The sequence below is a fragment of the Anabrus simplex genome, chromosome 2 (genome assembly GCF_040414725.1).
Source record: "Anabrus simplex isolate iqAnaSimp1 chromosome 2, ASM4041472v1, whole genome shotgun sequence".
Taxonomy (NCBI): Eukaryota; Metazoa; Arthropoda; class Insecta; order Orthoptera; family Tettigoniidae; genus Anabrus; species Anabrus simplex.
The window spans coordinates 349,279,669-349,351,757 of NC_090266.1; positions in this window are offsets into that span (position 1 = coordinate 349,279,669).

Consider the following 72,089-nt stretch of genomic DNA (forward strand, 5'->3'; position numbering starts at 1 on the left):
CAGCAATGCTAATGCAGTGAACTCGCAGTTGCGGTCAACAGTATCCTGTAACAAAGACGTCACTTCTGAGAAAAAATATCTTAAAACTGATCTCTTTTCAGACCAACTTCGCTATATTAGAATGAAAGCTGGGTAGACTCAGGACATCTTAGCTCATTGCTCATTCAGTCAGGCGGGAACAAAGGCAGGAGGGCACTTGGAATGGGGAGAGGAAGGTAAGTTAAGAATGAACACGATGGATGAAGAATAAGTGAATAACCGGCTCCGGTGGGGCCATGTGAGTCTAATGGAGGAGGATAGTTTACTTAGGAGGAGAATGGACTCGGTCATGGAAAGCAGGAAAAATAAAGCGAGACCAAGGCAACAGTGGTTCGACCCAGTTTCTGAAGCTTTAAGGACAAAGGTATGGAACTAAACGAGGTCACAGACCTAGTTACAATTAGAGGATTGTGGAGATGTTTATTAAATTCACAAATTATTGCAGACTGAAATCAGAAAGACATAAAAGTCTACAATGGAGTTGTATGTACACGCATGTTTATAAAAATCAGAACACCCTGAAAGACTAGAGATAGAAAGTTCATATTCACAGGACATGTTCATTAGTATGTTCTTCAGAAACAATTAGCATTTCAGTCACCTAGATTCAGCATGTGTCCAGTTACCTAGTGGGCAATGGGTCCTTCATGGGCACTGATAAGGTGCGAATGGCGTCCTGGGTTATAGCCATCCATGCTGCATTCACCTGGTTCCAAAGTTCACCTTTTGTGGTTGGAATTGGGTCACAGCGCCGCACCCTTCGTTTCACCTCATCCCACACATTTTCGACTGGCGACAAGTCCGGTGATCGTGCGAACCAGGGCAACAGTCTGACATCCTGTGACGACAAGAATGCACGTATTGGTGCAGCAACATGTGGTCCCGCATTGTATTGCTGAAATATGACGTCTGGAATATCGTGCAGAAAGGGTATGGCTACAGGTCGCAGGGTGTCATTCACGTAGGTCAAACTGGTCACAATGCTCGGACACGCACCAACTGTGATTTGTGGTTGTACCCAATAGCATCGCATACCATAAGGCCTTGAGTTGGCGCTGTATGTCTTGTGCGAATGCAGTCAATGTGATACTACTCCCCCTGACTGCGGCGAACCAAAATGTGGCCATCACTTTTAAACAAACAAAAACTTGATTCGTCCAAAAACACTATCTGCTGCCATTCCTGTCCCCAGTGACGTCGTCTCATACACCATTGCTCTCTAGCATGTTTATGCACATTAGTCAAAGGTAGGTGGAGAAGTGGATGACGCGCTGGTAACCCAGACCGTAATAAACGACGACGGACAGTCACTCCTGGTAGTGTACGATGTACACTGTTCCACCGTTGCGCCAGAGCCGAGGACGACGCAAATCTGTCCTGCAATGTAATTCGGATGAGGTGTGGATCTTCTCGCGGGGTGGTCAGTGTGGTGCGACCATGCCCGTCTCGTTGTGTTCTACGGCCTTCTATGAACAATTCTGTACACACCCGTTGCACTGCCGACTCACTTCGTCCCACACGAGCAGCAATTTTCCGGATGGATACATCACGTTCTCTCTTGCCAATAATGCTTCCTCTTTCAAACTCACTCATTTGACGGTCCGGTTCTCGCATATGTCTGCGCGGCATCCTGCACGTCTGCTCAAGTCACACGGATCCATTACATTCGGTATATAGCGACAACGAGTGGCGCAGACACATTTTGCCAGTCGATGGTGGTGCGCCGAGATATCAGTGTGGACCTTGAACCTGAGGTGTTTTTATGAACATGAGTATACGTATGGCAACTTGTGAGGGAAGGAGATCATTTAATTTCAAGGAGTGTAAATCGCCAGTTATATAACTCCTAGTTCTACGTAAACTCCTAGCTCTAGTTAAACAGCAGACACGTGAAATCAGCACAATGTCGACCCACTTCTTGGTTTAAACTTCAACAGGGTCCTAATTAGAGCTGTAAGCCTGTGCCATGGTGGTGCCCGAAATGCTAAGTTAAAATGAGAAGGCGATTTTAGGGATAAAGGAATATACCCTAAAGTGAATTTGAATTGTACGGGAAAGGATGATCTTAAAGACTTGGAGGTGTGTAAAGAATTAAATGCAGGATGGAAAAATTGATTGATGACAGTTAGATTCTAAATTTTAGTGAAATGAACCACGAGCGAGACGCAATCATTTTTTGGGTTTAATGATTACAAACTGTCTTCGTAAGGTCTTACAACATGAACAGTTTCCATTACCAGGTATATCAGAAAATGACTTAATTTATGCGACATGAACTGTACATTGTCCAAAGCAGAAATCAAATTTAATTTACTTTATGGACCTCAAGAACATTAATATTGAAGCACTTAAACGACGCTATAAGTGTACCGTGCGACGTATTTATGAATTAAATTCAATAGACGACGAAGCTGAGTAATTAAACTTACTCATACTAGGAATGTATGGGAGAAAAGCTTCACTGCAGATGGCTCTAGTAAAACATGAATGATCCGATAGGTTAAGAACAGAAATCAAAGTTATGATAGCTCAACGTGGCCGTGCATTCAGGTATTTCAAAAGCACAGAGCTGAATAGTCCTTCAAAGTGCACATAATTTTAAGAAAAATGATACACGATTAACCAGAAATCCTAAAAAATACCACGCACAAAATCCACTGAACACCAGTGCTGTATAAAAATAATTAGATACAACTGATCGATTAAACAAATTTGTATGAATTGTTTTTCATTGTCGCATATTATTTGTCGGATTCCACATAAAATTGAGTTCCAGTGGCTTATAATCACAAATGTAAATATAACGTAAAATTCTAAGCGTAATTTATCATTTGAGAACACAACGACAAATCGTTTGAGTACCTTTCAAGAAAGTGACACACTTGACTATGTTGATTATGGAAAAAAGTGAACATTGTTACAGCAGGTGTTCACGATGTCCATCACCGGTGGAAATACATGCTCAGCACCTTCCGAGAAAATTGTCTTCAGCCCGTCGCAGTACCTCGCTGTTTTGACTGCTGTCCTGAGCAGATTTCAAGGCATGTTTCCGGAACTCTTACAGGGGATCCACTTCTCTGCGATACACCTTAGATTTAATGTAACCGTAAAGAAGTAATCTAAGGGGTTTTGATAGGGTCTACTTGCCGGCCAGCCGATAAGGCCCAAACGCCCAATTCATCGCGGTGGATAGGTGGCGTTCAGGTGGCGGCTCGCTGCGTTGGTAAGTTGAGGAGGTGTTCCATCACGTTGGAACCACATGTGTCGTCGGGTATGGAGTGGAACATCCTCTTGTATTAGCGGTAGAATGTCTTCTAGAAACTCTAGATAGCATAAGCCAGTCAGTCTATGAGGTAATACAAGAAGTCGTATGATAATGCCTCCGAACATCCCCGTTCAAACATTAATGGAAGACCGAACTTAATGGTGAGTACATCTCATATCATGGCGAATGTTCTCCATCAGTACAAGCATTTTGTGAAAATTGGAGACGCCACACCTCGTAAATGAGGCCTCGTCTTAGAACACATTATGATTCACGAAGTCCTCGGATTGACGATGGAGCCATTCACCGAAAGTCATGCGTGGTGTGTAATTTCTCTCCGATAGCTGCTGAACACGCTGCAGATGGTACGGATGTTGCCGGTCATGTTCGTTGGACGGTCCAATGGGACAATCCTACCACTGCCGGGATATGGTGAGTAGGCCTACTCCCGCCGGGATCCCCTGTAATAAGTTCTAATATGCGGCCCTCTGTAGTTGGTCCACTATCTTCAGGCCTGGGCACGACAATTCCAGTGTCTCCTATTCCCGGTATTCTAGATGATTTTTTATCAGTTATCTTGTGTTGTTTCGAACCGTAAGGTCCTATACTTGTTCCAAACTCTTTTTACGTCGAAGGAAAAACATTATGAAATTTCTGTAGGGGATATTAGTCAATTTTAGCTACTCCAGGGAGTTTTCAAAAGTTATTTTGAGTTATTTTTAATTTTATGGTGCTATAGCAGTTCCAATTTTTGTTTTATGCTTTATAGTTTTATTCATAGTTGCTACAATCGTAGGCCGATATGGATCCCTTCTTTGTGGACATCTTTCAGTGTAAATCTCCGTACATGAACGTTCTGTCCTACTTCACCGTAAATTAAAATTATGCCCAAATATTTCTCGATGTGAGTGGTGCCCATGGATGAGCGGTAGGTGTTCAATAGGTACACACTAGTCATATCACAGGTTGCTCCTCTCGTCTCTACGAGGCTTATTGCACTGTTCGATTCATCGTAATTATGTTGGAATATATTCTTTGCCACTATTCAAATCATTATTCTTTTTTTACCTTTTTACCGCTAAGCGCATCGGAATACAGGACAAATAATCAATAAACATGTGTTCTGACACTTATTCCAAGGGGTTTGTAAACTCCATCGCCTTGCATTTCAAGCCCTTCAAGCATTTCAAGCATTTCATTTCAACCCCTTACAACGTCGATTTCATTGTGATATTGTAGCCTAACGGCGGCAAGCTACAGGCCTGAAACCAGCGACATTGCGATCCTCCCCCTAAGATGTATTACTTGTGATAATTTGGTGCAACAGTTACCTTCCATCATGTATAGTTCGGAAGTCCCACGTGTGACGCATAATATATTGAAACGGGAATGCCCTGCGAGCATTCACGTTCATATATTTCTTGAAAGGAACTGGCTGTATGCATTCAAAACGTGCGCCGAGCGCGCAGGTATTGTGGGAGACAGCTTGCAAGCTAGCACTGCTCCAGAGTGCCAGCCAAGGCCAAGTGACGTCACACCGAAGGTTCTCTCTTGTTCTATGGCATTTCATCATGAACAGAATGTAATATCATAATTTCGAGAACGTCACCTTGTAGGCCTGAACAATAAATGCTGCTAGCCAAAATTTCATGTGAATCGGCGGAAGGATGGCCGACATATAAATTTTTCTAGATGCCCACATGCACAACCACGCCGTCCGATCTTCGGCAATAAAAGGGAGTCGCCAGCCTGGAGTAAAGCAGTGTGCAGTATGCAGTGAGTGTGTGTGTCACTCAGTGTGTGTGTGCGAGCAAGCACATCGTCGCCTCGCTATCCGGTTCGTTACTCTGTCCGGATAAGTACATGGGTTCGAAAGTGTTAATGTTGAAAGCCTTCTCCGTGGACTTTGACTTTGCGCATGAACGAAAGTTTATTTTCGTTTCTATCAGTCTGTAGGGCTGTGCAATTGTATTTCGTTTGTGGATTGTGAATTTAAAAAGACTGTGCGTTTGAAACTGTGCTGTAGTTGTTTCCTCTACCGTGTTAAGATGTCTCGTAAAATTGTGCCCTAACAACTGAACAATTCTTTTACGAACAGTGTCACGTTATGTTGTAAAGAACAGTGCTTACTTTTTATCCCTCAAAGGCTGTGTCTATCACTCCGCGTGAAAACAGTGTTAATATCTCCTATCATAAACTGTGCCAACCTTCATTTCATTCAAAGACTATGTCAAATCCCCTCACAAAACCGTCAAAAATTACGCCTCAGTGATAAACTTGCCTCAGAGAAATTACGACGTAACAGAACTAGGACTGTCATAAACTGTTTCTGTATATTTTCGTAGAAGCTCTAATTTATTTTAACGAGAGTGTGCGTGCTGAACTCATTGCATACAGTGCAGAGACTGTATCCAAAGAATTTAATTTAAATTTTTGAGATTGAGCGAAGTGCTTAATTATTGCATCTCGGAAGGTTCCAGATTGCTTTCATTGTTTATTATTTCAAGTACGATAGTGCCTACTGCATTATTCTCACGGAACTGTGACTTTGATTTCATCTTTGTTTCAAAAGTGCGTCCAACACCGTTTACTGTGGAAACTATTCAAAAGTGCTTCGCCTTAATTCGCATTGCGGTAGTAAAATGTCGCACCAGATCCCCTTGACATTCTGTGCGGAAGTTCTTCATTTCACCGCTCCTTAACAACTGTTTCACGCTGCACGATCTGCCTCGGGTTTGAGTCGCCGTCAACGTCCAGTGCTGAGACAACACCAACGACGCGTGACGACGCCGACACCGACGACGCCGACGCCGCTGAACAACGTCGCCTCCACACCTTCGAGGGCAATCTCACAATACATCTGTAAAAGGTGATATAATTCCTTTGCTTATCTCTTATATAAACTGCAAGTTCCACTTTAATCATAAGTTTATTTCACTACCCTTCTCTCACACTCTCTAAGCATGAGCCGTAAACGCCTTGACGTTATTCATGCTCTCCGAAAAATTGAAGTACGGGCGTTCCTGTTTCAGAGAAAAGGTAGTGTAAAGTGGCGCCCAACGTGGGGCCAGATTAAAGAGAGTACAAAGTGATAAACATTAACTTTGATGAAATCAGTGATATTTCAACATTGAAGTTCAAATAGAAGTGAATATTTCAAACTTTAACTTCAGTTCAATTGATACTTTAAATTTTACCAAGTTCAATTCAATGACTTTGATGAAGTCCTGAACTCATGGCACAGAACTCTGATTAATTTTATGGCACAAGTGATTTTTTCTCTTTCTTCAACATTTCAGGCACAATATTTAATTTCATGCACAGTCTCATATAAGTGTTTGGTATTTGTGTTAGTGAACTATTGAACTTTACCATTGGACAATAATGGTGCTTTACAAATGAATTGAATGATTGTATTTTCAGCATTTTGTGAAAATAACGACATTAATATGGAGAATATACTAGCTGCCATTGAGGGTTTAAAAGTCAGTCTAAATGACAGGATTACAGAGAGTAATGCTAATTTAGGGCCTAGGATTGCTGAATCCAATGCTACTTTAGGATCTCAAATTAAAGAGTCTAATGCTGCATTAGGAAGTCGCATTGATGCAACTAATAATACTTTAGGAGCTCAACTTAGAGAATCTAACGCTACCTTAAGTGCTAACATGGCTCAACTTAGAGAAGCTAATGAGGCCACTAATGCTAGTATAGATCAGCTCAGGGAGGCTAATGAAGTAACTAATCGCTATATCACTCAGCTTAGGAGGCTAATGAGGCCAACATTGTTAAACTAACAGAATCTGTTGATCAAAAGTTTGCAGAAGTTAACAATGATGTAGAACGTAGGCTCAATAGCGCAGGTGCCGAAATTGAGAAACGATTTAAAAAATCTAACAAGAGAATGGATGCTAAGTTTACGGAAATAAATGAAAAATTAACACGTGACTTAGAAACCATTATGCAAGACATTAAATCACAGGTAGCAGAGGACTTAAAAACTGCCTTCCCTTCTTCTCAGGAAGTTCTTAAAGAAGTAGAATACTGAAAGGAAAAATTTCAAGAGTCCCAAGCCCAATTGTCACTTGCGCAAACTAAAATAGCTTCTATGCAAGACGAACTTCATGAATCTGTTAAAAATAATTTCATGAACTTGGGAAACGAAATTACTCTTCTGAAAAGTCAGCAAGAGGAGGCCGATAAACGTGTCAAGACCCAATTAGATAATGCTCACACGCAGATTACTCGTATCTGTCGCGATGTAGCAGAGGTTATGACCGACTTAGAGAGGGAAGTCAAGGAAATTGAGAATTCCGTACAGGGAAAAATTAAAACACTAAACCTCGAACTCCAAGGAGGTATGGAAGCTCTCAACAGCAAAGTATCCCAAATTGAACAGGATGTTTCATCATCTAGCCTTCACAACACTAGTGGAGAATCCATGAATGTTTCCACAGTTTTTAAAATGACTGAGGAAAAACCAGCCAAAATTTTCGGGGAAGGAGGAGTATACTGCTAAGGAGTTTCTCCTAACCTCGAAGAGCATTTTCAAGAAAATCACGTTAAGACCGACCGCCGATTACGTATTGCATCTCGATTGTTAGAAGGCAGGGCGTTAAGGTGGTGTACTGCATTTAAATTCAGTATCAGCACTTACGAAGAGTTTAAGGAAGCCTTACTTAGACGGTTTTGGAGTGTTGAGGCTCAGCACCAGATAAAACTCCAATTATACTCCAGAAAGTATAACACTTCCGTTAATTCCTCACGATACTGAGATTATCTCATATCTCAGCTTAAAAAGATGCAGTTTTTCGACCCTCTTTTGCCGGAGCAAGAACTTATTCAAGTCATAACACTACAATTTCCTCCAAATGTTCAAGAGATATTGGTAGCAGCAAACGTCCAGGACTTAGAGCAGCTCGATGACGTCCTGAGGAGACTCGATACTGCGCACACTTAGAACGTAACAAAAGCAGATAGAACAAAAGAAACTACGGTAACTCTGCGGAAGTGAAGACTCCGGTTCAAGTAAGTCCACACCCGCGAGAAGAAAGAGAAACTCGCCGAAATACTCCGTTTCGGTATAGAAGATATAGAGATCGTACCTACGAAGGGAGGGCTACGTTCCAACCTGGACCTACGTGGAGGCAGGCAGCTAACCAACCCAATGACAGTAGGAACTCCCAGTGGGAAGAATTAGAGAAACGTTGGAGAGAGACTATGGAATATGTAAGGAATAAGAACAGGGAAGAAGGCTTACCTGGAGCAGCTTCTTTGGAATACCAGGCAGAGGTTCAGAGAAGAAAAGAGAGAACGGAAGTGGATCCCGTAGCTACGGGTACCAAAAAAGAAACTTTGACGAAGCAATAAAGGGATAGCCTGAAAACCTGGAGGAAGGAGAAGTAATATGTAGCACAGTCATCAATTATTTGTATTTAGAGGATACGGATTTACTATATGAGGATTCAACACCACGACAGCCTCAGATACAGCGCGGCTTACCAATCATTATTATTAAGTTAGGCAATGTGATTGTCAATTCTTTAGTGGTCTCAAGATCACAAGCCTCACTAATTTCGCAGAAATTGATAGATGTGGCCCAAGAGATGACCAACATTTCCATCCTGCCTGTTGCTCAAGTGAAGGTCAAAGGCATAGTTCCTGACAAGGCTATTAAATGCAAATTCCAGGCGTTTTTTGAGATAAAAATTGGTGGTGTTAAGTTCCAACATCTATTTTTAATTTTGACTCAAATGAAATTTGATTTAATCCTTGGATCGGACTTCCCCATTCAAAATGGGGGAATCATTGATTATCCTGCTAATATGATTAAATTTTTTCACGTCGAATTTCTATAGCTACAGTTGGTTGCATGTAATGAAGTGAAGCATCTGGAATTGGAGACCCCGGTGGATATAGTAGAAGGCAAGATGAGCGAGGCTCCGCCTGTCGAAGAAAGCGTCCACGAAGAGGGGAGACCCGAGGAAGTGGGACCCGTAGAGGACAATATGGCGTCCATCATCGATGATGAGTTTAACGAGGACCACTACAACTTCACGATTTATGCCAGTGTAGCTGAAAGCCCAGATTATGATGATTATGATGATGACATTAAAGTAGCAGAGGCGATCCAAGAGCTTTTCAAGAAATTTCCAGATGTATTTTCTGATAAACCTGGAGTTATCAAGGGTTTTAAGCACCACTTAAACGTTACTGACACTTCACCTTATAAGAAACGGCCTTATCCGATACCCATGAAGTACCTGGAAGAAGCTCGGGTCATCATTGAACAGATGGAGAATGATGGAATCATATCGAAATGTGTCACGCCTTACATTAATCCTCTAGCAATAGTGAGAAAACCAAATGGTAATCTGCGCATATGCCTCCATGCGAGGGCTTTGAACGATAGGCGTGTGCTAGAATATGACCACCATCCTCTACTCCGGGATGTGATCAGGAGATTTCATAACATGAAGGTATTTTCTGCTATGGACATGGCTTCCTCATATTTCCACATTCTGTTGGACGAAGATAGTCGGAAATTTACCGGGTTCATCTTTGATAATGTTACTTATGCCTTTAATAGACTCCCTTTTGGCATTAAGAACTGGTGCAGTTCTCATTAGGGCCTTAGAAGAACAACTCTCCGACGAAGTAAAGGCAATCACCACCATTTATGTGGACGATATTATCATCGCGTCTGAGTCCCTGGAACAACATGTACAGGATGTTCATAAAGTACTGGAGGAATTACAGACCAAGAACTTTAAAATTAACGCCAAGAAAAGCCAGTTTTTCAAAACTGAAGTTTTGTTTTTACGCCATCTTATTGGAGGGAATTGGATCAAGCCCAATCCGGCTAAGATTCAATGTATTCTAGAATTTCCCAAACCCACCAGAATGAAGCACATCATGCAATTCCTAGGTCTCTACCAGTTCTTCGCTCAGCATTGCCCTAATTTTACTGAAACAGTGGCACCCCTGCAGCAGTTGTTGAAGAAGAACAACAGGTGGAAATTGTCTGATGTTTGCGACAAAGCATTTGTAGCAACAAAACAAATGTTGAAGGACAGTGTTCAATTGGCCTATCCTAACTATGAGCTACCTTTTTATATTGAATGTGACGCCAGCCACATAGAGATCGGTGCAGCTCTTTTCCAAATTGATCCGAGGGAACCTGAACTTCGCATGTTTCTCTCATTCATGAGCCGCAAGTTAAGACCCCATGAAAAGGCTTATACGACAACAGAATTAGAAGCCCTTGCCATAGTACATTCTCTCCTTTACTGGAAGAAGATAATCTTTGGATATACGGTGATTATTTACACAGACCATCAAGCAGTGACATTTATACTCAAATCAGACATTACAAGCGAACGGATAACCCGATGGGCGCTGTTTATACAGCAATTTGACATCACTGTCGTTCACAGGCCCGGAAGGAAAAATATCCTCGCTGACGCACTGAGTCGGAATCCGACAGATGAGGTTTCGATCCATGCGATTGAAGTCATGAATAATGAAGATGGAGAGTTCTTGCGACGACTAAAGTACCTACTGCAAGCTCAAGGAAGAGATCCTCTAAGCCATGAGCTGATTCGCGTTTTTAAAGGATTTATCCCTCAAGATGACGATGAGTATTCTCGTATTTCTAGGATAGCTCAAACATTTTGCTACCATGATGGTCTACTTCACAAGTACGTTGACCACGCTAAAACAAATGATCGTATTTATGCGCCTCCCCGAATAAGGACTGCTATTATATGGCATTGCCATTCTATTTCTGGGCATGCCAGTACGGACAAGGTCCTAAACCTGATTAGAGAAAGGTTTACGTGGGAATACTTGCGCCGTGACGTCCGTAACACTATCAGGATTTATGATATTTATCAGAAGATTAAACCCAATAACAGGCTCCTCAGGGAATATCCACGACCTTTAATCCCTGAAAAACCTGGCCAGATCTTCGCAATGGACCTGTATGGACCTTTGCCCAAGGCATTACGTGCCAACCGATACATTGTCGTCACCATAGACGTATTTTCTAAGTACACTATGTTGCTTTCAATTCAGAAGGCAAATACCGGGAACATTCTCCGCAGGATTCGTCGAAACGTCATTCCCGAGATGGGCGAGCCGGAATTTCTCTTAACAGACCATGGAAGTCAGTTTACCTCCATGGAATTCCAAGTTGCACTGGAAGAGCTTGAGATAAAGCATATCATGAACTCCATCCGACACCCGGAAGCCAACCCAGCCGAACGCGTTATTCGAGAAATCGCGAGATTCTGTAGATTGTATTGTAGCCAGCAGCATTGGAAGTGGGTTGAGGTTCTCCCCATTATGCAAAGGATCGTCAATACCACCATGCATGAGTCTATTCAGGATATCCCTTTGAGGGTTCATAAAGGCTTCACTCCTGACAGATCTTGGGATCGAACTTTGCCTGATCCACCTGATGCAGCGGTGAGCCAACAAGCTCGCATTACCAAGGCACTTCGGCAATTGCGGCATGCTGCTCAAATCCGGGAAAGGAAGTTACGGCATCGCAAGTTTCGACAACCGTTACAAGTGGGTGACCTGGTATTAATACGCAAGCCTGCAGTTTCGCACCCTGACCAGGGAATTTATGCCAAATTCTGTCCCTTATTCACAGGACCCTTCAGGATACTTACCTCACTACATAATGGTGCTTACGAAGTAGGAAGGACAGATAGCAACTTTGAGGGAATTTTCAACTCAGCCAACCTCAAGAAATACTTTACTAGGAGATGAACAAAAAGAAAATCATCCAGCAATTTTCTTTTTTGCTGATCAGGGGAGAGATGAAACGGGAATGCCCTGCGAGCATTCACGTTCATATATTTCTTGAAAGGAACTCGCTAACACCCGGCTGTATGCATTCAAAACGTGCGCCGAGCGCGCAGGCATTGTGGGAGACAGCGTGCAAGCTAGCACTGCTCCAGAGTGCCAGCCAAGGCCAAGTGACATCACACCGAAGGTTCTCTCTTGTTCTACGGCATTTCATCATGAACAGAATGTAATATCATAATTTCGAGAACGTCACCTTGTAGGCCTGAACAATAAATGCTGCTAGCCAAAATTTCATGTAAATCGGCGGAAGGATGGCCGACATATAAATTTTTCTAGATGCCCACATGTACAACCACGCCGTCCGATCTTCGGCAATAAAAGGGAGTCGCCAGCCTGGAGTAAAGCAGTGTGCAGTATGCAGTGAGTGTGTGTGTCACTCAGTGTGTGTGTGCGAGCAAGCACATCGTCGCCTCGCTATCCGGTTCGTTACTCTGTCCGGATAAGTACATGGGTTCGAAAGTGTTAATGTTGAAAGCCTTCTCCGTGGACTTTGACTTTGCGCATGAACGAAAGTTTATTTTCGTTTCTATCAGTCTGTAGGGCTGTGCAATTGTATTTCGATTGTGGATTGTGAATTTAAAAAGACTGTGCGTTTGAAACTGTGCTGTAGTTGTTTCCTCTACCGTGTTAAGCTGTCTCGTAAAATTGTGCCCTAGCAACTGAACAATTCTTTTACGAACAGTGTTACGTTATGTTGTAAAGAACAGTGCTTACTTTTTTATCCCTCAAAGGCTATGTCTATCACTCCGCGTGAAAACAGTGTTAATATCCCCTATCATAAACTGTGCCAACCTTAATTTCATTCAAAGACTATGTCAAATCCCCTCATAAGACTGTCAAAAATTACGCCTCAGTGATAACCTTGCCTCAGAGAAATTACGACGTAACAGAACTTGACTGTCATAAAATGTTTCTTTATATTTTCGTAGAAGCTCTAATTTATTTTAACGAGAGTGTGCGTGCTGAACTCATTGCATACAGTGCAGAGACTGTATCCTAAGAATTTAATTAATTTTTTTGAGATTGAGCGAAGTGCTTAATTATTGCATCTCGGAAGTCTCCAGATTGCTTTCATTGTTTATTATTTCAAGTACGATAATGCCTACTGCATTATTCTCACGGAACTGTGACTTTGATTTCATCTTTGTTTCAAAAGTGCGTCCAACACCGTTTACTGTGGAAACTATTCAAAAGTGCTTCGCCTTAATTCGCAGTGCGGTAGAAAAATATCGCACCAGATCCCCTTGACATTCTGTGCGGAAGTTCTTCATTTCACCGCTCCTTAACAACTGTTTCACGCTGCACGATCTGCCTCGGGTTCGAGTCGCCGTCAACGTCCAGTGCTGAGACAACACCAACGACGCGGGACGACGCCGACACCGACGACGCCGACGCCGCTGAACAACGTCGCCTCCACACCTTCAAGGGCAATCTCACAATACATCTGTAAAAGGTGATATAATTCCATTGCTTATCTCTTGAATAAACTGCAAGTTCCACTTTAATCATAAGTTTATTTCACTACCCTTCTCTCACACTCTCTAAGCATGAGCCGTACACGCCTTGACGTTATTCATGCTCTCCGAAAAATTGAAGTACGGGCGTTCCTGTTTCAATATATTCTCCGATGTTACTCTAAATTGTTCATAAGTCAGGTTTTAATTCCCTCTGACGTAATCTGTGCTAAATACCGCAGCCTGTTAAACCTTAACTGAATGAGGAGGACTGTTATAGATTATAGATGAAAATAACGTGTAAGTCACCAGATAATTAATAGGTTTTATATGAATGTATATATAGGCACATATTATAAAATCAAATTTGGTAATATCAGTGAGGTAGAGGTTGACTGTATGGTCTGTCAACGACTGAGAGATCTAACATCCATTACGGAGTGCACATCAGGTGTAGAGTTCATGGGTAAGGGGGACGATAGACTGTAGGATATTTACTAAATTAGACTCCATAAAATGTTAATTTGAAAGTACATTTATGAAAATGACCACGAAATCAAGAACTAATTCTCTATGTTTCCTCACATTGACACAGTAAGTAATAACTAGGACAAATGTTTCAAATACATGGAATGATAGGTGTAAATTGCAACGTAGTGTGAGTTCAAATAGTCACATTGCAATGCGAACCATTCACAAAGGCTGTAGTGGAAGTGATCATGAAGAAGGAGATAACATTTATTATGGAAGGGGGACAGGAAACCAAGAACATAATCCAGTAAGATGAGAAAAGAAGAAAGACGTACTAGAAATAAGTTGTTCTTACCAGGTGCCTAAAATGGTAGAGCAGAATTAGAGGAATGCGATTGTCTATTAGCAGGAACACAGGATGCAAGGTATTTTTTGTTGGTACAATAAATTATGGATTTACCGAGATCGATAGCTGCAGTCGCTAAAGTGCGGCCAGTATCCAGTATTCGGAAGATAGGGGGTTCGAACCCTACTGTCGGCAGCCCTGAAGATGGTTTTCCGTGGTTTCCCATTTTCACACCAGGCAAATTCTGGGGCTGTAGATTAATCAAGGCCACGGCCGCTTCCTTCCCACTCCAAGCCGTTTCCTCCCCCATCGTCACCGTAAGACCTATCTGTGTCGTTGTGACGTAAAGCCAATAGCAAAAAATAATTATCCATTGGTATAGGCAGACTTAGTGCTTACATGAATGAGTAAGAATATTATCTTACCATGGCCTCATGTGAAGGAATGGATGAGGATTACGTAGAAAACTTTTATGGGACATTCCGTAGTGTAGTAGTAATCAGTAATAAAGACATTATTTACTGAAGAACTTGATGATATCTCACAGTGCAGATGAGACGGTGACGTACTTAATGAAGACCTTTCACTATGAGGTGCGTAAACACAGGTGGGAATTACCGGTACTTAGAAGAATAGAGTCAGCATACACCACAATGTGCTACAATATCCACGTTCCAGCCTACTCGTGAGACATGGATCAGCAACTTGGCTATGTAACAGGACAGCAGCAATAATTCTTCCACGAATCCTGTGACTGTGGAATATTGTGGATTGCTTGAAGAGTGTGCTGCAGGTTACAGAAATAGCGATAATTCCACAAAATATATCTGAGCAAACCTTAGATAACAGGAATGCACGAGGAGATGATTTCATCCAATATAATGAAACGTTTAATGGGTTCACAATATATGAAGAATTTGTTCATGACATTCTGAAACAGTCAGCTCTAACGAAGTGAGTGTCTATAGGAAAGTCCATTTTCAAACGAGGAAGAATCATTCCATTTCTTCTATCACAATCCTGCCGAGACATATTCCAAAACTACATTAATGGGAAACGTTATAGACAGGAGAATAACTAGTCACAGTAGTAGATTTTATGAACGTTCATCACGATGGGTACATTTAGTCATTTCCACCAGGCAATTCAAGTGAGCATGTATTCTGGAGGACTTGCCAAGGACTGTTTCGATAAATTGGATATCACCCGGCATTCACATTATACGGCACAATCCTTACATAAAAACGACCTAATGTGTAATACAGCTCTAAACGAATGTACGTATAACCCAGAAGGTGACTCTGACAACAGTTTATATCGAATGTCATTTTATAACTTCCTCGATCTCTACCGCTTATATTAACAACTGTATGTGCATAAATGGCCATCTTCACTGCGGAGAACGAATGGGGTAGAATATTAGATAATATGGTTTATTTATCTTGGCAAGTTAGGGATACACTCCCCTTCTTTCACTTAAACAGTCTTAACATAAAACACTTTTAATAGTAACAACAACTTGTAAATTATGAGAAAAATTTATAATAACATGAAGATATGAAATTTGTTGGCAATAATAACAGTAATAGTATTAATAAAATAATCAAACCTATTGATATTGAGGTAAAATTATATCATGTACACAACAAGCACATTGTACGTGCACAAAGAACATACGAATATGAAATACTAGATATACTAATCAGAAGAACGTTTTAGAAAGATATACATTTCAAGAAGGTACCGAAATATCACCCTCATCTTAGAGGTGAAGAGATGGAATAGTACAAAGAAGAGGAAAAAATTATTTGTGAAGTGAAGAGGGAAATAATGATGAAGAAGGCGTAGAAGGAGGTTGTTTCGAGGACATAACCAGATGATCCATTCATATTTTCCTAGTACTTCGACACAGGCGTATTTAAAAACTGATTTTCTGGAGATGAATTTGACGTCCACTGGTAGGAGATTTCATTGCCGGGCTGCGGTAAAGGTGAATGATTTCGCGTAGTTTGTCGTTCTGTGTACAGGAAGGCGCTGCATGTGTTTGATGCAATGAGGGAGAGGCTGATTGGGAAGTTTTAAGAGTTTTATGTACAAAACCAAGAGTATTAGTGAGCGGCGCTCTTGTAGGAAAACAGCAGAAAAAGAGGGAAGTGGTAATATCATTCTGACTACCTGACGAAGAAACGAACCGACATCCTTCCAAGTACACCTTTACTACCTGTGCTAGCACACCTACTTCCAGGATGATTTATAATCAATTATTAACTTAATGAAAGCTTCCGACCTCGATCTATATATTACTAAACTGATATGTGAAATTAAGTTGCTTAAATCCAAACAATACAGCGATACAATAAAAAACAAGCATTCAGTAACGATAATGCACCGTAGGCCCTATAGCAATAACTCGAACTGCATACCTCTGATATATGGAAGGATGTTGTAAAGAGCCAAATACCACTTGGCGAATCAGTTCTTTGAATAAGGTGGATAGACGATTGATGCATAACTTGTAACCCCACATTATTATAGTGACACTTACGCTTTCCTTCTGTTACAGCTGTTTTAATTCAAACAGAGCTCCGTGATTATTCGAGCAGTTGGATCAATACTTCAGGCGATAGATGGTACCAGTATTCCGTTTTCTGAAAATTGCCGCTCAACCGGTTAATGCATAACACCATCCATTTGATCCCATTGATACTATTTTTCAAAAAAGTACTTAGTCTATGCCATATTTTAAAAACCTACAAACATTTCTTAAATTCACCAAAGTCGGTGCATGGTACACATTAACATAAATTAAACAAAGTATGTGTATGACACATCGGTACTTGACAAAAGAGATATTACCCTCCTGGGGGAATTACTGAAGAAAAAATTAAAGCATGTAAACTCCTCTACAGGAGTCATTTTTAATCAGAAAAAGCAATTGAATTTTACTGTCGTTTCATAACTACATTGGGTTGATTCACCCCAGCCATGTCATGACGAATTTGGCTAGCTATATTTTTGATTAGGTATTCATGAAAAAAAGAATTGCCTTTAATTCAATGAAACCACGCCAATTTTGTTAAACTGTCGTTCTAGACTTCTAGACTTTTGCATTTGCCACTTTTTGAATATTTGAATTTGAGGAATGTGCTCACTTCTCTGCTTTTCTTGACTAAATTTGTATACGTCTGTGAAAATAGAGCGAATGATTTTATGGACTGCTACTCCCGTCTAATATGTTTTCGGGTTCTTGTGTATGTTCGCCGATTGATATTTAAAAAGAAGTCCAACGTATCTTTAAGTAGTTTTCGCTTTCATTTGGTCGCACATGTTAATAATTCTGAATTGCTTTAACTACAATATTGTGGTGTTATTTTGTCCCGTTCTTTCGAAAAAGGTGTATTCATGATAGTTTATTGCCATAATTCTTAATACACGTGTTTAGTGCAAGTTAGGTAGTAGGTTTGTTCGGCTAAAATGAACTTCTTCTCGATAAAAATCACAGCATGACTTTAGGTTAGATACTTCCGTGGAAACTATTTTATTGAGAAAATAGGAAAACAGAATCTGTTTTGTTTCAAAATCTGTGGATGACTTGTCCACATTTCATGAAAGAGATGATTACCCTCCTGAGAGGACTACTGAAGGAAAAGGAACAAAAGGGCAAGTACACTTCTGTTCCTGTTTCATTGTTATTATGTCACGTTGGTATCTGTATCTGATTTCACGTTTAGGGCTATATTAACAACTTATAGAATTTTATATGTGTCTTAACAACACAAATATTGTAATCGCTTTTGTTCGAAGACATTGAATATTTTTATCATTGAAACAGCGAAATGAACTCTTTAAATACCAATTTTAGGTAGGCAATAACACCATCCCCCCTTTAGCACAGTATTTCAAGGAAAAGTGAAATGTGCACTCCATATCATTTCGTCGCTCGACCGGTAAAAGGTTTTATTCCACAATGCTCTTTCTATCAATTATTCTCCTTAAGACTGGTCACGCCTCCCAGCCACGTATGGATATGCAGTCCATCAGAACAAATTTTGTTGTGGTAATTTTCCTATGCCCATGTGTAAAGGAAAATGAACCTTACAGTACCGTACTGTAGGAATGTACGTTTGCATTACTTATTTACGCACTCCTAGTGTACAATGCATGTAAGGTTCATTTTCGTTTAGTCGTCGACATAGGAAAACGAACACAACGGACATTGTTCTGATGGACTGAGTATCCATATGTGGCTGGGAGGCGTGACCAGTCTTAAGGAGAATAATGGATAGGAAGAGTATTGTGGGATACAACGTTTTACAGGTGAAGCGACGATTTGGTACCCTAGGACGTATTCCAAATTCCCTGAACCCGGTAGAGATATTCCCTTACCTTTCTTGCCAGTCAATTTATGTATATGCGACCATTCCCTCTACACGTACATTTTACGTTTTGTGTTCGCCTACGTGGTCAGAAAAAATATTTTGAGGTCCAAGCCACAATTATTCCATCATTCCGTTTTTCATTTCCATTTGTGTGCGATGTATTAGCGTTCTAAGTACAACGACGTAACTACTTTGAAATATTAGTCTAGCCGAAAAACAAGCAATATTTTATATCGAATTCACTTTGGATATACGTTCTACGATAAGCCAGAGAAGTCAATGTTGAGTAGTTTAATCCTGATCCTTGTAGAACGCTACTCAGTGTAATTAATACAAAAACGTCTCCAGTCGTTCCCAAACCTACCATGTGTTTTGTAATTCTAAGATTTAAATTATATTACCCCAGGAAAGGGCAGTTCACTGCATACAGGCTACAAAATAAAATAGAGGTATTAAATATTTACAGGAACGCATACACACACAAACCAGTGCCGGAGGGAAGTGATGAAACATGAGTTTGTATATCGGGAAAGCTGTTAAGGGCAGCGTACAACATTGTTCCGAGATGAAGAGAAAATTGATTAACAGGCAATAAACCACAAAAATTAATGAACCTGTGGTAACTTCGAGCCTTGGAGCACGAAGCCATTTATTCCCTCATGAAATAATTCATCTGCACGCAAAAGGGAATCACGTCCCATACTCTGCTAGGAACAGACGGTTCAAGTTATACACGAGGTATTCACGTACGTGGTCCATATATAAGGACGTGCATCTCATCCCGCGTTATGAAGTCAAGAAATTTGGAAACTTTTGGAGAGGTACTTGTCCTGAATAGTCACATGCCACAGTGCGTCAATCAACCAGAAACAGGTACGAGCGTCAGATTATTACTGACAAATGTGGTGAGGATTACAAGTAGCTATTCTACGCTACGTCGTATCGAAGTTTTGGATTGAGAAAGCTGTTATTTTTCACCACTTCAGGCTCCTCCTTGATGTACACGAAGAAGACCCTTGATATCTGGGATAACGTTTATTAAATTTAGGGATCAAGCCTCCAAATGAATCAAGTTCCTACCACCGTCATGGAGCATTGTTGAATTGTTTAAAAATTAGTAAACTAAGAATGAAATGGTCTGTTACTTTAAAACACGAGCATAAATTAATAGCTTGTATAAAATTATCATGACAGTTGACTGAACGCTTCCATGAAGTGGGTAGTGAAACTAATGAACAAAGTGTAATAGAGGGTAAATCAAGCTTCATATTTCCAGATCACAGCTTATGAGTTTTCCAATGTACCGATATGAGTGTAATACACCTACTGAAAGTCAATAGCATTCCTTTCCAAACTTCAACATAGACACGTGCGCGGGTTGAGGGAACAACCTAGCAAGACTCTGATAGCACAGTGTGTTTCGTACAAAATGTGATTCTATAAAAAGGAAGTAAGGAAAATCGGTGTATTCAGTAACTAGAAATGCTTTAACAGTGAGAATTAATTCCCATAGTTTGTAGTGATAAACGTTCAAATCAACTTTTCTTGGTCTTCACAAACCACAGAGGCTACATGGAATTTTACAAGACAGAAAAGAAAAGAGGAAAGCTGTCGTATTCAAATTCAAAATTTATACCGACGAGGAAATATAACCAAGTAAAACAATCCTGTCTAAGATAACCGTCTTGCCCAAGAAGTTTTTTTATGTTCTCACAAGTTTTATTTGGACTTGATTCATTTGTTGAGTAAATCCTCAGAGAATAATTGATGGTAACTCTTTTAAAGTATTGAAAGACCCAATTTATTTGAAAACTGTCTCCCATTGGAGACAGTCCCAGCTGACTCAGAATACTCTCAATATATTTTTTACAAGGAAACATGTAAAATAAATTCTATTTATGTATTTGATGGACTAAAATTTGACAGGAGTTTTCAGCACAACTGTGACAATTTCGTCTCGTAAAGACTGAGATAATCCGAATTTCTTCCGAAACGATTCAAACAATTTCAGAATAACACCGCGAGGCCCTACCAGAAGTCCTACTGCATCTAGATGTTTTAGATGATATTTTTTTCTTCAAATAACCAATTTTAGTTTTCAGCATTTACTTCTTCTGTCAGATTTTTTTCAGTTTCAGGTCTAATTGTAGTGGTGGCCTTTGAATATGCCAAGAAGTCTATTCGTCTAATGGAACTGTTTGTTGCAACACATGATAATTCCTCCTGAAATCTCTATGATGTGTCTTAATTCTGCTGCTGTTAGTGTCCTTACTTGATGGTGTCGGTCGTTTCTAAGTAATAATATTGCCCTTAAACGTGAGCAAGGATTTCATTCTCCGGGCATCCATATCTGCACAATGAGCCATTAACATGCACTCACTGCGTCAATAAAAGTATACTTGTTACATCACTCAATGTATTTATTGTCGGACTGAGTATTTTATTAACGTCTTCCTCTAGCAAGAATATTTGAGCGCACACGTCAAACTCCACTGCGAAAAATAAAAATGAATAAATATAATACTATTTTGTGGATGTAGATATTAAACTCGGTATCAGCTTTGCAACAAGTTTGTTTCTGAAATTTAAATCATCGTGTGTGAAAGCGTGACTTCCAATTAAAACTCTTTGCCGTGTTGTTAAGTGCCATGCGTTATCCGTGCTTCTTTAAAGTGTCAAATTGCTTCCTCATTGAACCAACCGTAGGTCATTGTAATGCAGTTGTATCGCAGAATGTTTAAAATCCCCATGAGAGACCACACCACTGCCGTGAAATCATGCAAAGTCCTAATCCTCACATGATGTAGAGAAGCCGCCTCTCTCGGTCGCAATTTCCGAATGGACAAGTGCAGTCTGATAGAAATGATCACAGAAGATAGGTGTAAGGGAGACGTGGATGGTAAAGACTATCCAGGGCGTGGAACCTCCGACAGTGATCCGACATCAACGATACAACACTCATACGAGGAACGCAAAATGAGAAAAAATACTCCATGATAGTCGCAAATCTTCCTTGAGGCTGCAAAAGAAGATGAAGAACGTGCTTTTGGGAACTTGATGACAAAGTGATCAATATACTGATAAACAAGATGAAATTGTAGTAAGGGCACAATTATCTAGAGTATTACTTCTCGAAAAAGTCATGTTTAGCACCAAATTAGTACAACCCACTGCCATCTATGTGAGGGCCGACTAAGAAATTTTCAGCTTTGTAAGACGTTGTGCTCATCTCTTAGATTTTAGCCTTATTTTAAGATTCCCTCGAATTGATTTTATGGTTTTCTAAATGTCTTTTGCAAACGAAATTGTACAATATTTGTTTCAATTTTTCCTTGATTACTGATGTTTATATTTCAAAAGATTTCGAATATCTTACGCAGCTTGATAATTTAATTATTAAAGGACGTATCAGAGAGTCCTATTCTGGGTAGGTACCCAAAACATGGCCTTGTAAGGTGACTGTTTACTGCATGAAAGAAATACTGCGTCTTCATAAACCCCACATACCTGTTCCACTCCGACGATTTCAAAAACGTAAATCACACTCTTCAGATATAAAACAATAATGGATACAAATATTCTTAACTGACTAGAGGATGAAACAAATTTCCGAAAAACCGCAGATGTCCGGAAGAGACCAGCGATAAGATGTACTGCTCTATTATGTTCTGTGTGGAAGGGAGTACAGTGTACGCCCTGTAATGCACGTCTTTCTCTTCACGGTGCTCCTCATTTTTACGCATTTTATTTCCATTTCTTGTAACTTTTCTGGACAGTTAATGGTTTGTTCCTACCTAGTTAGATAGTTGACCTTAAAAATTAATTTTCAATTTCATGTAACTTTGAGAGACTAACGATGTCCATTTCGTACATTTAGACTTCTGATTTATGCACATTTAATTTTTTTTTTCACCGCCACTTAAATTAATATGTGTTCGATGAAACGTAGCAGTGACTGGTAAAAGTGTTGAGTTATTTTCAAATGTCTAAATTTTCACTCTGAAAAAGAACGTTCTTCCAATTTACATACTCATTTTTAAATTTGATATATAAACCTGGAGTTACACTAATTCCTAGAGACAACGCAAAATTTTCTCACAGAACTGGAGTATTTATCGTAGAGACAGGTTTAAAACAATAGAAGGGGCAATGTTTATACTGGTGATATAAGAATTATAAGCTACGAAAAAGTTAAGGAAGAGGAACATGAAATTCGAGAGCTTCTAATCTCTACAGACGCACTCAGAAACCATAGAATGACCTTCAACACTGTGACGTCACACGCTGCGGGAGCAGCATCCGCCACTAATAAGGCTTCGGCCACAGTGCAGGCGGTGAGTGGAGCGTTGCCGCTATCGAAAAGTTGAAGAGTGGGGAGGAGAGAGCGTCCGTGTGGACATCTAGTGAGAGCGGCGCGGCGTCTCCCCTGCACGCGTTGATTAGATAATGGCATTTAAAAATTTTTCTCGCTTGTCTCTGCTTTTAGAAATTTGTTATCTAAACTGAAGAATTCGACGTAGGACTAGGAGAGAATTTCGTGATCATCCAGTAAATAAATAATGTGAAATGCATGGGGAATTTCATAATTTATATGGAGAAATGAATTGATTTCCTGAAAGAATTGTTCATATATACTTGTGTGTCCATTCTAACTTTTGACTTCTTACTAAAACTTAAGGTGCGACTACAGAAGCAAGTAACCAACTTCCAGAGACCCAAAAAAGTCAGATCTAATGCCGAACACAATTTTCATCTCGCCAATATATTACAAAGGATAATAATATTAATTATTAAAAATAATCGGACGTACAATAATAATAATAATAATAATAATAATAATAATAATAATAATAATAATATGCATTAAAGAAAACATTGTTCATGTCCATAACCGTGTATGATTTTAAACTGAATTTATATGGTATAGTATATTTAAAATCGTTCCTCTTTCCGGCCTTCCCTTGTCACTATTAGGTTTTCGAAGTTCTTCTCTCTGTCGTTTCATAAGAAAGTTCGGGTTTGAAGTTCAGAAATGAGCACTTTCATCTCTTCTCTTCTCATAAAATGCATTTTATTTATTTCATGATGTCCCTCTCTTCTCTTGTTAATTCAGTTATTGTGAGCGTCGCAGCTGAAGTCTCGAACAGGAGTGAGCGCGTAGCGACGGGTAGCGTTGTCCTTGAACCAACTTCTCCTCCAAAATGACGCGCCGCTGGCAATATGGCCACATGCATTTGCTAACGCAGGTTTTAGTTTCGTCTTTGCCGCCACACAACGCAACGCTCCGCTCGCCGCTTGCACTATGACCGAAGCCTAAGGCCGCGGGCACACCGAGCGCGCTTCGCATAGTGTGTCGCCTGTAGCGTGAAATGCTATGCATAGAGCAAGGCGTGCTTGCTGTTCACACCGAAAACTCTACGCCGTGCTCTCAGCTTTAGATACTGACATCAATCGCACTTGAAAATAGCACATCGTGCACTCAATTAAAAAAATGACAGTTTTTCGTCCATAAATTGGCTCTGTATTACATACATATCTCTCGTCACAGGGGCATTGTTCGCACAGCCGGTCCCGAAATTTCATGCATCATGCCCATAATTATTACTGCACGTGCATTTCCAGCACAACATGTCCCAAAACTTCGTCATCACAATTGCAGGGCCATTTCCTTGCACAACCGGTTTTACTACCTCCTCATCACCATCACCATTTAGAGGGCATCCTAATTTCCACATAACATTTCAGAGCTCGTTTATTTTAACCCGCAAATAATCCCATAATACCAAAGTTGTTCAACGCAAAATTGTATAGCGACAAATATAACTTTAGACTTCAAGAAAATGACATAGATCTTATTCCGTAGCACACAATGTTCCGTAACAAAGCTGACTATAAAATACCATCATTAATTCTTCAAAATTCATATTTTTTGACGTCGTGAAATACTTACTGGTAATGTTTCCTAGCAATATTATTATAATCATGTTTATTATATTGAGTATCAACACTTCACCTACCGCAAATAAGATGTGTAAATTTACCATGACCGTCAATTAAAAAAAATTAGCAGTACATTTAATTAGCACGAAACGTAGGCACCGACGACTTCAACCGAGTTATACATGAAAATATTCACAAAATTCCCACAAGTGGATTGAAATTGACTGCAACATTCCCTTACAAACTGAAACTAGCCCAGGCAAACTGATTACGACACCAGTCATTCAAACATTTAAGGAGAAAAACTACGTATTACATTGTAACTATATTAAATGCATTAAAAGACGCACCCTCAATGGAGATGAATGTGGGGATCTCCACTGGCTGTATCTTATGCCATTTACCTCGGTAATTTAAGTCAAAAAGCTCGCTTCTGCGGTTTCCTCAATCTGGACATCAGCTATGATTAGTCGTAATTCGTCTTAATAATTACTTAAAATTCCACAGGACGTTTTGCGAATATTTTGTTGAGAAAGACACTTCAAACTCTTAATTTTACACAGAGACTGCATATAACATAAATTTCGTGACCGAGAATTACTGGCACACAACATCCCGGAACTAAACCCACAGAATCTACTCCCGTCTGAATATAGGTTTCTTATCCGGACTATGGGAAAATGTCACCTCTCTCTTCACCTTCTCTAACCGATGAGATATAATAATCGATTTTTCTAAAAGGACGTAAGTCAAGAAAAAAACAACATAGCAGGAAATAAAAAACCTCTTTGGAAGAAAAATACCAGGAAGCAAGAAAGTCTCCTCATATGAATTAGTAGTATAGGTGCCCCTTGACTGATGCATACATTAATTGTAACATGAATAAAATGCAGTACATACAATGTTATGTACATTTAAACTTTGAAAACATCCGCCCTTTAAAAATCTGTCTCATTGAAATAAGACACAGAAAAGTGTTGATTTCGGACACATGAGTGAATTAAGTGTTATAAAAACTACGCCAAGCCGCAGAGAATGAACAAAATACTTTTAAACTTGCAAAATAATCATAAAAGAAATATTGGAAAAGGTACAGAAAACTCAAGGCTTTTCACTTGGGATGAAATGTTCTTCAGTCATCGTCATGTGCTGTACTATTTTCAGTAGGAGGAGTAGGGAGTAGGCCAAAATATCATAATTCAGTTAGTTACTAAAAATTTACTTTTTTTAAGTCTCCGAAGCTTTCCTAAGAATCTCCCGCATTCATCAATTTTTCGGGCCTCGTGACACTCAGCCAGGAAAATCAACATACAACGATCTAAAATATCAATTCGCTTCCTCACTCTGAAATGAAATTGGATGGTCGCTCTCCTGCGCACACAGTTACTGCGACTCCCGGTGTGGTACCTTTGACCATGTAAGATATGGGTTCACCATACTGCACACACGGTAATAGGCAGTAAACAAGTACGTATTAATTCCCCCCGGACTTCATCCTATCCATGTATAGCTTGATACTTTGGCTGCATACTCTTTGCCTTAGTCACGGCGAGGTCGGTATTTCATCAGCACATTTACTGTCCTAACGTGCTATTCGCACCTGTGATCGTTTTAGTGTTCTTATCAGTTTCCATAATTAAATTAATATTAGCAGTAATTGTATGCATACCTGTATTTCGAGCATAAGTCCGAACATATCGTTGTACTGATACTCAAAAGCAAAAGGAGCCGACATTGTTCGATTGCATAAAATTAAATTAATCGTGTAAATGGCCAGTAGGCGACTGTGATTAACAAAATCTTGTTGGTTTTTCAGTTAACAATGAATGGTATCTGTTGTCCGGCTCCTTGGCTGAATGACAAGCGTACTGGCCTTCGGCTCAAGGGGCCCCGGCTTCGATTCTCGACCAGATCAAGGATTTTAACTGGATTTGATTTATTTCCTTGCCTTTGGGGACTGGGATATTATGCTTGTCTTAATACACATCTCCTTACAAAGCATCACACTACAAAGCACCTTGCATAAACATGTAATAGGAAACATATCCCTCTGCATAGTGTTCGTGTTTGAAAAGCCATCCGGCCGTGCCAGTCCTATGTAACTGGGATAAGGACAGGAAGAGAAGAAGGAGGAGAAGAGGAAGAAGAAGAACGACATCGGTTATTCATGTCGTGTGATTGTATTTCGAAATACGTATCATACGATTTTTCTTACAAGACACATTTCAGGTAATAAAAAAATTATCTCGGACAGCACGGATTGCAGGTATATGATTGTTTCATGTGGAAAATGACCTCCTACAATAAAGTGAATCGAAGCAAGGAAAGTTCATCCACGTTTCTAGGAACGTTTTAAGTAAGCATACAATTGTATGTGGCTGTTAACATCGTGACTATAGTCAGATGGCCTCCATTTTTATTTGGGCTTCGTAAGAGAGACGTGCCGTTTAATATGACCCCCCACCACCACCACCACACACACAAATTGGCCGCGATTGGGACCACGGTCGCGTTTTTGACACTAGTGACGTCATTCGTTTATCACACATCCAGGATCGTTCCAGGTTGACGATCATTCGAGATAACTTACACTAGCGATTCAAAAAATTCAATAAGTGATGTAGTCCAATAATATAGAAATAGAGTATAGACGATATTGATTCTCTTAAACAAGTTTCACCAGTTGGTTAAACGACATCCTTCCAAGTGTCTCTCGAAAAGAAACCACGATAATTTCCATGAAGTTGATCCTAAATAGGAACGTTCATGACTACGTACAGTAAAAAATACGAAGAGTAAGATAATGAAAATCTTAGGTGCAGATCAAGAGACTTCCGTGTTCTCCCCATGGATAAGAAACTACAATGAAGGCGTGGTCCTCAAGTTCTTCCTCCCTTATATCATTATGCGATCCAGCATGAAATTTGGAAAATTCCGAAAATTTTATATTAAAATCAGAAACTGTTTAGCATGTATAAAAAACATTACAAATAATTTCTATCCATCACTTTTAATCTTATTTCGCATCCTAAGTGAACAATACTTTGTTTGATTGCACTTTGAGACAACTTCGATTAGAAATCTCGTGTAATTGCGAGCGTGAAGCTAAGATATGAGATACTCTCCAAATAATTTCCTGGAGTGCACGTGAATAACAGTTCTCAGGATATCTGATCTTGGTGATGAGATTGGAACCTGAAGTCCTCCGAACTGATTAACTTCCAGATCGAGGCATTTCGATGGCTTACTTGTAAAACCTCGTATATCGTCGGCTTACATCTAAAACCTCGTATGTCACAATGTTCTTCCTACCCATTATATTCCTTAACACTGGTCAGGCCTCCCAGCCACATATTTATATGCAATCTATCAGAACCATTTTCGTAGTGTTCATTTTCCTGTGCAGACGTGTAAAAGAGAATGACTTTACCATACAGTATTGTAGGGATGTCGTTTTCATGGCGAATTTAAGCACTCCTACAGTTTAACGTATTTAAGGTTCATTTTCCTTTACACGTTACCATAGGAAAATGAACACAACGAAAATTGTTCTGATGGACTGTACATCCATGTGTGGCTGGGAGGCGTGACCAGTCTTAAGGAAGAAAATGGATAGGAAGTGCATTGGGAAATACGAGGTTTTAGAAGTAAGCAATCGATATCCCAATGCACTTCCTATCCATTTTCTTCCTAAAGACTGGTCACGCCTCCCAGCCACATATGTGTGTACAGTCCATCAGAACAATTTTCGTTGTGTTTATTTTTCTATGGTTATGTGTAAAGGAAAATGAACCTTAAAATACGCTAAACTGTAGGAGTGCTAAATTCGCCACGAAAACAACATCCCTACAGTACGGTATGGTAAGGTCCATTATCCTTTACACACCTGCACAGGAAAATGAATACTACGAAAATGGTTCAGATGGATTGCATATAAATATGTGGCTGGGAGGCGTGACCAGTGTTAAGGAATATAATGGGTAGGAAGAACATTTTTACATACGATGTTTTAGAAGTAAACCGAGATTTGTTATGCAGATGGGATGACTTTATAAATATCTGCTTTGTAGTTAAGATTGACAGAAGTGATGTAATTAAACTTAGACAGTGTTTGTAAGACGCGTTTAACTACATTTGAAGATATTTCTTGGAACGTTTCGAGCATGGTAGATGATCAAAGAATTCTCATTAAAATTCAGATAATATATTCTCATTGTAACGCCCTTAGCTACTTATTAGTTCATCATCTTGTCAATAATTTGTTTTTCACTTGACATATACAATTAGAAATTCATTAATGTTAACAAGCTTCCCTTTTTATCCAATTATCGTAACTTATATCTGACTGCCTCTACTTCTTGCCTCTGTTAATTTTCTCATGTCAAATTCTTAGTCATTTATGTCCTCATAATTAATTGTTACGCACAGTTCGGCTCTCAGCTTTGTTTAACGTCGATGGGTTTTTACTGGCTAACCTTGAAAAGCTTTTGTCCCGACAGAAAATGCTGGGGGTATTAGTTTAACTCACTCGGGTATGAGGATAAGTAGTAAACTTAAGTGAAGCCTTGAATTCCTGAGGTAAGTAGTTCGGGTGAGAAACCCGTTACTTTTAATATCATTTACTTAGTAGCAAATATTTTTAAAACTGTGCCAGCCTTGTCACTAAATATTGCCTTACACCCAATTTTACCTGCATATTCTGTATTGCACTCGTACTTTTAAGATCGATCACCTGATACGTCTAACGGTACAACCAGAAAAAAATAAAACATTGGAAACCATTGTACTGATGAATTTTCTTGGACCACTACTTACCATAAGTGGAATATATCACGGAAGTGTACAACTACAAGACGAGCTTAAATTATTGAGTAATATTTGCTACTTCTGTTATGGTATTAGTACTATTTTAGATGACGAATTTGTGGGAATTGGACGGACTAGAATGACATTATAAAATCTTAATCATTTTTCTTAATTATTTGAAATTGATCTCGAGTCTAATACCTAACTTTGTAATGACCAGTGAACCGTACTGCTCATTTAAGTTAACTTTTAATTTAGCCTTCAATACTATTCCGAAATCGGTTGATATATTATAAATAATTTCTACCTTATTTCCTGTTTCGAAGTAATCCAATTTTAAAATAAACATGTACAATTTGGTCAAGAGTTGATGTTTCAGTGAGGAACAAAGTCTTCGTAATTTCATACTCTAAAGCCATTCAGGACTTTGTCGGTACTGATCTTGGTTGGGACGATTGTTTATATTTCCTTCACTTTGTATGCTCAGTCATAGTATACTTAATGCGTGAAATCAAGTAACCAGCTGTTTTGAATCAACTGATATTCTTAATCAAATGAGTATATTACTATGGAGAAAGCAGCACTGAAATAAGTCTTAGTTATCATCTACATGTTCTTCCAGAATTGAGGTACGAAACTATGCATATCAACTTCCAGTATGGTGTAGAAAGGTATTCGAAATTACTTATCTGCTTGATTGTCCTCGTGAGACTGAGAAACCCCATTTAAACTATCACATAAGCATATCGATGGCTTACTTCTAAAACCTCGTATGCCACAATGCTCATCCTACCAATTATATTCCTTAAGACTGGTCACGCCTGCCAGCCACATATACAGTCCATCAGAACAATTTTCGTTGTGTTCATTTATCTATGCTAACGTGTAAAAGAAAATGGACCTTAGCATACCGTATTGTGGGGATGTTGTTTGCATGGCAAATTTACGTACTCCTACAGTTTGATATATTCAAGATTCATTTTACTTTACACACTAGCATAGGAAAATGAAAAGAACGAAAATTGTTCTGATGGATTTTACATTTACATGTGGCTGGGATTCGTGACCAGTCTTAAGGAAGATAATGAATATGAAGCGAATTGGGAGATACTAGATTTTAGAAGTAAGCCATCGATATCAGGATTCAAATTCTTCATAGCTGAGCCGGAATACAAACTCAGGCCACTCGAGCATAGGGTGGTCGGGTTGAAATTTAAACTCCGATTGTCGCATTCATAAAAGTTCGAAGATATTGTTTGAAATTATTCCACGTAAAGAAATTGCTTTTGAAAATTGATTAATTCTTGTTCAAAGAGATAAGAAAACTCCATGAGAAAGAAAATTGTGTACACATTGAAGTAATTTAGTGACGGAAAGTATAATATTAAATTTGTTGTGAACGGTACAGGGAAAACATTTCACTTACGGTACTCGGAAAGTAAAATTTCTACGTGTATTTTTTCGAAGAATATACCTAAAAATAATTATTAAACATATTAATATTATAGTACACTGCTATAGGATATTGGAACCTTTTTCATGACGATTATTTTTCTAGTTTCTTGGGATCAGCCATTAGTATCTTTTGGCCAGATTTATGGCCAGGTGCTCTTCCTGACAGTAATCCTTCGTGGAAGGATATTTTCACTCTTATACGCTGCTGTGGTAGTCTGACGTGTGCTTTATTTACGTAAATAAACACCTGTATTAAGGAGAAAACAAACACCCGGCCCCTGAGCCAGAACAATTAACAATATACAGTTGAAAACCAAACCCAACCTGGAATTGAGCCAACGGCCCTCTGAACGGACGGCTGTAACGCTGACTTTATGTCAAGGAGCGGGATTTTTTAAACTGGAGAAAGTACAGGAAATGACTACCTAGGACTAACGTTGCAAGAAGCGATTTAGTTTCGTATACAAGACCTAATGTGATGAGCAGTGTTTATAGAGAACCAAGTTCTCAGTTTACTAAATTATATAACAAATCAATAATTAGTATAGATAATACTTCATGCACAAACAAGTACACAAAATCTTTGAGCATGATGTTTAAAATCCAAGAACAAAACCTAAATAATGGGCGCCAAACTCTGGAGGTGGAGCTTTATGCTCATTGCATGTCGTATAGAAGAGGCGATGAGAGTGAAGAGGGAACCACTGCACAGACCAGCGCTCAAGCACAGCGGGCTTTCGAGATTTCAACAGATGTATGGTAGGTTTGTGTGCATTTCTGATGCGTTTGTGCGTGCATTTAACAAATCGTCGCTGCCGGGACAAAACCTCCTATGTGAAATATTTTAGCTTAGAACTTTGGCCGGTAAGGTTCTTTCATCTAAGGTGCAATATTGTGTGAATATAGTCAAGGCATTCTCGCTCTTCATAATGTATGTGCTGCGGTTCAGTATATCTCCAAAAAATATTATCACATAGGAGGTTTTGTCCCGGCAATGACGAAATACTGTTCAGAGTCAACGTGACTAGAATTATTCAACTAAATGCTGGGAAAAACATATGGAATCACATATAACGGAGGAAAATATTCGGGTAATCGAACCAATGAAGTCAATTGTACGTTCGCATTTGCAGGAAGATGGAATTAACTTTAAATGAAGAATTGGCTATGAAAAGGAAACTGTAGACAAATTGTACTCTATTACGATAATCCCGACCTTCAAATAGCATATGCATATTCAACAACAGATCTCAATCAATCAAAAGTTTTATAGAACTTACTTTGGAAACAATGAAAAACGTTTACAGACAGACAAAAAGTATTTTGAATTGAAAATTGGAGTTCTCTAGATTTTGGAAGAAGGTAAATGAACGAAAAACGAAATCGTGAGAATAACTGTACCTGTGAATGAATTTACTTCTTTGGAAAGTAATCTTATAGGCTAACATTTAAAATTCGTAATAGCATGCTACAAAGAATTGTAATATATATCGATGGCCTAGAATGAATACCTCGTATCTCACAAAGTTCTTCCTATCTATTATTTCACTTAAGACTGGTCACGCCTTCCAGCCACATCTGGGTATGCAGTCCATCAGAACAATGTTCGTTGGGTTTATTTTCCTATGCTTACTAGTAAAGGAAAATGAACCTTATAAAACTTATACTCTAGGAGTTAGTAAATATGTCACACAAACATGCTTTCCTATAGTACAGTAAGATAAGGTTCATTTTCCTTCACACACCGGCATAGGAAAAAATAACACAACGTACATTGTTCTGATGGACTGCATATCCATGTGTGGCTGGGAGGCGTGGCGAGTCTTAAGGGAAAAATTGGATAGGAAGAACGTTGTGAGATACGAGGTATTCATTCTAGGCCGTCGATATACAGGTTATAAGACACACGTGACTGCTTTATTGTATTGGACCAAATAAATAAAAATAACTCACTGGAACTCACTCAGTAAGTTAGTGTCTGCAGTATTTGATGTGACTTCGGTGCCAGTAGGATGGAACATGTAACATGTGTATCAATACGTCATGACTCATTCCTACTTGCCAGGACCTCCTGCCACTGAGTACCGTCCAATACGAGTACACGCGCCATGTTTAGAGGACTATAATTTGGAGTACTCTTTTGCTGCTAATGCACTGGTCGTACGTTGGAAAAAAAGTACACAACAAAATTTAATATTGGTGTGCTGATGGATGAAATCTGTGGAGGTGAATTTGACAAAACAGGATAAGTATCGATATCTCGGTAGTCAAAATGTTTACAGTAAAATATTTCACATCTCTTCACATGCTCTTTCTTGCCATTCGTCGGGTACACGTGGTATATCATATCTGTGCATCCGGTAGTATCATTTAAACGCATTTCTTCTTATAAAAGATGCTTTAATGTATTCATTACGAAATATTTGACAATTTAGTATACGCAACACAGAGTACCACAGCATTAACTATTCAGTGTTGCTCTGTGTAGGTATAATCTAAATCCCTTTTTGGATTATTAAAAGGAATGCAAGTAATTTTCATCTCTCGCTAGGTTTGTAAGCAAACGTACCGAAACCAATATTTTGTAATATTCTCGGATGGTTCACTGTAAACAGAGAGATAGCAGGAAGGCTGGAAATTAAAAACTCCCTTTATTCCTCTGGATATTCATACTCGCTACTGCACAGTATGTTTACATAAACTGATCACATACAGATTGCAAAACTTTGGGCGATTCTATGTGTTCTATTTACATGACGTTTGACACTTACCGTTAGCTGTATCTGACTAAATGACGACTTTTAGTGAAGGAGACTCTTTAATAGAGCCCTAACCGAGGTGTTAGAAGTGTGCTTGGCTCGCTTGATAGGACGTACATTCCATTCCCATCAAGCAATCGAAAAACATTTGAAAGGAGATGACCTATTCCTGGAAAGCTTATGTTCTTGCGACTCACATAGCGTACAATAGACAAGAATACAAAGTTATTTCTGGACAAGAGGGTGCTCTTTTGGTACTAATTCTTAGTACTGTCAGAGCCTTTATCTTCCATTTCTTAATTGACCTCTATGGAACGTACTGTACAACGTATATCGCTCATGCCATTTCTTTATCCGATGTCACATAATATTCATAATAATCATTATAACAGTACATACTTTTAAAGATAAATTTGAATAATATGTCACTAGGCGTCGTAAAATAATATTGAATACGACTGATATTATAATATGGGAACTAACAGGATCGGTAGAATGTGGTTGAACCTACGTAGATAAAAAATTATGTGTTATATGTTCTCTAAACTGTTGGAAAGAATATTTTCAGTTTATTTCTGCGTGTCTGGAAGCGCATACCATTAATATTTCTTCCACTTTGCTCACACTGTACTACTCCCTAGGTCTGAAATATGAAGTAATGAAATATTGTCGTTTTGGTTAGATCTGGTTCATTATGAACAATGCTTTTTAATGTCGACCTGTTAGGAGTGAGAATGTAAAGCATCTTTCTATAAGTGTTGTACTAGTCGGGGAGCGATAAGAAAGACATGCAACATGGATTACAAAATAAGATAAGAGCCTCATCCCTCGCTAACATATTCATAAATCACAAATATTTAACCAGATTTTCTTTTCTAGGAACTTTACTGTTCGTAAATGCATCTTTCCACAGCACTAGTAGACAGTCGAGTCATACTATTACGATCCTCTATATCTGATGTCAGCAGAACATAGCCAGTGATGTGTTGTTTGATGAGGTGGTGGGTGTATAAGATACGAAAGGTCATCTGAACACATATTACTCGTTGTTGGCAGGAATAAAAGGGATGATTTATCCGAGCTGACCAAATTAGCTGGTTGTCGACTTCACGCCAAAGGCGGCAGTGTTTTTTTAGCACTTTACGGACTGTTCCCGTTCTGCTGTAGTAAAGTCTGTCGACAGTGGAAAAATGGTACCATTGCAAGTAACCGACGTGGAAAATGATCGGGGTCACGTGCTATTCATGTGAGAGGTAACAATCTGCAGCGAATTTGGGTGAGAGATAAAAGACTCGCTAAAGTAGAGCAATTCACCTTCAGAGATGAACCAGGAGGTTACCAGACGTTTGTCGAGTGAACCCTGCTGCGTACAGGAATCTGAAGCAAACGAATGATCCATGCACTTATGCCAATGAAGGAACATTGGCGGATAAGGCTTCAATATGCACGGTTGTATTAGAATGAGTTCTCTGTTGATTGGCGAAGTGTCACCTTCTCCTATGATTTCGAATTTATATTTAATCGTAGGGACAAACATTGGCGTGTAAGACGAGAAACAACCGACAACCAAAACCCTGCACTCATTCCTGGAGGAGTACAATCGGTGATGGAGAAACGGTTTTCGAGTCGTTCTGTGGGACCACTGATCCATGTGGAGCGCACTCTCAACCAATTTGATTATGAACCCATCCTTGTAAATACATAAAAGTATTTATAAACTGATTGTCATTCTAGAGGCAAACGGGATCTTCTAGCAATACAATGCGAAGTGCCATGCAGCTAGAAATGTCGAACAGGGGCACGGAGAGCACGGCCGAGACATCCAAATACTGTCTTATTAACCTGATTTTCCGGGCGTGAATCTAATTGAACCTCTTTGAGATCTCATAGATCCTCCTATTCACTCTGTGGATACTCCAACATTACCTTCCAGCAGCAATAGAATGCACTGCGTCAGCTGGTCTCCAGGAGTGAAAATTTTATAACTGGGCAGACGGGTCAGATGACCCGGGGCGCACGAGGTTTGGGGGCACAAAGATGGGAGAAATTGAAAATTAAGCCTGCAGCGTGTTTAGTGAAATCGGATGTTTTAATGATCTATGGATAAAGTACAGTTATATCGATATTTTGTAACTCCGTTGTGAATATAGCCTAATACAGACCTGCTTACGTAGCTAATTTAACTTTCCGTGGCAGTTGAACTTTAGAATTACCCAGTTATAAATGTATGAAAACTCGCATTATAGAATCAACTAAATTAATAGACATACCGAGGTAACATTTTCGAATGGAGGATATTATTATTATTATTATTATTATTATTATTATTATTATTATTATTATTATTATTATTATTATTATTATTATTATTATTTTCAGCAACTGACCGGATGAACTCAGTGGTACGGCCGCGAGTTCTAATTCGGACTCAGGAGTTTCTGTAGGTTCAAATCCCAACTTCGGCCGTTCATGAAATGATTTTCCGTGGTTTTTACATTTCACCTTCTGGCCCACGTCTGCTTCCTTCCCAAATTCCTGGTCCGAAATTCTTTCTTCAACTAGACCCAGGTTAGTGGTTGCCTCATACAGTATATTGGAGGAACAGGAGGTCAACTTATGTAGATGAGTGGTTAGCGTGCTGGCCTTCCGAAACCAGAGTCCAGCCTTCGATTTCCATGTGAGTGAAGAGATTTTTACCTCGGGCGGTAGATTCTCTTTGGATGGAGACCGGGTGCTGGTTTATGGGTCACAGTTTATTTAAGCCTCCATCCTGTATCCAGCAGTAAACATGTGTCAAATGCAGAAATAACCTGAACAAGAGGAAACCAGAGCCGTCTCGCATCAAGGGTGACTGAAATAAAGGCCTAGAGAGTGCTATGTTTACACTAAAGCGCATTTCCATCTTAGAAATTTCTATGCGAATGTATTTGAAGATACCTGCTATAATGTGCTGCGCAGAGAGAAAAACAAAAACATGATTAACTATAGGTGAGGAATACCTCAACAACCTACTGTAATGCTTTAGTGCGCATCGAGTGACATAACACTGAAGATGGGCTGAACAGCTTGAATGGCGAATTTGCGCCAGCGTAACAAAGGAATAATGGCATCGCTTTAACAAAAGCGTGAAGAAAGAGGTTTTCTAACCCGAAATATATTTTGTTTCTTCACTATGCTTCAACTTTTATTTATCTGCCTGTGCCATAACATTTTGAAAATTAAAGAAGAACAACATAATACCAACATAAGTGAGGAATACTTAATTAGTACCAGGTCGACAGGTTTGAAATAATTTTGAAATGCTTTTTATCAGCTGCCAGTTTCCAGTCTCGTGCACGGCGGGATCATAGGTGGTGGATAATGGGCCGGCTCTCCATTGGAGTGTTAAGGGAGAAATCGCTCCCAAATCAAAAGTGGAATTGGCACATTGTCGTACATTAATGAGTGGAGATGCGGGCTCCATTTCAAAGCCTGGTCCTGGTCTTCGGGTTACTCCGACAAACAAACCGGACCTTATTGAGTCTCTGAGGGCCAGTCTATCACATGACTGTGCTTCACACTAGGGTCGCTTGCTAATGCTAAGTGTTTAAACGGATAAATTCCAATGGTGGGGGTCGTAAATCGATCCTACAATTTTCATGTACTTTTCGCAAACACCATATATAAATAAATTATTTTTAATATTCATGATCCGGAAATTCAGTGTATAATTGTTTCGGTTAATGGACATGATTTTTATAAAACGCAATAGCAATAAAGAAGTTTTCCATGACATTTTCTTCCTTAGGAATAATGTATTAACTATTAACTTAATATACAAGTCCCATCGTGTAGTATATTTGAGTTCTAAGGGATATTAGTTAAGGGAATTATGACAATTTGGCGAATAAAGGTTTCAATCGCGTTAAAAATGTTTGAAAGTATTGGCGTACAGTAAAATACTAAATTTTAATATGTTGTTTTTTATCGTAAGTACGACATCAAGCACTTAGTTTCACCCTGAGAACACATTCTGATACAAACTAATTCTTTTTTCACTGGATGAGTGGGACAAACGTAATTTTGACAAGAAATGCAAGTTCACATGTACCTTCGATCACTGCATCTTGCATACAAGTAACAGAGTCCTTTCTCAGGCAAATTATTCACAGCCAATTTCACAGTCTGAGTTCTCAAGCTCGTTGCCAATACTCAGTCAGTTTCAGCCGTTTATCCATTTTTCAACCTCCGATGAAGCTATTAAACTATTAACTATTAAAAAATTGTATGTTCCAGCTACGCTTACACATTCAAACATAACAATAGCAAAAACGCAACAATGAATTGTCACCGGAGGTACTATTTTTTGTCAACCCACAGAATACTCGTTAAGAATAAATATCACAAGTTTTTAAAGTAAATTAACTAATCATATGAGAGTGAGGGCCGAGAAACTTCACTACTGGGGTCAATGACTGACCCGCATGTATCGTACGCAACTAGGAATGCTGCTCGACTGTGTATATATGTTTTCAACTATATCATTTTTAACATTCTTTTTCGTAATTTGAAGAATCTGAGAATGTCTTATTGACTAGACAAAGCCTGTCAGGGTATGTTTAATTTCACCTCTAGTGGCCTGGTTCTTTACGTAGGGTAGAAAGTGTCTTCGACTGCCCTACCCTTTAGCTGAATGATAGACGTAGCTCCCTTTAGTTCAGGTGATACCACGCTCGAAACGTTAACTGTGGATGGGCGTTTGTGTTCATCTTAATACACTTCTCTTCATCTACACACAGTCCGGCTGCATGGCTAAATGGTTAGCGTGCTGGCCTTTGGTCACAGGGTACCCCGATTCGATTCCCGGCAGTGTCGAGAATTTTAGCCATAATTGGTTAATTCCCCTGGCACGGAGACTGGGTATATGTGTCGTATTCATCATCATTTCTTCCTACGGGCCTACGGGCGTCAAATCAAAAGACCTGCACGTCGCGAGCCGAAGTACTTGGACACATCCCGGCACTAAAAGCCATACGCTATTTCATCTACACACGACATACCCTACCGCTAACCACCACAATCAATAGTGATGACCATAGAACTGGGCCATATTTGTACGAATTTCCGACCCTAAAAGTTTGGGTAAAATAACAGGAAGAAGGAGACAACCTTTTCTTTAGACACAATTTTTTCATTCGTATTAGAGGGAATCCTGCAGATTTAGGACATACCAGCCAGTCATTTTGGACTACGTATCGTGCGTGACTGCTGCTGCAATCGGACGTAGAAACTGATTTTTTCTACTAGCAGCTTTTCATCGGATGTGGATGTTAATAATGAAATAGTTTATTTTAGATCGATGTAATTCACATGTTTTGTTTAGAAGCTCCCGGTGTAGGACTTAGGTACAGTCATGTTTACGTACACTTTTTGAGAGTACTTCAGTGACATATTTTTCCTCCTCTTTAATGATAAGTCGGACAGAAGTCTACAATATTCAATGCACTCCAAAAATCAAAACCGTCTGCGTACAGACCGTTTTGTTTTTGTTTTTGCTAGTTGCTTTACTTCGCACCGACACAGATAAGTCTTATTGCGACGCGTACTGACCGTAAAGGACCTTAGGGGAGTGAGAGATATTGTAGTTAGCCCTATAGTTAGTAGGCCTACTCATTTTTGGCGTAGGCTGAGTGAACATCAGGGAAATGTGCCTTATCAATTAACAGTATGAGGAGGTTGCTTCCGAAAACTGAACCGCGGCCATCGGACCAAAGGCAAGCATTCTGTCCATTTAGCCACAAAGCCGGACTTTAATTTGCTAAACCTTAGGCTACCATTTCCACTGATCAGGTGTTTTGTATTGACAGTAGTGGAGGCCAGGGCAGTAGCTTGTGAAGCAGCCTTGGCAACACAGCAGGCTACTCCGTTGGCTATTGGCTGCAGATCAAAACGCTAAAGGCTTGATGTTCACTAAACCAACCATCGAAAAGTGATAACCTACTCTAGTGGTAGCCCAAGTCTTGATACCAGCATACGCCACTGATTTTTACGCCATATTGTGTTTTTTCATAACTTTTTTATTTTCTTGCTAGAAGCATTTTCCACAGTGGTAGTGTTGAGATACAGTATTTGTAGATGTTAATGTTCGTAATATTTACTCTTTTATATAAAAATCCTAGGGTTTACTATTCTGTGTATTGGTGTTATCGTTTTGATTCTCGATGTTTGTTATGAATATTGAAATCTGAATAACTTATTAATAATTGTTAAAATAAAGGCATTTGATTCATTTTCATAATCTACATTTAATCCTATAATCCACCGGTACGGCTAACATATTTTCCCTCGGTGCTATGTTATATCCTTTCTCTAGATATACGGTCCGGCTCCATGGCTAAATGGTTAGCGTGCTGGCCTTTGGTCACAGGGGTCCCGGGTACGATCCCGGCAAGGTCGGGAATTTTAACCTTAATTGGTTAATTTCGCTGGCACTGGGGCTGGGTGTATGTGTCGTCTTCATCATCATTTCGTCCTTATCACGACGCGCAGGTCGCCTACGGGAGTCAAATCGAAAGACCAGCATCTGGAGAGCCGAACTTGTTCTTGGACACTCCCGGCACGAAAAGCCATACGCCATTTCATTTCATTTTCCAGATGTACGAACCACAAACATAAATATCTATTCCTTTCGTATCATTTTTGAATTACCTGGCGCATGCTGAAAATCTGATCATGTGGTCTGAAACGACACTGGTTTTTATCCAACTTAATCTCAACAACTTATCGCACCCTCCCTTCCAAAGTGCCAGTGAACACCTTACACGGTATATTGATAAATGAAATAATTCGATAGTTGTAGCAGTCCATCGTGTTACCTTGCTTATAGACAGGTGTAATTACTGATTTGGTGCAATCAGAAGGTACTTTACTAACCTTGTAATAATATGTATTTATAACCTAAACAATGTATAGCGACCTTAACAGGATTTTTCAAAAAGTGCATAGATTGCATGTTGAACTACATTTTGCTGATAGCAAGTGTAGCCGTATATACATCGTAATTATGAGATATGCACAAATAACTACGAGAAGGACGTTTATCTGCACATTGTCCGCGAAGGCTTGCAATGCTATAGACGAGCTAGTGACACAGAGAGACGCATATTTACAATTTATAAGTTTACGTTTATTAGTGCTAGAAGAAAAAAGAAACGAGTTATCGGAGCTGGACTGTCAAATTTGTGAAAACATCTATGCTGAAACAAAGGAAGAAGAGTTTGAAGAGTAATGATGGCAAAATGGAGGGAGCAGAGGAGAATATCTTACGATACCACAGCATTAATGATAACGTATTTGATTACAAGGAATAGTGCTCCTTATACTTCATCTAGCTGTGTTGGTGATCGTACGAGAAACGAAATATCTCTTCGTCTATCGAAAATGGAAGTAAATAAATATGACAGGGAAAACGCCGGTTGGATATCGTTCCGGCTACAGTTCTCACAAAATGATCAATGTCAGTAGATAAGTAAGGCGGAAGAATATCAATATTTGATTCAAGCCACGAAAGAGAATTCACGAAAACACGTGATTGTTGTGAGTTTTCCTCCCTCAGGCAAAAATTGCGGAAAGGCCGGTCAAACACTTGAGGATAGATTTGGACGTAATGATCTCCTTAGCGAGTATTATGTATGGTAGCTAATGTGTTTATTTTGAGAAGAGAAGTAAGTCAAGGTCAGAATTTTGTATAACAAACTAGAAACTCAATTACGGGTACAAAAGCATTAAATTACTTCTCGGATAATTTGTTGCCTCTAATAGACTCGTGCCTGTCCGCAGATATATTGAAGATGTGGCAACGTTCCAATGAGTCCATTAGGACACTGAAGGAGCATATGGATAATATACTCGTCTTTAAAGCGGGAAGTTTAAGGGGAGGAGGGATTTCGCAATGGCATATAGTCAGTCCCTTTCCTACAGCCAGGCTAAGAATCAAAAGAACTCGCATGATACGAAGAAAGTTAATTTTGTTTTCACGATCGATCTCGCTAGTCTGGGCATTGAATCTGACTCTCAGAGGTGTGTTTTTTGAAAAAAAGCGAATCATTATTCAACCAAAAGTCTCCATGCACCAAAAATTACTCTTGAAGGCAGAAAAGGGGTCCTGTCTCAAGTTAAGCGCTGTTTTGTTTGTATCAAAGCAGGCCATTATTGGCCGCATTGTCGAGCACGATATGCTATTTGTTGTGGACGACATGCACCCTTATTATTGCCATCTGCTGAGAAGTATCAAACAGAAGAGAAATAATCTGGTGAGAGGAAGGACTCTGAGACCAAAGGAAAGAGGTTTCTTTATTCAATACTTCATTTATTGATAGCAATTTATCATTTAGGTCCCAAACGTAGGTCATTCTGTAGACTCCGTTAGTTTACGTTAGGAATGGTGATAAATTCAGTAATGCCAGGTTTCTGATATACAGTGGAAACCAACGTTCGTATATTACTAGGAGTTTGGCCGATGGAATGAACTAATATCCTATTGCGGAAGATAATATCATCCACTCTCCTTTTGGTGGTAAAATAACAGAAGTAGTTAAGCATAGGTGCTACAAAGTGAATTTACTCAGCTTGAGTAATGACCTTGCATGCAATTTCGTAGTATTATACCAGAGAATAATTACAGCTGCGATTCCATCAGTGGAAGTCAGGGAGGAAGTGATGGAAGATTTACTAAGAGAAAACATTCTGATGTACAGAGATTCTAGGGCTTGATTTGACGTCTTGATGTGTTCTGACCCCATGAGAAATTTGCGGACGGGTAAAATAAAGACTACTCACTAGACTGGTAGCCATGTAAACCTGTTTATGATCGACGGTAACGGGGAAGTAGAAGTAAGTATTGTAACGGTTCAAATCCAGTTACAAATATTTCTCTGTATTATTATTATTTATATTATTATTATTATATTGTTCGCATTATTGTTTAATAATAATTATTATTGTATCTGTATTATTATAATTATTATTGTAACTATTATTATTGTTTGATTCAATTCTATAATCTGATTTCGCTATATATTAATTAATTATAGTCTGCTTTATTTTATTTTATTTATTGTACATATATATGTATATATACATATGTGTGTGTGTGTGTTAGCATTAAAATCATAAAGATTGAGACTTACTGCCTAATATCAGATATGGATATATTACTTGTGATACTACTTTTAAAACATTGCAAACATATGGTGCAATCCTGTCAAGGTAACTGTTGAGTCATTGCTCTGTCATTGTATGCATTTAGAATATGAGATGATATTCTGGGAGTTTCTACTTTGCCTGAGGCTATTTCATGAAATCGTGTACTCTTTGAGAGATAGCGTCGGTGTGACAACTTGTGTCTATATATAGGGCTGTATCCTATAGCAGTTAATCAGTTAGCTGGAAGGAGAGTGAGGCCACAGATGGTCAGGGAGTGAGTTGGTTGGAGAGACTTGCCATGGAGTTTTGTAGTCAATTGGAAGGAGACGGATGGTGAACAGTGAGACAGTCAGTCGTATAGAGAGTGAGGCCACAGTTGGTCAGCGAGTCACTGAATTGAAGAAGAAGCAGTCGCATGGATACGTAATCGTCAGTGACCAAATGGATTAAAAGTTCGGAGTGTGTTTCGTGTATCTGTTCGGTCGAGTTCTTGTGTCAGTTCGGTGACAGCCGAATATTGTGTCTTCGTACTGCAGACTAACAGTTATCAGTGAATTACTTGTAAAGCTGATGGTGAAGTGTGAATATAATTTCAAGCCATGCCACATCTCGTTTGCGAAACTAAAAGGATACATCACAAAATTAGGTTTGAGATACCTACAGCTGATACATATTCAAAGGAATACGTTGAAATAACACTCAAAGTGTTCAAGATACAATTAAGTGAACCAGTGAGGGATAAATTTATTGTACAACTTTTACATGTCCGATCAAAAGGATTTCATTTTTAATGCCTAGAGTTTCTTTCAGTCGTTATTTCAGAATTTTATATTTTTATCTATATTATCGCAACAAGTCCTGCCATTCCAATTATAAATTTAAAGAATATATTTTGTTTAGTACCAAATACAATTAATTGTTTTATTTCAATAGTAGATCAGATAACCTCAAATTTTAATGGGGAAACCAAACCTCAATGTCCTTTTCCTTGAACCTATATGTTATGCTGTCAAAGTAAGCTTATTACCTCACACCCTAGAGATATTCAAGATTCTCAATCTATTATCGTTACATTTTTTTGTAGCTGGCGCCCATCAACAATTGTATGTGTAAGTAATCAGGTAAGCACTAAGTGTGAGTACATAGTCCGACGATTGAGTATTATATTTCATGAATATTTTAATTCAGTTTCATATTTTTGAATGAGTGAATCACCACAGTATGAACCATGGGGAAAGGTCATCCAGCAAAGCATAAGAGTATTGCGAATGCAGCCACTTCACTCGGTATTAATCACCGAACTGTATCCGATTTGGGGGATAACAGAACCAGTAGAGAATGCAACAAAGGAGGAGAAGAGGCTGTCAGCACTAAGATATTTCAAAAATACGATACATTTTGTAGATGGCAGTTACAAGGTACGTCTTTCATGGAGGAGAGATACTGCGGACCTTCAAAACAATCGAGGAACCGCAGAGGGCAAATTGATTCGATTGACCCGAAAGTTGAAGGCAGAGCCTGGACTCTGTGATGAATATGACTCCATTATACGAGCTTGGGTGAAAGAAGGCATTGTTAAAAGTGTGATGGATCTATCTACTGGACACTACTTCCCTCACCGTCCGTTACTGAAGGAAAAAAGGGCAACTACGAAATTGCGCCCGGCGTTCAACGCATCAGCGAAAAAGAGATATCTTCCATCACAGAACACCTGCCTTGAAGAAGGACCGAACCTCTTTGAAATCATACCACAACTGTTCTTGAGGTTTTTGCAACGGAATATAGGTATCACAGCACATATAAACAAGACATTTTTCAGATATGAATACACCAGGAAGAGAGAGAGTTCCTGATGTGCTTGTTGTATGACAATAATTCGAAAAACCTACGAGTCCTTCGTCATGCCAGAGTGGCATCCCGTTATACCAGTGAGTGGTATTCGATTATGCGAGTAGTCCGTTTCTTCTTGGAGCAGTTGTTGGTTACCACCTAGAAAAAAATGTGGAATCAACTGATACAAAGCAGTCTAAAATTGCACCATCTTTGAAGAATAATTTTTATGTTGACAATCTAGTTACAAGCCTCGACCGAACAGAAGAAGTAGAAGAATTCGTTTACCTTTCAAGGACTATCATGGCAAGGGCCAAGTTCGAATTTGGAGGGTGGGAGTTGACCGGGGCAGATATCCCAGGAGTCTACACTACTTGGCATTATGCGGAATCGCCGAGATGGTACTTTGAATATCAATATGGATTAATGAGGGAACTTCTGTTAACTTGAAGATCTGACAAAGAGTAATCTCTTTTCAATAATTCACCTCATTTTCGATCCGATTGGACTAACCGTTCCAGTAACGATTATGTTCTAATTGTTAATTAAAAAATTTGCAATCGGACTAGTGTACTGACAAAGATACTCGACGGTGGCTTGAGAAGTGGATGAAGGATTTGCCTCACGTAAGAGAGATCGAGATGATGCGTCACCTCGGCAGCGAAGATAATATCTCACTGCACGTATTCTGTGATAGAGGTCAGAATGCATATGCAGTACTGGTTACCAGGGAGAAGTGAATTTTCGGTGAGTGGTAGCTAAATGAAGAGTAATACTCTTAAGCGCCTGACTATTTCTCAAGTGGAATTATTGGGAACTCTTATTGGAGCTCCTCTACTGATATCAGTTCAAGAAATCCTAGCTTGGAAAGAAGTAACTCTTTGTTGTTAGACTGATTCAAGTACTGTATTAGCCTGGATTCTTGGCGACGAAAATAAGGCTATATTTTTAAGAATCGAGTGAAGGGGATAAGGGAGCTCATCGTTGCATGATGCTGGAGACGCATACCAGGTGATTTGAACCCCGCAGACCTATCATCAAAGGGATGTACTGTCGCACAACTGATTGAATCCAAATGGTGAAAAGGGCTTAAGTGGCTAGCTGAAGGAGAAGAAAACTGGCCTGAATCTCATAAACTGTGACGTGGTAAATTAATATAATCTACTTGCAGTCACTCACAATACGACGTGGCTGTATCACCAGTTCAGTTAATATGAACTAATTGTGCGGATGGTGGGATGGATCTTCAGATTTCTGAACAATTGTCGGCGCAATGTAATTAAAATAAGATGTCCGTTATCGATAAATGGGTAGCTACAACGGAATATAAAATTGCTTTGCCCATTCAAGCAGAATCCTTCCAATTCCCAGGCCACCACAAAGTTAAGAATTGTCAAGTACTGTATTCAAAGATCAAAAGGGCATAATTAGACTCAAGACACGGATAGTGAAACGTGAGGACATGGGACTACCAGCCTTACCACATTCAGAACATCCAGTGGTGAAGACTTATGCAGAAGAAGTACATCGGAAACACAATCATACCGGACCAGTAACCCTCCCAGGTTTTTTGTACAAAAGATTCTGGATCCTAAAAAGGATTCCAGTTTGCGAGAGGAACCGTGAAAAATGTGTTATTTGCCGATGTTTTCAATCAAAAATCATAGACACTAACTCCACTCCTTTGCCTGATCTTTGAGTTAAAGATGCGGCTCTATAGGAAGTCATAGTACTAGATTTTGGAGGACCTTTGTATCTTCGTGATCCGTTAATGACATGTCTATTCACTTGTGCTTGTTACCGGTATGTTCATCTGGAACTAGTTCCGACTCTATCAACTGAAGCATTCATAAAGAATTGAGGCGTTTTATTGCACGGTGTGGTCCACCTAAATTGATCTATGATAATGGCACAAATTTTCGAAGAGCAGGTAACGCTTTGGAAATGTTAAACTGGGATCAAATTGTTCAATCCGCCTAAGGCATCATGGTGAGGAGGCGCCTGGGAACTATTAGTGAGCCTGGTGATGCCCCCAGGATGAACTTCATATTGTACTTATTGACTGTGAAGCAGTGATTGACGTATACGGTGGAAGTAATAAAGATCACATTCCATTCTCTCCATCCATGCTACTGCAAGAAGTGCGAAACACAGGAGTACATGACTTAAACTGCACTGAGTCTGCAAGCATCACGCGGAAAATTCGGCATTCCGAAAGCCTGATATTAGAGCTAAGAAGACTTTTTGGGTCAGAATATCAGGGGCAGTTGACTTGGACAAAGCGGCGTGAAACTATAAAGCTTATAGTTGTTGTGGTGGTAATACAGGATCGGAAAATCGAAAGAGAATAGATTGGCCTTTGGTAAGAATTGAACATTACATCCCAGGGCAAGATGAAAGAGTCCGGTTTATTCAACTAAAGACTAGTAGCGTCCTATACAGAGGGTGTACTTCTTGGAGGTCCAGTCTTACGCAGAAAGTTACCAAACAAAAATCCAGCTCATGGTTGGTGATGTGTCCAAATCCCTTGAATAATTAAGGAAAAGAGCAAGAAGGAAATTGGCTCCTGCTTAAAGAGTAAATTTTTGATTTCATGGTACAATGAATGAAGAATTCACTTGCTGTCAACGTCTTGATAACTCCCAATTTAGAGACATTTGTAAATTAGGTGGGAGTATGTTAAGGAATTTGTAGATGTTAATGTTGGCAATGTTTACTCTTTTCCATAAAATTATTTGGATTTATTATTCTATGTATTGTTGCTACGGTTTTGTTTCTCAGTAATAAAACGTTGGTTATGATTGTTGGAATCTGAATAAGTTGTTACCGATAATGTGTATTTATAACCTAAACGACAGGTAGTCCGTCAAATGTTATTGTTTCCTTTAAGATTTAATAGTGATTTACAGGTTATTTAATTTATCCTGACCATTTTACAGCATATTATTCTTATTCTTATTTTATTATTGTTTATTCTATTACCATATTTCTTACTTCTGTAATTGATATAGTGGATATTGCGTTTGGTAGCCATAATAATATCTATCACATAACACGGAACTCGGAATGTTTTATGACCAGCCTGTAATTTAATCCTAACTTCCTTTCATCCAGTGCGTGGCTGGTGGATGCAGATACCTGTTGCTATGTCCTAGTCGTAAATCACGAGCAGCAGAGGAGTGGCTTAGCAATTGGCCTCAACATTGGACAGCAGTTAATTACTCGTGGAGCTTTACAAAGTTCTTCTTGTACAACACCTTGCTGCTTGCCTCATGTTAACAATCCCTGAAGAGATCAGCAACAAAAAAAATAGCACATTGATACAAATCGCCTGCAGTGGTTGTAACTAGTCGGGAAATTAATTGATTTAATGGAAAAGTATTAAGAGGGCCAATGGTGAGATCAACAAAGTCATGCAATAAGGTTCAAAGGGAAAGTGAAACGAGGGAGTGCCAAGAAGTTGCATATTTTGATTGTGGTTACTATGGGAACTTGTTGACATGGACTCTGTGAGCGACTATTGAAAGGATTCTGTCAATTTTTGCCCGACTATTATCATTTCCCTGTTTGTTTAAAGACTATCATTGATTATATTAGTGTAATGTAATACGGTAGGTGAAAATTAACTTTCGTATACAAGCTTAGGTCTGAAAATGGACTGTTTTCGTAATACGTATTTATTGTAGCTGAAATGAAATATATCGTTAGTACTGGCTGCGAAAGCCCAAGGATTTCGAGGTGTATGTTATCTCCGAAGAAACCTCCCAAAATGGTGCGAAGAGTATGAATGTAACCAATAACTGCGATGAAAATAACACGTAGTAATACACATCAAAGACAAAGGATGTATCTGCCAAATGGCTCGTTTGGGGACAGTATGACATTTACGGTCTAAATTAATCATCTGTTTCCTCGTTACGCCATTCTGAATCCCTGGTTTACTTTCCAACCCCACTGATTCATTGTAAAATAATACAGAGCGATCAAGTTTTAAAATAGTGGGTAAATTTTGTTATGCACAGGTCAACGCAAAATGGGAACAGACAATGTGGATAAAGAGGAGAGAATAGATTTCCATAGTTTATATTTCCACGGTACAAGATTATATGGTGTTCAATTACATATCGTACAAGACGTTCAATTATTACTTTATCTAAGTACATGCTTTTGTTGTTTCAGTCAGCAGCTCATATACTGTAAACACTCTAAACTCTAAACTGGCCTTTTGTTTTCTATGTAAACTACAGCCTAAATCTATGTTAATCTGTTTTCCATATTCATATCTTTGTCTATCCCTACTATTCTTACCTCCTTCAATTCCGTCATGAAACCAACTGAACAAATCTTGGGTGTATTAAGATGTGTCCTACCATTTCCTCCCTTCTCGTGGTCAAATTTCGCCAAATTGTCCTCCTCTCACCAATTCGATTCAGTACTTCTTCATTCGTCATTCGATATGCCCATTTCACCTGCGTTCTCCCAGAACACCCCTTTTCACAAAACTTTCATTCACATATTGTCCAAATATCACGTCTATAAAATACCCAAATCCAGACGAATTTCTTCAGAAAACTTCCTAATTCCTATATCAATGTTCGAAGTGAGCCAATTTATCTTCTCAAGAAAGGCCTTCATTGCGTGTGCTAATCTTAATTTTATGTCCTCCTTACCCCTGCCATGATTAGTTACTCTGTTATCCAAGGAATAATATTCTTATACTTCCTTTAATACTTCATTTCCTAATCTAATTTTCCTGCATCACCTGACTTCATTCGACTGCAGTCCACTATATTTGTTTCGTATTTATTTATTTATTTATTTATTTATTTATTTATTTATTTATTTTCATCATTTATTCCTTCTACAAGACTGTGTTCTAACCATGCAGCAATTTCTCCAGACCTTCTGCAGACTCAGATAAAATAACAATATCATCCGCAATTCTTAGCTTTTTCATTTGCTCTCTTTGGGTCGTAATTACTTTTCGAAATTCCTCTTTGATTTCCTTTATCGCCTGTTCTAAACAAACATTGAAAATAAGAGGGGAAAATGCAGCCTTGTTTCACTCCTTCCTCTATTGCTGCTTATTATTCATAGCCCTCGATTCTTATCTCCAGAGACTGATTTTTGTAGAGATTGCAGATCATACCTTTTTCTCGATATATTACCCCGATCACCTTATCAACTTCAAATAGCTTGGTCCAATAAACATTATCAAATTTCTTTTATAGATCTACATTGCCATATTTTGTTGGTTCTTCTATTTAAATTCTATTCTGTGATATGAGAATTAAAGTCCTGCATTTCATCTGAAGCCAAACTGATCCTCTCCCAACTTAGTTTAAACTTGTTTTTCAATTTTTTTACGTACTACGTGTTAAAAGATTGTAGTCGTGAGATACTAAACTAATTGTGTGGCAGTATTCATGCTTGTGAGCACCTGCTTTCTTGGGAATAGGTACAGTATATTAATAGTGTCTAAAATCGGATGACACTTCTCCTGTATTATAACCTTGTCATGCCAGATTCTCCTCATGCAGTCTGAGGGTATGTCACCAATCTAACTGGCCTTTTCCTGTTTAGGTCTCCCAAAGCTCTGTTGAATTCTGACCTCAATATTTTGTCTCCTATTTCATTACCATCAACGGCCCCTTCTTTATTCATGAATATTTTCGTCTAATTCTTTCCCTTGATAAACAATGTTGATGAAATGTGCTTCTACCAAATTTCTGCCTTCTCTTCTTTCCCTAGAAGTTGCCTTCATCCTGACCTCTTTATATTCATCCACCTAGCAGTAATTCCTCAAGTGCCGATGACCTAGATGTTAGGCCCCTATAAACAACAAGCATCATCATTATCAATTTCTCTAAAGAGTTCTTTGAACTAAATGGATATGAAATATAAATATTACCTCTAACTTGCGACAGGGCTGTCACTAGAATCATTTATGGTTTCGTAAGTAAGAGGATGATTTATTACAAAGTTCCATTATATTATAGCAACTCCATTTCATGTTTTATATAAATGGTGTAAAAATATAATTAAAAACACAGTAAATATAATCTGATGATCATTCAAAATTATTAACATTTTTTGCCACTTCATTATAAGCATTTGTAACTCCAATTTGTGATATAGCGTTCATTCGGTTATGGCTCTGGGAGGTTAATTTGACGTTTAAAAATGATTGATGTGATGTAGCTAATATAAACCAATCCATAACGTACTGCAATGGACAATGTACAGGCACGCAATACAAGGTATTGTATGTCCCTCACATTCATTATTTTATCAGATAATTTATATAAATATAAAAATATAATTCAACTCCCACGTACATAAAACCCCTGAGGATACCGACGATATACGTGCAGTTCCATTGTTTCTGAGAAAAGTAAACCCGCGAGGAACTTATACAAAACCATGCCTTTTAGCAACCGTACAATAACAGAATGAGCGCAGTATTAATCGTAAAATCGTCTCTAAAGTGAAAGGTTTTCGTTCGAAACTAAAAGAATATTCGACAATGATAAGAACTGTGATGGAGTATGAGCCTCCAAATACAGATGGTGGACAATTAAGGCATGATGGTAAAAGAGAAGCTAAAGTGGTGAACCTGTTGTACTAGTAATTGGGGTGATCCATATAATATTTCTCAGTCAATATACGCAACGTACCCTTTTAAATGTATTTTAATATATTAAAATACGAAATATTACTTAAACGCTACTACTTTTGACAGTTAACACATAACGTCCTCTGGTGACTGTCCGCCCTCAGAAATCTTACTAACCATGATACTAGAACCGGGCATAAGTTATCGGTGTTCCTATCTCGCGAGCCATTTGCTGAGGACTGTCCATCAAAAAAGGTTGAAATGGCTCTATCGATGCCATTTGTTTTTCATGCAGACAACAGTAAAGTCTTATGATTCATGGCTCATTTATATAATCATCCCTCACAGGACGCCAGAGTTGAGGAATGTGGTTTGCTTAATATTTTTTAATTCAATAAATTTAATTTCTTTCAAAATACTTGGCAGACTGCTCACAACCTTTCTCTCTTTTACATAGATGAGTATAGTGCCTGTTTAAAAATAATTAAGTACGATAATAATAATAATAATAATAATAATAATAATAATAATAATAATAATAATAATAATAATAATAATAACATAAGGATGAATGCAAGGAGGAAGAAGTAGAAAAACACAAAAATGAATTTTAATACTGTATTGTACACGTTAAATAGAAAGAGCCCAGAGGCGTGCAAATGATCTATCAAATATATTATTTTTACTAAACAGCACCCCTAAACGATTCTTCCATTATAAGTGTTATTTGCAATGATGGAATTGGGAAAATATGTGAATAAACCAAGTTTAAAATTCAAGAGAGTGGAGAATGGGCATGGTAGCTGAGTGAAAATATCATACGTTTCTTCGAAGGGGGCTAACGTTCTGATCCAGGCGAAAGTATTTGGAATTTTTAAAATGAATATGTGGTACTGATTCAACCCTTACCCGGTCACTTAAAACTACCAACTTGTGAGTATGCCTTGTACTCTCTTAACATATCTATTAAGGGAAGTTTTGGGACAATGACGGGTTTTATGTATGATTCTGTCATCATTTCTATACGTGAAGTAAACTGGACCTCCCATTTAAGTATTATAATGAGAGGTGGTTGTGAATTCTTCAAATTGACCGAGTCTTAGGGGTAAAACAACATTTCCAGTGATTCTGGAAGTATAAAAACCAGAAAGTGATACAAAGTGAAACAACAATTTGAGTGATACTGGAAAGCCATAAAGTGATAATGATAGTCAACGGTGAATAATTTTTAATTTACTAAAATGTTGAGTGCTCTTGGATCATTATAGCTGACTGAGCCTCCTTGAGTGTTATTCAGTTCATAATGTCAATCCATTTTACGGCAAATGTTTCTGACTTTTATAGGATACTAGCAATTTCTCGCGGCTTCGCTTGCGTGGATTTTGTAATTTGATCAAAGTAATCGTTCCTAGGCATTGTACTAAGACATTATCTGAAAATTCCTAAAGTATAAAAACTCACCAAAAATTGAGTTAAATCAACCCCAGAAATTCTTTTTAAACCATGTTTGTGGTATTACCTTTTGAGGCTAAGACGACCATGCGACATAGAATTGTACATGTGAGAAACAGCATCCTCCCAAGTCGAAAAAATAAATACATGTTCCTTTATTTATAATGCAGATTCCAAATACCCATTCCCACATCTGTAACATCTTCACTTTTAGAGATATACATAAGTATCCCCATAAAAGGAATTCAACCCCTTGATCAGTCCACCCCCCACCTGATCAAAGTGTATTTTCCGAAAACAAAAAAGCATGTTTCTATATTTTTAAAGTAGATTTCAAATACCATTTTTCAGTCTATAGGTCTGTATCACCTTCAGTTTTTGAGAAAAATGTGTACTCATAAGAATAATTCAACTTCTTCTTCACTTCTTTCCACCCCTCTCCCGCCTTAAGTGGACATTCCGAAAACAAAAAAATACGTGTTTCTTTATTTTGAAAGGAAATTCAACATACCAACTTCCACGTCTGTAACAGCTTCAGTTTTTTAGATAAAGTATCCTCATAAACATATTTCAACTCCTTACTTACATACTTATTTTCAAACCCACACCCCTTACGTCGATTTTCCGAAAAACAAATGTGTGTTTCTTCATTTTTAAAGGAGATTCCAAATACTAATTTCCACGTCTGTAACATCTTCAGTTGTTGATATATAAGTATAGGCCTACTCATTAAAGTAATTCAACTCCACTTTCACCCCCCATCCTACCCGTTAAGTTGATTCTCCCTCCCCAAAAGTATGTGTTTCTTTATTTTTGAAAGAGGTTCCACATACCAATTTTAACGTCTTAAACATTTTTAGTTTTTGAGATAAAAGTACCCTCACACAAATAATTCAACTACCGGGCGAGTTGGCCGTGCGCGTAGAGGCGCGCGGCTGTGAGCTTGCATCCGGGAGATAGTAGGTTCGAATCCCACTATCGGCAGCCCTGAAAATGGTTTTCCGTGGTTTCCCATTTTCACACCAGGCAAATGCTGGGGCTGTACCTTAATTAAGGCCACGGCCGCTTCCTTCCAACTCCTAGTCATTTCCTATCCCATCGTCGCCATAAGACCTAACTGTGTCCGTGCGACGTAAAGCCCCTAGCAAAAAAAAAAAAAATTCAACTAATTTTTCAATTCATTTACCCACCTTAAGTTGATTTTCCGAAGACAAAAGAACACGTGTTTCTTTACTTTCAAAGAAGATTCCAAATACAAATGTTCAAGCCACTAACAAGTTCAGTTTTTGAAACATAAGTATCCTCATAAAAAGAATTCAACTCCTTTTTTACCCAAGCCCCTTAAGTTTATTCCCCCCAGTCCCTCCAAAAATGCGTGTTTCTTTATTTTTAAGGTGATTCCAAATACAAATTTTCACGTGTGTAACTGTAAGTTTTTTCGACATAGGTTTCTCTATCAAAAGAATTAAAGATTTTCACTTCCTTTCAACCTCCCCCATTAAGTGAATCTCCTGAAATCCAAAAATACCTGTTTCTTTACTTACAAAGGAGCTTCCAAATGCCAATTGTCACGACTGTAACATCTTCAGTTTTGAGATATACGTACCTTCATAAAGAGGAATTAAACTCTTTTTTCACCGCCCCCACCCCAATTGGATTTCCCCCAAGAAAGCGTGTTTCTTTATTTTTAAAGGAGGTTCCAAATACTGATTTTCACGTTTGATACTTCTTTAGTTTTTGAGATATAAGGATCCTCATACAAATAATTCAACTAATTTTTCAATTAATTCACCCCCCTGAAATGGATTTTCCAAAGACAAAAGTTTACGTCTTACTTTACTTTGAAGGAAAATTCTAAATACAGATTTTCATGTCTGCAACATGTTCAGTTTTTGAGATATAAGTATCCTAATGAAAAAGTCAAACTCCCTTTTCACTCACCCCCGCCCGTTAAGTTGGTTTCTCCCACCCAAAGAATGCGTGTTTCTTTATTTTAAAGGAGATCCAAATACCAATTTCGACATCTGTAACCTCCAGTTTTGAGATATAAGTTTCTCCAGAAAAATAATTCATTTCTTTTTACTTCCTTTCACACTCCCCACTCAAGTAAATTTTCCAAAAGCAAACAGTACCCGTTTCTTTAAGGAAGCTTCCAAATACCAATTATCACGGCTGTAACATCTTATGTTTGTGATACATATCGTCCCTGCCGGGACAAAACCTCCTATGTGAAATATTTTAGCTTAGAACTTTGGCCGGTAAGGTTCTGTCACCTAAGGTGCAATATTGTGTGAATATTGTCAAGGCATTCTCGCTCTTCATAACGTACGTGCTGCGGGTGAGTATATCTCCAAAAACATTATCACATAGGAGGTTTTGTCCCGACAACGACGATACGTATCCTCGTAAAAGGAATTCATCTCCATTTTCATCCCCCCTACCATGTTGATACACCCCACCAAATGCGTGTTTCCTTCTTTAAAGGAGATTTGAAATACCAGTTTTCACGTATGTAACTTCTTTAGATATTTTGGTATATATATCCATAGAAATAATTAACTAATTTTTTAATTTTTTCACCCCCGCCCCGTTAAGGGTTTTCCGAAAACAGAAGAATACGTGTTTCCTTATTTTTAAAGGAGATTTCAAATACAAATTTTCATGTCTGCAACATGTGAAGTTTTGAGATATACTATAGATTTGCTAATTATAAAAATTCACCCCTTTTTCATTTCCACTTAAGTGGATTTTCCAAAAAAACAGTATTTATGTTTCTTTACTTTTACAGGAAATTCCAAGTACCAGTTTTCAAGTCTGTAATATGTTACGTGTCTGAGAAAATTTGGACATATAGTCCTTATAAAAATTCACCTCGTTTGTCACTCCTGTTCACCCCCTATTCATCAGATTACATAAAAACACAAAAATACGTGTTTCTTTATTTTCAAAGGAGATTCCAAGTACCAATTTTCATGTATGTAACATCAGAAGATTTTGAAATAAAAATCTCCTCATAAAAGGCGTTCAACACTTTTCCTCCATTTTTCACCCCCTAAATGGGATTTTCCAAAAAAAATACGCGTTTCTTTATTTTTAAAGCAGATTCCAAATACCAATGTTTACGTTTGCAAACTTTAAAGTTTTTGAGATATAGAAATCCTCATTTTAAAAATTCACCCCCTTTTCACCCCCTTTGCGCTGGGATATCCAAAAATCCTCCCTTATCGAGCACCTATATGTTAATATGAAGGTATCCCAAAAATTTCATTTTTTTTGTCCAGTAATTTTGGCTCGGCGATGGTGATCAGTCAGTCAGTCAATCAGTCAGTCAGTCAGTCAGTCAGTCAGTCAGTCAGTCAGGACAAGTTATTTTATATATACAGATGATACAAGTATTTTATTAAACCAGTTTTCGTGTATTGTTATTGTTATCCACCATCTAACATTCTTCTTGCATGTGTCCCGCACGCACTAATGGTAAACAGGATGTCTAATTACTGATTTCCAAAAAGGTACTAAAGCCTGCAGGGAGGTTACGTCGCAACATGAAGATTTAGCAACCGGAGCGCCCCTCGCTGCATGTTCTTATGCTCCCCCTTGCTTTCGTAATCCTCGTTTTCGAACGCATAGTAGTAGGCTGATGTTTGATACAGCATCACACAGTTGCTGGCAACATACCGAGGGTGGCTAGTGCGTTCAGCAACGCCGAATATATACACACGTTTTTAAACTATGGTGAACTTGGAGGGAATGCAGTCGAAACTCGTAAATGATAGGCGCAGGAGTTTCCAAATAGACGTTTGCCGCATGTACACGCATTTCCCCAAACAGGGAAGTAATTAAGAGGTAAAGTATCGTTCAAAGAACATACCAATAGAGATAGACCCGTCTGCAACAATTCAGTCGTTGTGCAGAATGTACTGCTGTACTTTAAGCGCAATTCTTCACACATTAAATTGAGCTTCACCTTACTATAATAATAATAATAATAATAATAATAATAATAATAATAATAATAATAATAATAATAATAATAATAATAATAATAATAATAATAATAATAATATGCAAACAATCAGTGTTACAATCTGCACATGCTTAATGTTACTTAGGGCAGAGAAGAACCGCAGGCGAACTAGGGGTGCCCCGAGTATAACTAAAAATACACAGAAGGAGAGAAATAATAGCACCCGTATAAGGTGCATCCACTCTATGGAGATGATTTTGATCGCAGGTTCATATTGCCAAAGAATGACCATTGCATTATAGCAATACCAGGAATTTTCTGGACTAAGCGCCAAAACACCATTCTGAGATAATTGAGCTCAAAGTTTCCAGTCGATTAAAATCCATTTATTGTTAAATTTTCCCACTTTTTGCAATAAGTAAGAATTATTATTTTTGAACTCTTTTGTAAAACTTCAACCTAATTACTTATCAAACAACGCTAAAAATAAATAAAATGGTGGTTAGTCTATTTACGTTTGTTGTTTGATTGTGCATTTTTGTTTTGCATCAACAGACTAAGTGACTTTTAAGTCCTTTGGTTGCGTTATGCATAACTAAACAGTGCATTTGGACTAGTCTGTGATAAAGCATAAGTAAACTACACGACGTTTCTGAAATTTACAGTTCAATAAATAAATAATCATTTCACTATATTGGACACATAATCGTAAATGAAGTTGTAAATTACATTACCTAAGATACAAATCATTTGTGAAATCTACAATTTAACGTTATGAAATTATGAAATAAGTCGGTTATTTTTGCTCTCAAGACTTTTGTAGAAATTCCTTTTCTTACCGGTAGTGTGAGGGAATAGCAATAACACGCACAATTTTGCAATAAAAAGTACTTTATTCTTTACTAATTGGCACAAAACATAGTAATGTAATGTAAAACAACCGAATAAAAATGGAAATAAGAAAGCTTACAAGACAACAACAAATCCAAAATGAGCCCGAACATTATGTATTTTACACTTTAAAGCTTTTTATTACCTGGCTTGAATCACAATACTGTAAAAAATGAATTATAGTGAAAGATACTTGATTAATCTTATAAACATAAACAAAACCCCTAAAATTAAAAGGTGCCATTGGAAGTATTTTTCACTAATTAGCATGAAACACAATACTGCTCAGTAACTAAACAAAATTTAAGAAAGAAACATAAATGAAATCAAAATCTGTCATTATTCACTTTCTATTTCAAAGTCAAGTTGTCCATTGAACCCATCAATATCGTCTTCCACACTATTATCGGTGAAAAAAGACCGATACATTGATCTGGCATCTTCTGGAATCAGCGGCAGAAGAGACTTCAAGTCTTCAAGTTTAGGTTTTGAAATTGGTTTCCCTCCTGGCCACAGTTGAATTAAGTGTTCACTCAAATGAACTGGTTGCGCAGAAGTTCCCCTTTCCTTTCTTTTCTTTGAATACTTAATTCAACTCCAGTGTCCTGGTCAAAGTCACTCTTCATGAAAATGCTTAGAGGTTCGTCTTTTCTGATTTCAAGTTCTCTCGTTTTCAGCCAGTTTATTTTGGTATTTTCCATGTCAACTTTACGGTTTTTTGTCTGTTTTTCCAGCATTTGTGTTCCAAAGCTTTCTTTCTACGACGTACTTTCATCACATTTAAATAGTCATTCACAGTGTACAACTGTTGTTGTAGCTTCAACGCGCACTCTATTTCTCCAAAATTGCTGTCGTTGGGCAAAAAACTGTGTCCTGGGAGAACATAGCGCAAAGTAATCTTTTCTAGCGTGGGGTGAGTTTCCAAAATCGTTCGTTTTCTTACCTGTAAAATCTCATAGTTATTAGACATCCTTATTGCATTTGTTACAATGCGTTCGGTTCTTGCTCTGATAGCCTCCATTACTGGTACCATAATGTAGGAAAAACGACAGCACTATCGTTTACCATGTAGACATGTACAGTAACAACATACTAGGTTAGTAAACACTACACAGCTGATGTTGTCTGGTCTGTTGTGAACCAGTGCAGCCACCTGTTTCGTTTAGCATCACCAGACCACAGACCGGTAAAAGGCGCTTGGTCTACTGTTGCATAACTAAATATTGGCTTATCGCTTTTGGTTTCATGATGCAAAACACAAAATCAAACATAGGTAAATCTGCACTTAGATTTTTCATATATTTTAAGGCAACTGTTACTAGGACATGTACGGTGATTTTTGTCCATTTAAGTTACGTTGTTTCTCAACAGAATGCGCACAAATACTGATTTTTACAAAATGGCGCTTGGTCTAGTGATGCATAACATGGTCCACTTGTCAAACGATTCCACCGTCAACTTTCAGATTCCCAAATACAGGTCTCCAGCAAACCCCCACTGGGTTCGAGTACAGCGTATGCAGCTCCTGTGGGGGGTTAAAGTGTGATGCGGTTTTCTGTGAGACTACATCAATTGGCCTGGCTCCTAGCTTCACAGGTAGGCATTACCTGGAATTTTTAGATACCAGCTTGTCCCTAGTAAATATACTACAAGATATTCCACTGAAGTTAGTACTGTAAAACTGGTTCCAATATGATGCACAACCTCAGGACTTTCGAACCGTTAGTGAACATCTTGATGCACGATATCCTGAACGGTGGATAGTCGCCGTGGACCCATGCAGTGGCCACCACGATCACCTGATCCTACGACTTTGGACTTTCTTTTGTGTGGTTATATCGATGGATTACTTCTAAAACCTAGTTTATCCCAATACATTTCCCATCCATTATCTTCCTTAAGACTGGTCACGCCTCCCAGCCACATATGTAAGTACAGTCCATCAGAACAATTTTCGTTGTGTTCACTTTCCTATGTTAATCTGTAAACGAAAATGAACCTTGAATACATTAAACTGTAGGAGTGTATAAATTCGCCATGCAAACAACATCCCTACAATACGGTATGTTAAGGTCCATTTTCATTTACACGGCAGCATAGGAAAATAAACACAACGAAAATTGTTCTGATGGACTGCATATCAATATGTGGCTGGGAGGCGTGACAAATCTTAAAGAATATAATGGGTAGGAAGAGGATTGTGACACATGAGGTTTTAGAAATAAGCCAACGATATCAAATCGAAAGTGTACGAAACAGAGCCAGAAAACTCTGAATAATTACTATAAAGAATATATGAGATCTGTGCTGTGGTGACACTTGAAATGTTAGGACCTGTCCATGAAGACACTGCGTGACTTGCTTAGTACTGCATGGAAATCAGGGACGTGTTTTTGAACATATTTATTGTGGATAGTTATAGAAGGAAACGTTTTGGTATATCTATGTATGACACCTGTATCAATTTTTGTTTCATTCGGGCAACTCTTCTTTGGAGTGGAATGCACGTACGTGTATAAATTAACAAACTTTCTTTTCTGCATCTTTGGCGTATTTATAAATGCACCCTAGTAGGGAAGGTGTGCGGTAAATTGACTGCTATTCGTTTCACAATATGCATTTATGCATGCAAGACACTTACACGTAGAAAGGACGGGCCTGGAGGGCCACCAGGTATATATCCATATCTGTAAATTATTTGAGGAAAAACGAACATAATTACTACCATCAGCTGTAATCTCAAGCTAATACATTGTTCTGGTCATGAACGTCATAAAATAGGGCCTCAACAACATGAAAATCTTCCTCTATTTCTTCATACACCAATAGGAACTCTTAAAATTCATTATTAACAGCAGTTTGAAGAATGGTCTTCAACCATTTCAGAAAATGACAAAATCTCACGGGCTGCTATAAACGAAGTTTCTGTTTGAGTAAAACAACCGGAAAACACTTTATTTCGAGTCATATGTTTTGCGCATTCGTTTCCTCTGTTTATTAAAATCTGGACCAACTTAGGCCCAGCTAAAATGAAATTTGCCAACGAGACTAGAATCTATCGAAGTATTGCCCATTTAGTTTGACATTCTGTGAATCACATTTACTATGGCCTTGTTGTACCCTTAACTCATTATTTTCCAAACTGGGCACATAGTTTACTTTAGTTTTTCATAGTTCAATTTAAAAATACTTCAGCCGAATAGAATAAACGAACTAAATCCATTCTGATGAATCGAGAACTCAACATGATGAGGTTTCTTGCACACATCGGTAAGCAACTTGCTTACGAGTCTGATGCGCGATAGAAGAGACTTCTCTACATGCTTTAAACATACATTCTGGATATTAATTATTTGTCAATATTAGATTGTTTACGGTAAATGCAGTACTCAAAACGGCAGTTTTAACCAGTATGCGTTCAGAATCAACCTGGATGGAAGACAAAATGTTAAATCGCATAATTAAAATGAATTCCTCCTTAAATACCAACCATTGTGCCTATATTACTATCTAAATCTTGTACTTTCGGAATTTGTTATCACATCACGTTGGAAATGCACATAGCAATATTTCAGTTTCTAAGTAGAATGACACCATCAGATAAAGTGCCAACACTAAGGTCATGCTTAACGTTGATGTGTATTTATAATAATATTCTACGTAAGGCTCATGTTATTTGCATTCTCATACTGTGAGTTTATAAAATTCAAAGGGACCAATTTTCTGCAAAATCTCCGTCATCCACGTGATGCAGAATATGAATACCTTACGAATACTGTGGCAGTAAATGCATAAATTATTTTCTGTTCTTAATTGTACTTTTGTTAACGTATCATAATCACTTTGAGTGTGTATATTATTCATAAGATATGTAACAAAGTATATTAGAATTACTGAGTTTTCTTAAAACACCCGAGCAGTAAATTTTCTATTTTGATTTCTAGACGAAGGGGGAGTGTTACTGTCTAAATACATCAATTTCTTCAAAGGATTTACTATGTGCAGACGTTTTGGTTACTTTCCTGAAGTATGCTTTACATTTTACTATACTATGTATGCTGGTTTTCATTAAATTTATAGAACAATTCAGAAGATAGGCCTCTATCAGAGTCCTTTGTTCAGGGAAATCATGTCGATTCCTTCAATGTAATTTGAGCTACTGTGTTATTCTCTACCAGGTTTAGGGATACATCCTCATCAGACCCAGTGTTCAAACGTGGGCAAAAAATAATGTTTGTCTTTGACAGTTCGAGGTATCAAACAGTTTCACTTACAGTGCCTTCTCAAAGCTTTTCTTTCTGACCTAACCGACCATCAGCATCCTGTAGACTATTTGGTGGCATTTGATCGGGGCTGAGAAAGCGACAGCGTAATGTCCTCTACAGTTAATTGTAAACATATTTTTCATGAATATCGGGGAGGCTGTAAATCACAAAATATTACCGTATGGTTATACTGCCCTTCCTGGGAAGAGAAAATTACCATGGTAACGTGAGCGATTTTCGGCTTGTGAACCATCAACTTGCTTATTAAAGATCATAGCACAAAACCAAGAACTGAGTTGACAGATTTCCTTAACATTTCATGGACTTTATGGGTGTAGATGATGGCTCCATCCTAGGGAGACTGTTTTTTGTAGTAAACAAATGCATTTCTCGTTTGAACATTTCGCTAAGCGACTGGCTTACGTGTTTGGTGAATGATAGAAGATATTTCTCTATTTGACTTAAACAGATGTGTTACGCTGATATTTGCATTTATACATGCAGTTTGTTTGCCAAATTTGTTGTATAGAAGTTAACGAATGCCAAATTTTATGGCAGTGAATTTATTGGAACTCCAGAAATAATTTATATTCTGTCCATAAACATAGGCTCCGGGTCTGAAGAGGGTATGTCATTTATTTCAAACAAGGATAATAAAAACACTGACTTACTTCTTGAGTTAGGCCATGATAGCTGAGTGACATCTCACGAAAATGGCCGCGGTCCAAATCCCGGCCAATACATATGGGATATTTGAAATGAAATGTCACGCTACCGAGGTTGGAAATCGAAGTAAAACAAGGGGATCCATGGCTATGATCACGATATCAACTGTCACTTAAATCTACAAGCTTCCTCGCTTGCTTTTTTTATTTGGAATTACTTATTTTTTATTTATTAAACTTAAAACAGTTGACATTGCATGGGTTTAAAATGGAAATAACAATTCCAGGCTCTGAAATAATGTTTCACGCATCACAAACTTCATGAAGGAATTATACCTCTGGTATTAAAACTTACTGAGAAAATGAGGATTTAGTACCGAAAATATGATGTGTGAAGAAACGTCAGTTGAAGATCGGAAAAAATAGGAGCAAAATTTACTCACAGAAGTTGTTCAGGGAGCTCCATACTGCAAGAAGGGGAACAGGATGGAAATTTGTAAGTTAAAGTTGATCATATCGTACAACATGCATTTCGTTACCAAGTTTCAGCTGTTGTTCCTTCGTCAAGGTATGTGGATCCCTCCCCCCCCCCTCACACACCGAGGGAATTACCAGTGAACCATATTCGTTGGAGGTCTCTTTCGTAAGTTCTTATGATATCGATGGCTTACATCTAAAACCTCGTATCTCCCAGTGCACTTCCTATGCATTACCTCCCTTAAGACTGATCACGAATTCCAGCCACATATGGATGTAAAGTCCATCATAACAAGTATCGTTGTGTTCATTTTCCTATGTTAATGTATAAAGTAAAATGAATCTTAAATACATCAAACTGTTGCCGTGCGTAAATTCGCCATGCAAAAAACATCCCTACAATACGGTATGTTAAGGTCCATTTTCCTTTACACACAATCACAGGAAAATGAACACAACGAAAATTGGTTTGATGGACTGCACATAAATATGCATCTGGGATGCGTGACCAGGCTTAAGGAATATAATGGGAAGGAAGAGCATTGTGACATACGAGGTTTCAAAAGTAAGCCAATGATATGTTCTTGTATTGTACAGTACTCTGTGAGCTATGTATGGATGTTTATCTTAATATATTTACTTCCAACAGTTTCACTCTGCTTTTATACAATTATGCAATTCTTTTCACCTTTAATAATGTTGCAGTTCAGAGTTTGAGAGTACAAAGCCGCTCCATTCAGGCAATATTATCTACGATATTTTCCACTTCCAGTTACTGTCAGGGAGCAACGTTTTTATCTTATGCTGGAGAATCTGTAATGCAACAGGTGCGGTGGAGCAGTGTTCCACTGAGAGTGTAGATACACAATGAACAGGACTGCGAAAACACAGTCGACATGAATTTCTTCCAGCATTACGTCAGAGTTCCCAAGATTTATAGTTTCAAGCTTAGTGGAGCGACTAAATAGTAAATACAGTTTAACTGCCACGTAGCTTTCGGAAATGTTGGGGTTAACTTTACATTTCTTCGACAAAGCCTAGTGCACTTTTATATTCTTTTTTTTCTTCCAGAAAGTTATCGATGGATTACTACTAAAACCACGTCCGACTCGTTGGCTGAACGGTCAGCGTAATGGCCTTCGGTTCAGAGGGTCCCGGGTTCGATTCCCGGCCGGGTCGGGGATTTTAACCTTAATTGGTTAATTCCAATGGCACGGGGGCTGGGTGTATGTGTTGTCTTCATCATCATTTGATCCTCATCACGACGCGCAGGTCACCTACGGGAGTCAAATAGAAAGACCTGCACCTGGCGATCCGAACCCGTCCTGGGATATCCCGGCACTAAAAGCCATACGACATTTCATTTTTCTAAAACCACGTATCTCCCAATGCTCTTCCTGCCCATTATATTCCTTAAGACTGGTCACCCCTCCCAGCCACATATGGATGTATAGTCCATCAGAACAATTTTCGTTGTGTTCATTTTCCTGTGCTAATGTGTAAAGGAAAATGAACATTAAATACATTAAACTGCAGGAGTGCGTAAATTCGCTATGCAAACAACATTTCTACAATACGGTATGTTAAGGTCCATTTTCATTTGTACGTCAGCATAGGAAATTGAACACAACGAAAATCGTTCTGATGGACTGCATATAAATATGTGGCTGGGAGGTGTGACCAATCTTAAGGAATATAATGGGTAGGAAGAAGATTGTGACATACGAGGTTTCAGAAGTAAGCCAACGATATTCTTACCTATACCTGGAAAGTCCCTATCTTGTCTTTGCATGACCGATGGCGGAATTTCGATCGTCCTACCCCTAAAGACATTAATAGTGGGCCTAGTGGTCATGAAGTTGGCTCTAACTTAAAATTGGCTGCATAATATTACAATTCACTGTATTCAAGGTATTCACACCAAGGCTGATTTTAATTTTCATAACAATTTTATTTTCGGGGATTACAATCGAAGATATCAAAATCGTTTGTTAAAATAATGCAGACTGTTTTGATGGTCACTTCCAACAACTTTAATCTTCATTAGAATAATATACATTATCTGAAAACTTATTTCATCAATCAACTTACTATGTTTGTAGGTTGTTGGCATTCATGTGATGAACAATAATTGTTTGACTGTTTCCAGAACTACAGAAAAAATAATACTAAGGAATTTCATTTTGATTACGACATGTGAAAAACGAAATTCAAGACAAAATTGAAGTACATACAGGGTGGTCATGTATGATTTACTCCGGCGCGCAGTTCTTTTACTATGGGCAGGCGAGCGCTAGCTTGACACCTGCAGGTCAAGGTCAGTAGCCGGAAGTTGAAAAATACAACAGTAATACAAACAATTTTAAGAAGTTCATTACGTACCTCCCCCACCCCCACTTTCATTCCCAAACCTTTTAGGCACATTAGAGGAAATTATTCATCACTCACTGTAGTTTATGTTAAGGATTTCAGGCAATTTCCAGACGCATATTATTATGTTTCCGTTCTTGTAAGAGGTGTGGGTTCGTATTTTACACGACGTTTTTAATTTACCTCAGAGATAATAACCGCATGTGGATAATTGGAGGGACCGAGGGGCCAAACGTAAGGTAAGGGTTATTCTGCCCGAAGGCAGGTCCGAACCTCCGCAGAGGTGTTCCTGAGCCGGAGTTTACGTGCGGTAGGGTGGCCAGTTCCTTTCCGCTCCTCCATTCCCTTACCCCCCACCAACAGCGCGTGGCAACCCATCCAACTCCTGACCACGCCCAATGTTGCTTAACTTCGGAGATCTCACGGGATCCGGTGTTTCAACACGGCTACGGCCGTTGGCATGGGACCAAAAGTCCCTACTAATAACATTGACTTTTGGAAACACTTTTGGGATTTTTTCCCATGGTATCATTCATAGTTTGTATCGGGTTGTGAATCCTGTTTAAAAATTCTAAATTACGGTCACTATCGATAAAGTATCTTACAAAGGTGGTTAATATGGTATTCATATAAGTAACAGAATCGACCGCTTTCTTAAAAGTAATTGGTCCTTTGATTCCTGCAACACTTATGGCACACCATACATGTCATGGTGGGGCACTTCATGAACAAAGACAGGTTTAACAGTACTCCAGCGACAATACTGTTTTGTGTACAGACATAAACACTCAGGTGGAAACAGTCAACGTCCGAGAAGGATAAAAATGGATCTATTAGTCCATTGTATGCAGTTTCCAGACTCTACTCGCAAACCTTGCTCCATGTGGTTGAAGAGCAGGTGCCACAGTTACTTTACACGGCTTTAAGTGAAATAATTTAATAGACGTTTGCACAGACCCATATGAACTTTCCACTCGCGAAAGAAGAACGAGTGATTTTTGTACAAGTATTTTACAAACGATGACCTATCTCATCTTCTTTCTGTGAGAATTATACGCTGCATTTATTGGTTCCTTAGGCTGGATACTTCCATTTTACTGAAATTAATTATAAAGACTACAGCCTCTTTTACGATTTAGAACGTCTATCACACAGAATATTTTTCGAAACCGTCTCCGATCTTCACGAGCTGACTGAGTTAGCACATATGAATAGTACATAAAGACGTGCTGTGGCGTTAAAAATGCAAGAGCCATATAAGGACACATACACAGGGTTAGCTAGTATGGATGCGGGCGCACAAAGAAACAAGGGCTGGGGTCAAGGAACAAAACATGCGATGGCATACCGCACAATTCCCTTCCCGCGTGCTGTGAAGGAGAGTGGAGCTCACTCATAGGAAGAATAGCGCGTTCGCCGGAGTAAGGCGTATCTGATCACTCTATGGACCAATAATGTTCTGTTGGACTGTAAGGTATTGAATTATCTACATATCGCTAGCTTACATCTAAAACCTCGTATGTCACAATCCTCTTCCAACCCATTATATTTGTTTTGTGTTAATTTTCCTATTCCACCGTGTAAACGAAAATGGACCTTAACATACCGTATTGTAGGGATGTTGTTTGCATGGCAAATTTATGCACTTCTATAGTTTGATGTACGTATTTAATGTTCATTTCCTTTACACTTCAGCATAGGAAAATGAACACAACGAAAATTGTTCTGATGGACTATACATCCATATGTGGTTGGGAAGCGTGTCCGGTCTTAAGAAAGTTAATGGATAGGAAGAGCATTGGGAGATACGATGTTTTAGAAGTAAGCCATCGATATAAAAACATTCTTTGTTTTTTAACCCGTGATTCTGATGGCTGGAGCAATATTTTGGAATGGTATCAGTCTGATGTGTAGATTATTTAATATCACCTTAACAGTTCACGGAGAATTTTCATGGTTCTTTCTTTTCCGTTTTCATGGCTAAATTGTTAGTATGCTGGCGTTTGGTTCAATGGGCTTCGGTTTCGATTTTCGGGCGGATCGGGTATTTTAATTTTCATTGGTTAATTCTTCAGACTCGGCGGGGGTGTGTTTGTGCCGTCTTTGTAATTAGAATTCACCTCAGTTTGGACCCCATCTACACAGACACGCAAGTCACCTATAGGGCGTCTACTGGGATGTCCTGCACAAGGCCTCTGCGGGGGCCACACACCATTATTGTTATTACGATTGGTTTGTTGAATATCAACTGAAATGTGTATTAAGCTGATTTCAAGATGGATGTCTAAATTATTGCACCGTAATAACTAATAACACAGTAAGTGGAAGGGAAATAATGGTAAGTGAGTTCCATAACACATGGTGACCCTTCGGTCTCTATTGTAAGAGTTATTCATCTTGGTTGATTCGTGAATTGCTCTCAGCAGTCTTTTGGGCTTGGTTTGAATGAAGGCTGTGTGTGTGTGTGTATGAGTGGGACCAAGATTGGGGAAGAAGTGATCGTAGATCAGCAAAATTAAGTACCATTCCAATACTCGTGCAGTGTTACTGAGAAATGACACTTCTAAAGTGACCGAGAGTGAATTTTGAATCTACGTCCCTTGTCAGTTGACCTCACACTACGGAATACACCTTTTCGCAGGTTTTCAAATCAGTGTCAAATTCACCGTGGACAAGAGAGTCGAACTCAAGTCAACTGGGGAGAATGTACCATTGTAACAGCTGTATTTCCTCAACAACCAAAGTAAAAAGCAACTTACACATATGTACTCTCAACTACCGATGTACACTTCCATCAAGAGTGTCATGGATACTTTGCCATAGCAGCACAATCAATACCAGATTCGCGTGTGCAAGTGTGTATGCATACGTCTTTCTTAGTTTTCTGGGCCTTTTGCAGTTACCTCGGGTTGGTACTTTGTAATGATTTGGGGCAGTTTTACGGCTGGATGTCTCTCCTAACTCTAATCCTAGGTAAAGGGATGTATTAACAATATTGTGGTGCTTTGTAGTGCGATGTGTTGTATGTATATGAAGATGTTTATTAAGATGAGCATAAACACCCAGCCCCCGAGCTAGAACAATTACCCGATTAAAATCCACGGACCAACCATGATTCGAACCCGGTGCCCTGTGAGCCAAAGTACAGTACGCTTCTCTTGAGTTCACTTTGCCAAAGCCGTTCACGTGCGAAAAGTTAGCAGATTCGAATGAAATATATCGAACTTCTACACATATGAAATTGTCGACTTCAAATAGAACCACTTTAGAGCATAATTATTCCAGCAATGAGTGGCATGAGTGACAGAAATAAGAATATAGCACGTGAAAATGTGATTTGTTTACTGCCGCAAAGGAAAGTGATCTCTCATTGTCTAACAGGTTTGAATTTCGAGTTCAATATTCGCTAAGATATGTAAGGACAACTTTAAAATGACTCTGAGTGGATCTGCTTTGAGCGATCCATTACGTATTGCAGCAGATACATGTACATCTCTGGTTTAATTATTGATAAAATGGCAACAGGTTTTCACTGGGTAACATAAAATCAAATTCTGTCTCCGATCGTGGCCATCAACAGAGTACATACAATAACAGAGGCTATTCACGCTTTCTTCAAATCCAAATACCGGATTCCTAACAGTCTAGTACCTTTGACTGAAATTTAAATAGCTAAGGTAGGAAGGATGGTTAGTCAAATTAAATATCAATTACTAAATATACTTTGGATGATGAACATGACTCTACAAAGCAAACAAGGCCACTCATAAATACGTAAATAATTCAAATTTTCCATTGTGCAACATTCAATGTTACATATTGTGGCGAGTTAGCCATTTTGTGCCTAAAGGCATAATGGGCAGGGATCCAATTTGGCTTCCTATCGGGAGTGACGTCGCCTAGAAGGACCCGTGCCACCCGCTTCAGTTACAAGTAGTCATAGGTGAGCCCGAAGCTCAAGGCCAGATGCCCTGGCTACTATTCCGTGACCTCCTTTCAGTCCTTCCTGCCGACCCCAGAAACGAAAAGAAGGTGTAAGCAGAGCCTTTGATTTCCCAAGAAATTCTAGGACTTCCCCTTGTCCGAAGAATCTTGAAAAGGCATCCCGAACTAGTCCCAGTGATTCAATGAGCTCATTCACCAAACAATACTGGTTTAGTGGAGTGTACCTCAGGACAAAGCTTTGAGGTGTGTGGATTGCTGTGAATACTGGATCAGTGACGGGGCGCTGCGTAGGTTCTGAGGGAACAGTGCAGCTGAGTGACGAGGGTCAACGGTAGAAGGCTGCTGTCTGTCTGTCTGTCTGTCTGTCTGTGTGTGTGTGTAAACTCTGTACCGCGTACAGGCTTGTGTCACCGTGTTGCCCGAGCATAAATTGTGGACTGTTCAGTCTCTAAGTTGTTTAGTGAATTTCAATCGTGAACTGCCCTAAGGTCCTAGTGACAGTTACAGGAATGTGTCTAGTATAAATGTTTTACGTCATAGGTGTCAGAGTGAAATACTAGCGTGAATTAATTGTGAGGACCCACAGAGAGCACACGAACAAAAGCCACTGTGTGACTAATTATATAGCAATAATTAATGTGAATATACAGGCGGTAACTCCAATTACATAATTCACTCATTCACTAATACATGCAATATACAATTAATACAAACAGATTCAATATTGAAAATTTAAGGAAAATCCAAAACAAAACAAAAAGGAAAGCATGTTAATTTTGGAGAAAAGCAACTGTATTTTAGAAACATAAATGACACACGTATTGGGATTTAATATTAAAGAAGTAGAGTAAGTTGGTAATAACGTTTAGTAAATCATTAATTACTCAAAGTAAAGCATACAAACTGTTACATAGGAGTGAAAGACATACTTTAAGTTAATACCAGGCATTATAATAATGAAATAACTGAATGAAACTTAAAGTTCTATGAGAAAATAGGAAAATAAAGAAAAAGTAAACTGGCAACATGATATCTATGGGCCTGTAACTAATTCAAAATACTTATTAATATTCTACAAGCTGCATTAAATTCATCCAGTGTATTTTGAAATATTTCAGTACTAAGAGAATGCAATTCATCATACAGTGTACAGGATTGATAAAGAGGAGAGTTTTGGGTTGTCACTGTGTTTGCTCATGCTAAAAAATATAGTCCTGCGGCTTTTCTGGAAGTTTACTACAAAAATCCTTACCATCTAGTTTGTTATTAATTGTTTATAAAGGAATAGCACCATATGACAATCTCTTCTATAATCCCCCCCCCCACAGTTGAATATTACAACGAGCTTGGAATGGGATACATATTGGGGATTCTCTGAACTTTGACTGAAATACATATGTTCTAAGGACATTCTGGAGTCTTTTACACGATATAATGGATGCAAATTTCAAAGTACAACATACTGGTGCATTATATTAAAAATACTTTTCACTGAAATTACCATGAGTTTCTAATTAGAAATCCAGGAACCCTGTATGCGCTGTTGACGATGTTATCTACTGTATTTGGGATGCAAAACTTAAATAATTAGATACTAACACCACAAATAATTACTTAATATATTTCTAATAATTCAGGTTCTTTAATTAAATATAGAAAAGTTATTACTTCTTTTCTTTGTGAAAACGTGACTTTCTTAAATTTGTTTATATTTAAAGGTAATTTATAAGTGTCACTCGATTTCATAAAAGCGTAGAAATCATTTTGAAGATTCATACAGTCATGAATACAAACATTGATCAATGTATTTTTATGTCATCAGCAAAGAGAAATATTTTTGAAAATCAAATAGAATACCGAATCAATATTAATAAATCAGAAACAATTGGATCCCAAATTCGAAACTAGAGGTAACGCCAGAATTTACAATGAAATTGTAAGAAACTAATTTTTAATCTTACAAACTGGTTTCCACGTTTCATGTAGGAAGCTAGTAAAACAGAACAGGTGCAGAAAACTCGTAAGTCGACAGTTTTCGAATCAAACAAACATGATCAATTTTATCAAACGCCTTTTGAAAGTTAATTTAAATAATATTCTGTTGTGAGTGATTGTCAAATTCTTGGACACAAATTGCACAAAGTTGCACAGATTAGTTACTGTGGATTCTTTTTTGCATGAAACCATGTTGATGCACTGATATAACTGGTTTTACGTGGTTAAAAATATTACTATACAGAATGATGTCAAATACCGCTTCTCGTTCTTATGCACATCCACGTCCTCAGATCATTCAAAATAACATAGAATTCGGAGCTCAATTGCACCACTTTACTCAATCAGACATGTTGACAATTTCTGCTAGTTTTAGTTAATAAATCATAGAATGAACGCTACTAGTCGTGTATTGTTTTTACCCGCTACCCGCTAACACATTACAACATGTGTCAGACAGTGTAGACTGACTGGTAGCGTACGTCGTAGTTGTAGAAACTTGTAGTAAGTAGTGAAATGAAGGCTCAAAACATCCAGGTTGTACCTAGTACTAAACCTAACAGTGAACTCATAATTAATCAGGGTCAACGTAAAACAGTACTCACTTCCAACCAGGACCACTGTATAGGTGAAGCAAAATAA